The sequence below is a fragment of the Capra hircus genome, chromosome 11 (assembly GCF_001704415.2).
Source record: "Capra hircus breed San Clemente chromosome 11, ASM170441v1, whole genome shotgun sequence".
NCBI classification, from domain to species: domain Eukaryota; kingdom Metazoa; phylum Chordata; class Mammalia; order Artiodactyla; family Bovidae; genus Capra; species Capra hircus.
Genome location: NC_030818.1, coordinates 66,411,274 through 66,483,362, shown reverse-complemented (window position 1 = coordinate 66,483,362; position 72,089 = coordinate 66,411,274). Strand labels below are relative to the sequence as shown.

The following is a 72,089-nucleotide window of genomic DNA, read 5'->3' as shown; positions in this document are numbered from 1 at the left end:
AGGAGGTTTGTGTCACAGCTGAGAAATCTCAAGCTTAGGGAACCCGAATCTTTGATCACGGGCTGCAAGCAAACCCGCCCAAACATTGCCTCAGAGGGAGACAGTATCTTTATTATCGTTATTGTTGTTGTTCAGTTGCTAAGTCGGGTCTGACCCTTTGCAACCCCATGAACTGCAACACTCCAGGCTTCTCTGTCCTTCACTATCAACTGGAGTTTGTTCAAATTCAAGTCCATTGAGTCGGTGATGCCATCCAATGATTATCTCAACCTTTGTTGCCCGCTTCTCCCCCTGCCTTCAATCTTTCCCAGCTTCAGGGTCTTTTCCATGAGTCGGCTCTTTCCATCAGGTGGTCAGAGTATTGGCGCTTCAGCTTCAGCATCAGTCCTCCCAATGAATATTCAAGGTCGATTTCCTTTAGGATTGATTGTTCTGATCTCCTTGGTGTCCAAGGGACCCTCAAGAGTCTTCTCGAACACCACAGTTCGAAAGCATCAATTCTTCAGTGCTCAGTCTTCTTTATGGGCCAACTCTCACATTCATACTAGAAAAACAAGAATTTTGACTAGACAGACCTTTGTTGGAAAAGTGATGTCTCTGCTTTTTAAATACACTGTCTATGTTTGTCATAGCCTTTCTTCCAAAGAGAAGCATCTTTTAATTTCATTTCTGTAGTCACCATCCACAGTGATTTCAGAGCCCAAGAAAATAAAACCTGTCACTGTTTCCATTTCCCTCCATCTACTTGCTATGAAATGATGGGACCAGATGCCATGATCTTTGTTTTTTGAATGTTGAGTTTTAAGCCATCTTTCTCACTCTCTTCTTTCACCCTCATCAAGAGGTTCTTTAGTTCCTCTTTGCTTTCTGCCATTAGAATGGTATCATCTGCATATCTGGGGTTGTTGATATTTCTCCCACCAATCTTAATTCCAGCTTGTGCTTCATCCAACCTGGCATTTCCCATGAGGTACTCTGTATATAAGCTAAATAAGCAGAATGACAATATACAGCCTTGACTTAATCCTTTCCCAATTTTGAACCAGTCTGTTGTTCCAAGTCTGGTTTTAACTGTTGCTTCTTGACCTGAAGACAGTTTTCTCAGGAGGCAGGCAAAGTGGTCTGGCATTCTCATATCTTTAAGAATTTTCCACAGTTTTTGTGATCCACACAGTCAAAGGCTTTAGCATTGTCAATGAAGCAGAAGTAGATGTTTTCCTGGAATTCCTTCACTTTTTCTTTGATCCAGTAGATGTTGGCAATTTGATCTCTGATTCCTCTGTGTTTTCTAAACCCAGCTTGTGCATCTGGAAGTTCTTGGTTCACATACTGTTGAAGCCTAGCTTGAAGGACACGGAACATTACCTTGCTAGCATGTGAAATGATATTGGACAGTAAACAAATCTGCCCTTGCTCTGGAGAGACACCCTATCTCTACCTTCCAAGGTTGTTTTTCACTATACAAATATCCATGAAAAGACAGTGCCTCTGCTTACAAATTGTAGAGAAACACAAGAGATCCATGGAGAAATATCTCCCAACAAAAGGAAAGCTTTAAATTATTAATTTATTTAATCCCATTAGAGAATATCTAGTCTCTGCCCAGTGGGCCTCCAGTGCAAAATATGTAAGCAAGCACCCATCAGCTCAGTTCAGTTGCTCAGTCATGTCTGACTCTTTGTGATCCCATGGACTGCAGCATCCTTGTCCATCACCAACTCTTGCTCAAACTCATGTCCATCAAGTCAGTGATGCCATCCAATCATCTTATCCTCTGTCATCCCCTTCTCCTCTTGCCTTCAATCTTTCCTAGAATCAGGGTCTTTTCCAATGAGTTGGTTCCAATGAACCAAGTACACATATTAAACAGCAATTCCTCCTAACAGGAGTTGGTGATGGACAGGGAAGCCTGGTGTGCTGCAGTCCATGGGGTTGCAAAGAGTCGGATATGACTGAGCAACAGAACTGAACTGAACTGAACTGAACCTCCCAACAGACACAGAGACACAAAATTCATGTGGAAATGATCAAAGAAATATAAAAGTTTATCTGTGCATACATCCATTTGCTTCAATGAAAGCATTTCCACACATATATCTTCTAGCTTTGTTAGCTGAGAGCCAAGAGGCAACAACACCCTGGTAGCAACAGCCACAATACTATGGACTTTATGTTTATGTCCCTCCAAAATTCATATGTCAAAATTCTAACCCCCAATGTGATGGTATTAGAAGATGGAGCCTTTGGAAGGTAATTAGGCCATGAGTGTGGAGCCCACATGAATGGGATTAGTGCCCTAATACAAAGACACAAGATAGCTTGCTTTCTCTCTCTCTGCTTTTCTACTACATGGGGATACCACAAGAAGACAGCAGTCTGCAGTGGAGAAAAAAGCCCTTACCAGAACCCAAATATACTGGCACCCTGATCTTGGATATCTAGTTTCCAGGACTGTAAAAAATAAATTTCTGTTGTTTGTCAGACAGTCTATGGTAGTTTGTCACAGCAGCCTTCCCAGGAGCTTCCCTGGTGGCTCAGACAGTAAAGAATCAGCCTGTAATGCAGGAGACCCAGGCTTGAACCCTGGTGTCAGGAAGATCCCCTGCAGAAGGGAATGGTTACCCACTTCAGTATTCTTGCCTGGAGAATTCCATGGACAGAGGAGCTTGGCGGACTACAGTTTATGGGGTTGCAAATAGTTGGACACAACTGAGTGATTAACACACACACACTGTGGTAGTTTGTCACAGCAGCCTAAACTGACCAAGACACACACACCTACTGCCCAGATCTTGATGCGCTATCCCCAATAAAAGAAATGAGGGCTCCATGGAGAAATAGATGATTCTAGGACTAGGACATGAAATATACAAGATGAGCCTGGAGCATCTTGCTAAAAATTGTTAAAATAAGTAAAACCGCAATGATGGGTTATGTCAAAGGGACACAGGAGCCAAATGAAAGGAATCCCAATGGCCAGAGCCAGAACAATTTGAACTACAAAGTACATAAAAAAGTACTGGACTATAGTCCAGAGAAAAAGATAGATAAACAAATTATTGAATTAATAATTAAATAAATGAGAGAACAGGCAAATCTATTCCAAGAATTCCAACTAATTTGAGTAAATACTCCACCCTCAAATCCCACTCCTTAGTCGTGTGTTATTTGTAGTAACTTTCTTTCAAAGAGTATACTATAGGAAGGAAAAAAGAGTATGCTTATTGTGGAGAAAACAGACAAACCTTAGCCTGGTGATCAAGGTCAATACCAACAGTGAGAGCTTAGGTTGAAAGTATGTACTCTTGATGCCTAATCATGAGAAAAATGTTACACAAGTCTCAACTGAAGAACATTCTACCAAATACTTGACTGGTACTCAAAGTCATCAAAAACAAAGAAGTTCCAAGAAACCACCACAGCTAAGAGGAGCCTAAGGAGATGTGATGACTGTAACATGGGATGGGATCCAGGATAGAGGATATCAAGGGAAATCTACGTAAATGTAAAGAAGGTATCAACTTTAGTTAATAATAATGTATTGATGTCAGTGAACTAATAATGGCAAATCAGTTCAGTTCAGTTCAGTCGCTCAGTCGTGTCCAACTCACTGTGACCCCATGAATCACAGCACGCCAGGCCTCCCTGTCCATCACCATCTCCTGGAGTTCACTCAGACCCATGTCCATCGAGTCAGTGATGCCATCCAGCCATCTCATCTTCTGTCGTCTCCTTCTCCTCCTGCCCCCAATCCCTCCAAGCATCAGAGTCTTTTCCAATGAGTCAGCTCTTTGCATGGGTAGCCAAAGTACTGGAGTTTCAGCTTTAGCATCATTCCTTCCAAAGAAATCCCAAGGCTGATCTCCTTCAGAATGGACTGGTTGGATCTCCTTGCAGTCCAAGGGACTCTCAAGAGTCTTCTCCAACACCACAGTTCAAAAGCATCAATTCTTTGGCGCTCAGCCTTCTTCACAGTCCAACTCTCATATCCATACATGACCACTGGAAAAACCACAGCCTTGACTAGACGGACCTTTGTTGGCAAAGTAATGTCTCTGCTTTTCAACATGCTATCTACATTGGTCATAACTTTTCTTCCAAGGAGCAAGCGTCTGTTAATTTCATGGCTGCAATCACCATCTGCAGTGATTTTGAAGCCCCCCAAAAAAAGTCTGACACTGTTTCCACTGTTTCCCCATCTATTTGCCAGGAAGTGATGGGACCAGATCTTAGTTTTCTGAATGTTGAGCTTTAAGCCAACTTTTTCACTCTCCACTTTCACTTTCATCAAGAGGCTTTTTAGTTCCTCTTCACTTTCTGCCATAAGGGTGGTGTCATCTGCCTATCTGAGGTTATTGATATTTCTCCTGGCAATCTTGATTTTAGCTTGTGCTTCTTCCAGCACAGCGTTTCTCATGACGTACTCTGCATATAAGTTAAATAAGCAGGGTGACAATATATAGCCTTGACGTACTCTTTTTCCTATTTGGAACCAGTCTGCTGTTCCATGTCCAGTTCTAACTGTTGCTTCCTGACCTGCATATAGGTTTCTCAAGAGACAGGTCAGGTGGTCTGGTATTCCCATCTCTTTCAGAATTTTCCACAGTTTATTGTGATCCACACAGTCAAAGGCTTTGGCATAGTCAATAAAGCAGAAATAGATGTTTTTCTGGAACTCTCTTGCTTTTTCCATGATCCACCAGATGTTGGCAATTTAATCTCTGGTTCCTCTGCCTTTTCTAAAACCAGCTTGAACATCTGGAAGTTCGCGGTTCACGTATTGCTGAAGCCTGGCTTGGAGAATTTTAAGCATTACTTTACTAGCGTGTGAGATGAGTGCAATTGTGCAGTAGTTTCAGCATTCTTTGGCATCGCCTTTCTTTGGGATTGGAATGAAAACTGACCTTTTCCAGTCCTGTGGTCACTGCTGAGTTTTCTAAATTTGCTGGCATATTGAGTGCAGCACTTTCACAGCATCATCTGTCAGGATTTGAAATAGCTCCACTGGAATTCCATCACCTCCACTAGCTTTGTTCATAGTGATGCTTTCTGAGGCCCACTGACTTCACATTCCAGGATGTCTGGCTCTAGGTGAGCACACCATCATGATTATCTTGGTTGTGAAATAATAATGTGAACTAATAATGGCAAATAGGTCATATTAATGTAAAAATCTGTACACAGGTCCAGAAGCAACAGTTAGAACTGGACATGGAACAATAGAATGGTTCCACATTGGGAAAGGAGTACGTCAAGACTGCATGTTGTCACCCTGCTTATTTAACTTCTATGCAGAGTACATCACACAAAATGCCAGGCTGGATGAAGCACAAACTGCAATCAAGATTGCCGGGAGAAATATCAATAAACTCAGATACACAGATGACACCATCCTTATGGCAGAAAGTAAAGAGAAATTGAGGAACCTCTTGACAAAAGTGAAAGAGGAAAGTTAAAAAGCTGGCTTAAAACTCAACATTCAAAAAATTAAGATCATGGCATCCAGTCCCATCACTTCATGGCAAATAGATGGGGAAACAATGGAAACAGTGACAAACTTTATTTTCTTGGGCTCCAAAATCACTGCAAATGGTAACTACAGCCATGAAATTAAAAGATGCTTGCTTCTTGGAAAAAAGCTATGACCAACCTAGACAGCGTATTAAAAAGCAGAGACATTACTTTGCCAACAAATGTCCATCTAGTCAGAGCTATGGTTTTTTCTAGTAGTCATGTATGGATGTGAGAGTTAGACTACAAAGAAAGCTGAGCACTGAAAAGTTGATGCTTTTGAACTGTGATGTTGGAGAAGACTCTTGAGAGTCCCTTGGACTGCAATGAGAGAGATCCAACCAGTCAATCCGAAAGGAAATCAGTCCTGAATATTCATTGGAAGGACTGATGCTGAAGCTGAAACTCCAATACTTTGGCCACCTAATGGGAAGAACTGACTCATTGGAAAAGATCCTGATGCTGGGAAAGATTGAAGACAGGAGGAGAAGGGAACAACCGAGGATGAGATGGTTAGACGGCATTACCAACTCAATGGGCATGAGTTTGAGCAAGCTCCAGGAGTTGGTGATGGACAGGGAAGCCTGGCGTGCTGCAGTCCATGGGGGTCACAAAGAGTTGGACATGACTGAGCAATTGAAGTGGACTGAATGTAAAAGTAGAGGAAACTGAGTAAAGGGCATATAGTATCTCTCCCTACTATATAATTTTTTTTTTTTTTTTGGTAAATCTAAAACTATTCTAAAATATAGTCAATATTTAGTAAAAAAAAAAAAAAAGAAAGAAAAAGAAAGAAAGCCTTTCCAATTCATCTTCATCTTAACTTCTATCCTGTGCAGGTGGAGATTCTGGTGTAACCATTTCCATATTGTTATGTTCACATGCTATTTGTTTAGAAAGGCTTTAAATTCAATCAGGACTCTTTTGCAATGGAAAATTTGTTTCATCAGTTCTTCCTCTCCCTCTAAACATTTTGAAGGTAAAGAACACTGCTTTTTAAAAGAGTGCACCTCTGTTAAGTTCAAGATTTTAATGCAATCATAAGTCTCCAGTTGTCTAAAGATGTGTTTAGTTGCTAAGTCATGTCTGACTCTTTGTGATCCCCATGGACTACAGCATGCCAGGCTCCTCAGTCCTCCACTGTCTCCTGGAATTTGCTCAAATTCATGTCCACTGAGTCAGAGAAATTTCAGATTTTTAAAGATGCTATTTTTTAAAAAGGCCTTACACCATCACCACCAACAAGCAAAAACTAAGAGGATGGATAACCAGAGGAATCCCACTAACATGGACAAACTGAAAGGACTAACTTTCGGAAGTATGGTCTGCTGAAGGTTGATGCCAATCAAATCCTAGTCTTGTTAGAACTTTTGGAGAAGTGCAGCAAACCAAGCGCCATGGAACAGTGCTGCTCGGCACTTACTGTCAGCCCACTCTTGGCGCAGCGAGTGGACCTGAAGGAGAAGTGCAGTGCTACTATGGACCATGGCGACTGTTGGATGAAAGGGTGGGGCTAGTGGGAGCTTCAGGCTCACAGAACACATGCGCAGTTTGCCATGGCCGCAGTCAGTGGCTGAGATCCAAGCTGTGTCTGACAAGACCCCCAGCATTGCTGCTCTGGGGAAGGGGTGCTTTTTTCTTGTATGCAACAGTACCCTCCTCCAGTTAAGCACTTTGGTCATGAGGTTGTTTTGCACAGAGTAGGTGCCTTTGGCCATGAAAAGACCTTCACAGGCTAGCTGCAGCCCAGGGGAGTTTCCCAAACAACTGCTAAGCTGCAACTCAAAAAGAACCTTGGAGAAGCTCCTCACTTCCATATTCTGGCCACCATCCCAAACAATTAGGCTTCTGGTTTTTTAAAAACAAAACAATAGTTAGTCTGAAATTTTCTCTACTTCCTTGAGTAGAGAAGTTCTATCCTCGCTTGAAATAGAATTCATCTCAACTTTGACAATGAAATATATAGATCCTTCTCCTAAAGGACAACAAGCAAACCCCCAAATCAGCACATATGAAAAGATTAGACAGTGCCAACTGTACCATGTTCCCAAGGGAGCTGGACTCAGTAAGGTACAATCACAAAGCACCTATTCTTTTCCTTGGTGTTCCTCCCTCTGACAAACAGTTCCTTCTCAGCACGTTGGATAAGATCTTGGACAGTTTCCACATATTTCCCAAGAACTCTTAGCTTTAAAAACAAACAATCCAAATCAGTTGAACAATCATATTAACTATAGTCCAGGATAATAGTAAACACTCCAGACATTTTTGTTTCATTTACAGCATTTCTTCATCCTTGTTGGGACCTAACAAATGCCATGATAGGCTTCAGGGACTAAGGTAGGACTCACAGGAAAGGCTGTCATTGCCCAGTGAAGTTATCCCCGCGGGTGCCAGGACTTGTCTAATCAGCATACTCCCCGTAACCTGGTTTGAGTTTATCAGGACGTAAAAGACATCCCCCTGCAGCCAATAGCCAATTAGTAAATACCAGGAAACCCCTGCAGCCAATAAAGATTAGCCAATTAGTAAATACTAGGAAACTCCTGCAGCCAATCAGCCCTTGCCAACGCTCTGTTCTAAAACCTATGTATACTGCTGTAAATCTGGGTTCGGGGCGCCTTGCTCCACTCCACTGAGTTGGATGTGGCAGGAGCCCTAGCTTGAGCTAGAAATAAAACCCCTTTGTGCTTTTGCATTGCTGTGGACGTCTTATTCTCTCAGTTTTGGGGACTCGGACTCTGGGCATAACAATCCTCAGTTTGAAACCTGGAGTGAAGAGTGAAGTTTCTTATCAGCTTCTTTAAACTGTCCTAGCTCCCTCTCCTGACCTGCCTCTTGAGAAACCTGTATGCATGTCAGGAAACAACGGTTAGAAATGGACATGGAACAACAGACTGGTTCCAAATAGGAAGAGGAGTACATCAAGGCTGTATATTGTCACTCTGCTTATTTAACTTATATGCAGAGTACATCATGAGAAACACTGGGCTGAATGAAACACAAGCTGGAATCAAGATTTCTGGAGAAATATCAATAACCTCAGATATGCAGATGACACCACCCTTAGGGCAGAAAGCAAAGAACTAAAGAGCCTCTTGATGAAAGTGGAAGAGGAGAGTGAAAAAGTTGGCTTAAAGCTCAACATTCAGAAAACGAAAATCATGGCATTCGGAACCACCACTTCATGGCAGATAGATGGGGAAACAGTGAAAACAGTGGCTGATTTCATTTTTGGGGGGCTCAAAAATCACTGCAGATGGTGATTGCAGCCATAAAATTAGAAGATGCTCACTCCTTGGAAGGAAAGTTATGACCAACCTAGACAGTGTATTAAAAAGCAGAGACATTACTTTGTCAACAAAAGTCCATCTAGTCAAAGCTATGGTTTTTCCAGTAGTCATGTAATGGATGTGAGAGTTGGACTATAAAGAAAGCTGAGCGCTGAAGAATTGACGCTTTTGAACTGTGGTGTTGGAGAAGACTCTTGAGAGTCCCTTGGACTGCAAGGAGATCCAACCAGTCCGTCCTAAAGGAAATCAGTCCTGGGTGTTCATTGCAGGGACTGATGTTGAAGCTGAAACTCCAATACTTTGGCCACCTGATGCAAAGAGTTGACTCATTGGAAAAGACCCTGATGGTGGGAAAGATTGAGGGTGGGAGGAGAAGGGGACAACAGAGGATGAGATGGTTGGATGGCATTACCGACTCAATAGAGATGAGTCTGGGTAAGCTCTGGAAGTTGGTGATGGACAGGGAGGCCTGGTGTGCTGCAGTCCAGTTCAGCTCAGTCACTCAGTCATGTCTGACTCTTTGCAACCCCATGAACTGCAGCACACCAGTCCTCCCTGTCCATCACCAAGTCCCAGAGTCCACCCAAACCAATGTCCATCAAGTCAGTGATGCCATCTACGCATCTCATCCTCTGTTGCCCCTTCTGCTCCCGCCCTCAATCTTTCCCAGCATCAGGGTTTTTTCCAATGAGTCCGTTCTTCACATCAGGTGGCCAAAGTATTGGAGTTTCAGCTTCAACATCAGTCCTTCCAATGAACACCCAGGACTGATCTCCTTTAGGATGGACTGGTTTGATCTCCTTGTAGTCCAAGGAACTCGCAAGAGTCTTCTCCAACACCACAGTTCAAAAGCATCAATTCTTCAGTGCTCAGCTTTCTTTATAGTCCACCTCTTACATCCATACATGACTACTGGAAAAACCATAGCCTTGACTAGACAGACCTTTGTTGACAAAGTAATGTCTCTGCTTTTTAATATGCTGTCTAGGTTGCTCATAACTTCCAAGGAGTAAGCATCTTTTAATTTCATGGCTGTAATCACCATCTGCAGTGATTTTTGAGCCCCCCAAAATAAAGTCAGCCACTGTTTCCCCATCTATCTGCCATGAAGTTATGGGACCTGATGCCATGATTTTCGTTTTCTGAATGTTGAGCTTTAAGCCAAAACTTTTTCACTCTCCTCTTTCACTTTCATCAAGAGGCTCTTTAGTTCTTCTTCACTTTCTGCCATAAGGGTGGTGTCACCTGCATATCTGAGGTTATTGATATCTCTCCTGGCAATTTTGATTCCAGCTTGTGTTTCATTCAGCGCAGCATTCCTCGTGATGTACTCTGCATATAAGTTAAATAAGCAGGGTCACAGTATATAGGCTTAATGTACTCCTTTTCCTATTTGGAACCAGTCTGTTGTTCCATGTCCATTTCTAACTGTTGCTTCCTGATCTGCATACAGATTTCTCAAGAGGCAGGTCATATATTGGTATGTATTTCACCTATTAGTAGACATTTGAGTTATTTCCAATTTGTTATTTTTACAAACAATGATCCTATGAATGCTAGATATTTGTCTCCTGGGTATCTATGTGCACTTGTTTATACTGGGAATATATCAAGAACTCTAGCTACTAGAGCATATTTTCCACAATAACACCAAATTGTTTAGCAAAGACCAAATTAGCAAAATTGACAAATTCATTCTCTCATGAGTAGAATTTTTGTTTTTCCATATTTTTGCTAACAATTAATAGTATCAGACTTTAAAATTTTTGCCAGTCTGGTAGATGTAAGACAGTATCTTGTGGTTTCATTTGTATTTATCAATATAATTGAGTATATTTTTATATGCTCATTAGCTATCTTAGCATAAAGGTAGCTACTTAAAAAATAGAACAGAGGCTTCAACAAGAAACATTTATTCCTCTCTCATACGGTGAACTGAATCTAAACAACCCAGTGCCACAATACAGCTCTGAAGTGTCAGTATCTGGACCCCTCTGGTCTGGTTGTTCTATCTCCTTGACATATGATTTCCATCCCACATCCTAACATGTCTGCTCTGGCTTCCACCACAAGCTGAATGTTCGTGAAGGCTGCTGAAAATACAGACTCTGAAATCTCCTTTCACACAGATGGTATATTCAAGCACCACCCTCCGCCCCCAACTCATGTCAATTTTTGTTTCCAAGGACAAGAGTGAGTAGGAGGCAGGATGTGGTCCAGAACAAGGAGAAAGGGATATTGGGAGATACAAGTGTCCTACAGACTCAAGGATCCCATCAGAGACCGACCAGCACATTAATGCCATATCCCACTATGATGCACCAGCAAATTTAGGATGGAGGAAGGGAGTTTTCTAAATAAGCACAGTCAGAAATCTGGGCGGGGCTTAAAGGAGCAGGCAAGGCAGTGGCCTGAATACAAAGCTCTGTGACTGCAAGGTTTTCTCAGCCCTTCTGAGCTCAGGTAACCCTTCTGAGAGCTCCCCATTTCGAGAGAATTCTTCAAAATGGGAGATGCTGGGAAACTGTAGATGAGAAAAAATTGGACTTTGAAGACAAATTCATATTCAAAGTCTAGCCCTCTCTCTCACCTTGGACAAATGCCTTGGCCTCTCTTGACCTCTCTTAGCCTCCATTTTCTCATCTGTAAGATGCAGATAGGTATAGTACCCACCTCTAGGACTGTTGTAAAGATGACAGAAGGGGTTGAGTGATGCCTGCAAAGAATATGTGAAAGAGTGGAGAAGATCATGGCACCAGACCAAGCTGCCTGGGTTCTAATCCCAGCTCCACTATCCTAGCCATGTGATCTTAGACCACTTACTTGGCTTCCCTGTGACTCTGTTTCTTTGTTTGTAACACTAGGGTAATAATAGTCCCCACCTCAGCATATGCAAACTATTATATTTAGAGTGGATAAACAACAAGGCCCTATTGTATAGCACAGCAAACCACATTCAGTATCTTGTGATAAACCACAGTGGAAAAGAATATGAAAAAGAACGTATTTGTATGGATAAATGGATCACTTTACTGCACAGCAGAAATGAACATGACATTGTAAATCAACTATTTTTCAATAAATTAAATTTTAAATAAATAAATGATAGTCCACACCTCATAAACTTACTATGGGAAGTAAATGAAGTAATGTATGTACAGCTCTTAGGTGAGTATCTACTACATATAATAGTAAGTGCTTAGTAAATTTTTTTAAGTTAAAGCATAAATAACAGCCTGGAAAAATATTTGAAATAAGTATGAAATATAGTGGTGCTAGTGGTAAAGAATTCCGCCTGCCAATACAGCAGACTCAAGAGATGCAGGTTCGATCCCTGGGTCAGAAAGATCCTCTGGAGAAGGATATGGCAACTCACTCCAGTATTCTTGTGTGAAAAATTACACGGACAGAGGAGCCTGGTGGACTACACTACAGTCCATGGGGTCGCAAAGAGTCGGACGCAACTAAGCACACACACACAAGCACAAAAGTTATTCTTCATAATATAAAAAGGTCTCCTACCAGTCGGGTAGGGAAAAAGTCCAAGAGAAAAAAATGGGCAAAAGATATTAAAAAAGCATTTCACAAAATAAATAAAAATGACCAATAAGAATGAAAAACTAATCACCTCAGTAATAATTTTTTAAATGCAACTTAAGAAATGACAAAGTTTTGCTATATAGCACAGGAAACTATATTCAATATCTTAAAACACTATACTTGAAAAAAAACAGAAAAATAAAAAAGAATATAGATACATATATACATATAACCAAATCACTTTGCTGAACACCTCAGGGTAACACAATATTGTAAATCAACTATGCTAAGTGGTAAGTCAGTTCAGTCGCGTCCAACTCTTTGCAACGCCATGGCCTGCAGCCCGCTAGGCTCTGCTGTCCATGGGATTTTCTAGGCAAGAATACTGGAGTGGATTGCCATTTCCTCCTCCAGGAGATCTACCCCACCCAGGGATCGAACGTGTGTCTCCTGCATTAACAGGTGGGTTCTTTACCACTAACACCATCTGGGAAGCCCCCAAATCAACTATACTTCAATTAAAAAATAAAACGCAACTTAATTAGAATGTGCCAGTTTTTGCCCATCGGACTTAAATTTTTTTCATATTGGTGAAATCATGGGTGCACTTTCATATACTATTACGTGAAAATATAAATTAGTAGAAATTTCTTTGAAGAACAATGTGATGGTATCTCTCAAAATGTAAACACATGCTGTGAGGATAACTAACTGTTTACCTCAAAGATTGTATGCTTTTCAACTTGTGTATCCCATAAAGGACCATTGCTCCTTCTAAGAAGAGTATCCTCTACTTGCCAAGATTTCACTTGTGGTCTGCACTGAAGATTCTCTGATTTCTTTCTAAAATCACTTGTATTTAATATTTCTCAATATTTATAATTTTATTCTTTGACTGAATCCTTCCTTTTTAAATTGAAATACTGTTGATCATTCATCTCTAAATTAATAAACAAATTTGTCTCTTCAGTTCAGTTCAGTTCAGTTCAGTCACTCAGTCATGTCCAACTCTTTGCAACTCCATGAAAGGCAGCATGCCAGGCCTCCCTGTCCATCACCAACTCCCGAAGTCCACCCAAACCCATGTCCATTGAGTTGGTGATGCCATCCAACCATCTCATCCTCTGTCATCCCTTTCTCCTCCTACCCTCAATCTTTCCCACCATCAGGGCCTTTTCCAATGAGTCTACTCTTCGCATCAGGTGGCCCAAGTATTGGAGTTTCAGCTTCAACATCAGTCCCTGCAATGAACACCCAGGACTGATCTCCTTTAGGGTGGACTGGTTGGATCTCCTTGCAGTCCAAAGGACTCTCAAGAGTCTTCTCCAACACCACAGTTCAAAAGCATTAATTCTTCTGCGCTTAGCTTTCTTTATAGTCCAACTCTCACATCCATACATGACTACTGGAAAAACCATAGCCTTGACTAGACGGACCTTTGTTGGCAAAGTAATGTCTCTGCTTTTTAATACACTGTCTAGATTGGTCATAACTTTCCTTCCAAGGAGTAAGCATCTTTTAATTTCATGGCTCCATCACCCTCTGCAGTGATTTTGGAGCCCAAAAAAATAAAGTCTGACACTGTTTTCACTGTTTCCCCATCTATCTGCCATGAATTGATGGGACCGGATGCCATGATCTTCGTTTTCTGAATGCGGAGCTTTAAGCCAACTTTTTCACTCTCCTCTTCCACTTTCATCAAGAGGCTCTTTAGTTCTTCTTCACTTTCTGCCATAAGGGTGGTGTCATCTGCATATCTGAGGTTATTGATATCGCTCCTGGCAATCTTGATTCCAGCTTGTGCTTCATCCAGCCTAGCATTTCTCATGATGTACTCTGCATATAAGTTAAATAAGCAGGGTGACAATATACAGCCTTGACGTTCTCTCAGTAGTAAAATTTCATCGATTTTTACATTTGAAAATGTAAATCAGGGCTTGATACACTTTTTCTGTAGAAGGTCAGATAGTAAATATTGGATTCGCCAAAAAGTTCATTCAAATTTTTCCATAAGATTTTATTTAAAAAAAATAAAAAAACAGAACGAACTTTTTGGGCAGCCCAGTATTTCAGGTGATAAGAGCTATATGGTCTCTGTGACAACTCAACTCTCCTTCGCAGTACAAAAGCCACCACTGACAATACATGAATGAATAAGTGTAGCTGTGTGCCAATAAAATTTTCTTTAAAAAAGACAATTTTATTTGTTTGTTTATTTTTGGCTGTGCCGGGTCTTCCTTGCTGTGAGGGCTTTCTCTAGTTGCAGTGATGGGGTCTACTCTCTAGTTGCGGTGCGAGGGCTTCTCACTGTGGTGGCTTCTCTTGCGGAGCGCAGGCTCTAGGGCACATGGGCTTCAGTAGTTATGCCATGGGCTCAGTAGTCGTGGCTCCCTGGACCTAGAGCACAGGCTCATTAATGGTGCCTCAGGGGTTTAGTTGATCTGCAGCATGTGGGATCTTTCCAGATCAGGGATCAAACCCATGTTTCCTGCATTGGCGGGTGGATTCTTTACCACTGAGTCACCAGGAAGGTCCTGTGCCAATACAATTTTCTATGTGAACTCTGAAATTGTATTTCACATCATGTTCTTGTCTCACTAAATATTACCAGTATGCTAAGTTGCTTCAGTCATGTCTGACTCTTTGCAACCCCATGTACTGTAGCCTGTCAGGCTCCTCTGACCATAGGATTCTCCAAGCAAGAGCACTGGAGTGGGTTGACATGCCCTCCTCCAGGGGATCTTCCTGACCCAGGGATCCAACCCGTCTCAGGTATCTCCTGCACTGACAGGCAGGTTGTTTTACCACCAGCGCCACCAGGGAAGCCCATCATTAAATATTAATCTTTCTTATTTTACTATAAGAAATGTAAACGACATTATTAGCTCGCAGTCCATTTAAAACCAGGTGACAATTTAGACCATGTGCCATTTGTCCACCTCTAATCTTAGGGATGGAACCCCTGCCTTTTGCAGATTAGATAAACAAGCTACAATATGATCTTTTGTCCTTAACTCTAGGTAGTAACAGAAAAATTCTCAACTAAATTTCTAACAGTTTTCTCAGTACTCTGTAATATGCATACATTATAAAAGTATAATAAATTTCTTTTTTCATAGTTTTGGGTGACATCCCTTAACAGTCATGCTGTTTCTAACATATGTGTGAATAAACTCAGGGATTGATTGGATTATCAAAATAGTACAAACCAGGGACTTCACTGGTGGTCCTGTGGTTAAGAATCCACTTTGCAATGCATGGGACATGGGTTCAGTCCTTGGTGGGGGAACTAAGATCCCACATGCCTTAGAGAAAATAAGTCCATGAGCCACAACTAGAAACCCTGAGGACTGCATGGAAGATACTGCATGCTGCAACTAAGACCTGATCTGCTGTGTGCTTAATTGCTCAGTCGTGTCCAACTTTTTGCAATGCATAGACTGTAGCCTGCCAGGCTCCTCTGTCCTTGGGAATCTCCAGGCAAGAATACTAGAGTGGGTTACCATTTCCTTCTCCAGGGGATCTTCCTGACCCAGGGATTGAACCCAGGTCTCCTGCATTGCAGACAGACTCTTTATCAACTGAGCTACAAGGGAAGCCCTAAATAAATATTTTTTTTTTAATTATACAAACCAGTAGACATTTCAGACAGTACATAAAGGAATGAGATAGATATAGAATGAAAGAGGGTGAATTAATGTTTTAAGTGTTTTCCATTAAAAGCAGGAATTTTATATTAATATTTCAACAGAGTTGTTTTCATCACATCAGAGAAGGTAGATGCTAAAATCTCAGAACTATCTTCTTGCAGGTGCGCTGGTCAGGAAAGCAGAAGGAAACACACAAAACTGTTAAAATATTGGGAATTGTTTGGTGGTCCAGTGGTTCGTATTCCTCACTTTCACAGTGAAGAGCCTGGTTAACATAATCCTACACGACTGAGCAACTGAACTGAACTGAACTGAAGTGTTTCAAGCAATTAGGGAAATTGGAAACCTTTCACTTTACACTTTAATCATTGTTTTATCATTCGAACTTGTTATGAAGTGCATGTATTCCTGCTTATGCACTAATCCAACAAACATTCATTTCAATGATCTTTAAGGTGTTGTCAAGAACGTGGTAGGAGTGTAAATCCGTCCCACCATTGGAGAGGGAAACTAGATCACGTGTAGCAAAAGCCTTAAAAAAAATAAACTCCTTTGACTCAGGGCTTCCCAGGTGGCACTAGTGGTAAAGAATCTGCCTGCCCATGCTCGAGATGTAAGAGATGCAGGTTTGATCCCTGGGTCAGGAAGATGCCCTGGAGGAGGGTATGGCAACACATGCACAGAAGAGCCTGGCAGGCTACAATCCATAGGGTCACAAAGAGTCAGACATGACTGAAGCAACTTAGCACAGATAAGCACGTGGCAGGAAATATAACCATGAGGATGTTCTTTGCAGCATGGTTTATAATGTGGCCCTCTCTATCCACAGGTTCTAAATTTAAGGATTCAATCAACTGCAGATAAAAAAGAAATACTCAGAAAAACAATTCCGGAAATTTCTAAAAAGTAAAATTTGAATTTGTTAAGCACTGGCAACTATTTACATAGTATTTACATTGTATTAGGCATTATACCTGGAAAATCCCATGGACAGAGGAGCCTGGTAGGCTGCAGTCCATGGGGTCACTAAGAGCCGGATACGACTGAGTATCTTCACGTTCACTTTTCACTTTCATACGTTGGAGAAGGAAATGGCAACCCGCTCCAGTGTTCTTGACTGGAGAATCCCAGGGATGGGGGAGCCTGGTGGGCTGCCGTCCATGGTGTTGCACAGAGTCGGACACGACTGAAGCGACTTAGCAGCAGCAGGCATTATAAGTAATCTAGAGATGATTAAAGTATTCAGGAAGATATGCGTAGGCTGTATGCAAACACGATGCCATTTCATATAAGGAACTTGAGCTTCTGCCAATTTTGGTATCTGAGGTGTGGTCCTGCAAGCAATCCCCATGGATACCAGGGGACGACTGGAATGAAAAATTAGGGCAAAATCTAAATTTGCAAGAATAAAAGGTTGGTTGAATGAAGTATGAAGCCCGGGCAGACTGAATAAAGGTATTTAATAGAAATAAGTGGAAAAAAACAGGATATAAACCAGTTCAAAACTTTATGTGATAATTTTTGCACAACGAACTTGGAACTTTAATTAGGCTGAAAAGTGTTGAGTTCTGTGATGATCTAGGTGCTATGGAATCAACTGTTTCATTTTTAATAAAAGGACATTTAATAATGGTCCTTAAGAATTTCATTAGTAACAGGTACAGAGTGCTGGAGATTTGGGGGTATAGCTTTGGTGTCCAATTAACAGATGAATAGCATTAACAAATGTCAAAATGCCCTCTGCTTTGGGGTTGCTTCAGCTACACCAAAGGCTCCAGAAGACCAAGCACAGCTTTTAAGGGACTGGCAGCAGCAGCCTCTGCAAGTGGGGAATGTGCTCTCAGTGCAGATGTCAGCATCCTTGGCGTTACACATCCCTGGCCTGGATGGATGCAGCGGACCTAGGCAGGCATCACCTGCTGCAGTGGCAGCATGAACTGCAGGAGACAATGGTAAGAAGGGCCAACAGGGGAAACCCATGATAACTGACAGGGCTGTCCGTGAGTCCATGTGAATCAACTACATAATTTCCAAAATACACAGGGGACCCACGGAAGGGAGTCAGAGCTTGCATCACTGAAAGTATGTGCAGAGCTCGAGATATACTACGTACAACTGTTGTTGGGTAGCTTCATTTTCCCCAGGCTTGTAGGGTTGGAGCTATACAAGTTCTATATCTGCAGCACAGTCACTGGATACCAAGGGTATCTTCCATCTTCAACTTGTTCAGACAAGTTCTTTCCTAAAACGGGCTTCTGAAGACACAGCTGCTTGGAGTTGCAGTTGTCACCCATCCTTCTTGCATTTCTTGCCCATGTCCAGATGAGCTAAGAGGCCTTAAGTGTAGCTGAGGTCACTGAAAAGGTTTTTAAATAAGCTATTTTAAAAGTTACTGACATCATCAGCTCAGAGCTGTTATTCCTGGGTCAGCAAAACGTCTTCTCTGCAGCAATGCTGATCATTGCCTGGCTGCACAGGACCACAGTGAGTACCAGATCCCAGTGGGTGCCAAGAACACAGTGAGATCATGGGCCTTCTAGCAGCTAATCTTCCATAAAAGAGAGAGGAAACTATTCCCCAACAGAATTTAAACCAAATGTTAGATCATGGCTTGGTCCTGAAAATATTTGACACTTTAGAAATAGCAAGTATATATTTCATTCTGATTCAAACTGATTTCTCATTTCTTTAAAAGATGCCTTAGTCTCACAGGGAAAAAAGTTAAAATTGAGGTTTATTTAAATATTTAGCAAATAACTCTGGGAAGGAAAACTGGACCAGATAACATCCAAATTGCTTTTTGACACCTAGATTCTGTAATTCTATAAAATGGATAGGATTCACTCACATTTGCTTTGTTTAACTTTTTCAAGTCCCCAGTTTCTGATGTTAAGGATGATAGCAAAAGAGAAATAATTCACCTCTTCCTGGGAAGGACAGAGGTCAATGCATCTAAGACTTGTATTAATCTTCCAAATGCTATAAACCATTTTTTAAATGGCAAACTTCTAAACATTTGATCAACTTGAATCAATAACAATAATAATACGCTAGGTTTTATTGAATGCTTACTATGTTTTGGCTTTGTGCTAAAACCTTCATTTATTTTAATCTCGTCTAATCCTCCCAATCTAACAAGGCAAATGTGATTATTATTCCCGGCTTACAGATGAGCCAGCCAGCACAGAAAAGTTAAATGACTTGCCCAAGGACCTACAGATTATCATAGTAAGTGAAGTAAATCAGACAAAGACAAATATAATATGACATTACTTATATGTAGAATCTTATCTGGAGTAGGAAATGGCAATCTACTCCAGTATTCTTGCCTGGAGAATCCCATGGACAGAGGAGCCCTATCACTTCATGGCAAATAGGTGGGGAAACAGTGGCTGGCTTTATTTTGGGGGGCTCCAAAATCACTGCAGATGGTGACTGCAGCCATGAAATTAAAAGACACTTAATCTTTGGAAGAAAAGTTATGACCAACCTAGGCAGCATATTAAAAAGCAGAGACATTACTTTGCCAACAAAGGTCCATTTAGCCAAGGCTATAGCTTCTCCAGTGGTCATGTATGGATGTGAGAGTTGGACTATAAAGAAAGCTGAGTGCCAAAGAATTGATGCTTTTGAACTGTGGTGTTGGAGAAGAGACTGCAAGGAGATCCAACCAGTCCATCCTAAAAGAGATCAGTCCTGGGTGTTCATTGGAAGGACTGATGTTGAAGCTGAAACTCCAATACTTTGGCCACCTGATGCAAAGAGCTGACTCATTGGAAAAGACCCTGATGGTGGGAAAGATTGAGGGTGGGAGGAGAAGGGGACGACAGAGGATGAGATGGTTGGATGGCATCAGCAAATCAATGGACATGGGTTTGGGTAGACTCTGGGAGTTGGTGATGGACAGGGAGGCCTGGCGTGCTGCCGTTCATGGGGTTGCAAAGAGTCGGACACGACTGAGTGACTGAACTGAAATGAACTGAATGGGCTACAGTCCATGAGGTCGCAGAGTCAGACACAACTGAGTGACTAACACACACACACAAACACATATATAGAATATTAAAAAAGATACAAATGACTATTTACAAAACCAAAATAGACATACAGACAGAAAACAACTTACAGTTACCAAAGGGGAAAGAAGGGAGAGGGATAAATTAGAAATTCAGGATTAACAGATACATACAATTATATATAAAACATATAAGCAACAAGTCCGACTGTTTACCACAGGGAACTATATTCAATATCTAGTATTAACCTATAATGAAAAAATGCATATATAACTGAATCACTTTGCTGTACACCTGAAGCATTGAAAGTCAAATATACTTCAATAAAAATATTTAAAAGACAAACATTATTCATAAAAATAAATGAGAACATTCAGAAAATAGATATATACATACATACATACACAAATACATGGCTTGCCCAAGGCAGCTCAGCTCATAAGAATGATGGGCTGTCATGGGAAACTAGTTACTGACAAGGGAGAAGATTCAAATCTATACCCCATGTTGTCAGACGAGTAAGTGTTAATTTCTACCCATCTGATTAAAGGCTGACTTTCTGGGTCCAGAGTGGAACTAGACAGAAGTTATTCTTGCTCTGAATGAGATGCTTTGTGTTGAGACAAATTCATGAAGTGTGATTAAATGAGCTTTAATATCAAAAAAAAAAAAAAAGAATGATGGGCTGAGATATGATCCAGGTCTACCTCTTTCTAGAGCCTAAACCTCCATACAACACCTGGCATACAGTCACCTTAAGCTCTGGTGCTTGGCAGCCAAGAGAAATCAATCATTAAATTCACATCAGCCTCCAAAAAGAGCCACCATTTCAACAGAAGAAAAATAACTTCATTGATTCTTTATTTTTAAAAAATGCTTACTGTGTATTTTTCTATCAGTTCAGTTCAGTCACTCAATCGAGTCCAACTCTTTATGACCCCATGGACTGCAGTACACCAGGCCTCCCTGTCCATCACCAACTCCCAGAGGCTACTCAAACACATGTCCATAGAGCCGCTGATGCCATCCAACCATCTCATCCTCTGTCATCCCCTTCTCCTTCCACCTTCAATATTTCCCGGCCTCAGGGTCTTTTCCAATGAGTCAGTTCTTCGCATCAGGTGGCCAAAGTATTGGAGTTTCAGCTTCAGCATCAGTCCTTTCAATGAATATTCAGGACTGATTTCCTTTAGGATGGACTGGTTGGATCTCCTTGCTGTCCAGGGGACTCTCAAGAGTATTGGAGAACCAGTACCACAGTTCAAAAGCATCAATTCTTCGGCGCTCACCTTTCTTTATATAGAAGTCCCTGAATAAAATATCCCTATGATAAATGCAATCTTATATTCTGGATAGCAATTTCTTAAAATTTCTCAACAAATCTGAGGTACAGAAATACTCACCTTCAAAAAGGTGTTAAAACAGTAGGAATTATATATAAAGCTCTCTGCCATAATCCAGAAATAACACTTGAAAACACACACACACATATAAAATCTCAGAGGAATATCTTTTAAGCAATTGTGCATGTAAATAATCTTTCATCAAAGTGCTTAAGATAAAAATTTGAGATTTTAGTCTTTGGCAAAGGACTTAGTGTATATATTCTAGTTGGTCAATTAGGAGCAGGTGTATATCCTCTGAAATAAGTCATTATTCAATAAATCAAAGTGGTGATAGCCATATAGAAAAAAAAACAGATACATTTAGATTCTACATTTCACAACTTATACCCCAATGAAGTCCAGATGGATCAAAAATATAAATATTAAAAATGATATCAAGAAAGCCTGATCAGAAAACACGAGATAAAATTATTTTTGTCATCCTAGAGTGATAATGCCATAAGAGATTGATGGATTTAATTACATAAAAGTTTTTAAAACCTATGTGTGAGAAAAGCATCACATACAAAGCAAAAAGATGTGTCAAGTCAAAAAACATTGTACTAAACGTCCCAGACAAAAGACTTATTTCCTTCACACAAATAAATAAAATATAGAGACCACAGAAAATGGGCAGAGAACATAAACAGCAAGGGGGTTCAAATGATTCCCTAAACTTATGAAAAAAGGTGTGAAGCCATAAAAGGAATCACCAAAAAGAGATGGGATGCTATTCTTTACCTATCAGATGGCTCACAGTCAAAACTTGGATAGCACCTGTGTTGATGAAGGTGTGGGGAAATAGGCACATGGCTGGTAGGAGTGTAAAGGAGAGCAAACTCCACAGAAGGAAATGCGGCTATATTTATGAAAATTCCCCGAAGCATATACTCTTTGACCCACCAAATCTGTTTCTGAGCAAAAATCCTATGGATATACTTCAGTTCAGTTCAGTTGAGTTGCTCAGTCGTGTCCGACTATTTGCGACCCCATGAACCGCAGCACCTCAGGCTTCCCTGCCCATCACCAACTGCCGGAGTTCGCCCAAATCTATGTGCATCGAGTCGGTGATGCCATCCAGCCATCTCATCCTGTCATCCCCTTCTCCTCCTGCCTCCAATCCCTCCCAGCATCAGGGTCTTTTCCAATGAGTCAACTCCTCACATGAGGTGGCCAAAGTATTGGAGTTTCAGCCTCAGCATCAGTCCTTCCAATGAACACCCAGGACTGGTCTCCTTTAGGATGGACTGGTTGGATCTCCTTGAAGTGCAAGGGACTCACAAGAGTCTTCTCCAGCACCATAGTTCAAAAGCATCTATTCTTCAGCACTCAGCTTTCTTCACAGTCCAACTTTTGCATCCATACATGACCACTGGAAAAACCATAGCCTTGACTAGACAGACCTTGGTTGGTAAAGTAATATCTCTGCTTTTCAATATGCTATCTAGGTTGGTCATAACTTTTCTTCCAAGGAGTAAGCATCTGTTAATTTCATGGCTGCAATCACTATCTGCAGTGATTCTGGAGCCCCCCAAAATAAAGTCTGACACTGTTTCCACTGTTTCCCCATCTATTTCCCATGAAGTGATGGGACCAGATGCCATGATCTTCGTTTTCTGAATGTGGAGCTTTAAGCCAACTTTTTCACTCTCCTCTTTCACTTTCATCAAGAGGCTCTTTAGTTCTTCTTTGCTTTCTGCCATAAGGGTGGTATCATCTGCATATCTGAGGTTATTGGTATTTCTTCCAGAAATCTTGACTCTAGCTTGTACTTCTTCCAGCCCAGCATTTCTCATGATGTACTCTGCATATAAGTTAAAGAAGCAGGGTGACAATATACAGCCTTGACGGACTCCTTTTCCTATTTGGAACCAGTCTGTTGTTCCATGTCCAGTTCTAACTGTTGCTTCCTGACCTGCATACAGGTTTCTCAAGAGGCAGGTCAGGTGGTCTGGTAGTCCCATCTCTTTCAGAATTTTCCACAGTTTATTGTGATCCACACAGTCAAAGGCTTTGGCCTAGTCAATAAAGCAGAAATAGATGTTTTTCTGGAACCAGCTTGTCTGTATGCAAATAAGAAGTATGCAAATAAGTATGCAAGTATAAAGTAGCACCTTGCATCATTCTCTATTTCTTTCTCCTTCTTGGTCATCATAACACTTAATAACACTGTTCTTCCAATACTTTAATCTGTTTCGTGTGTCTCCCCCTCAAGTGTGTGCATGTGAAGAAAGGGTGACCAGCAGGCTTGCTTGCGGAACTGATCCTGGGTTTGCTTTCTCACAGTGCTACTTCCTTTCATAAATGTGGACTATTACATACTACGTTTTTGTTTTCTGTCTTGTTTACTGAGAGAGAAGCAAGCACTCAAGCCTTGGACTGACATATCCAGAATCATATAGAGAGACAGGTAAGGGAACTAGAGCAGAAAAGTTTCTGTTTCAGGGTGAATCACAGATCTCCTGACCTTGTTCATGGAAATTGTTTGCACTCCCTGTTGGATCACTGATGAACCCGAATATGCTTTGCGTGTTGCTTTCCATGACCTTTCCCTATGGACAGAGTAAGCTTAACACCAGACTCAGTCCCATTGAGTCCAGCCAGTTGGATTGCCAGTCTGAACCTGGAGCTTCTCCTGGTAGAAGGACAAAGCACCGAATAGCAGGCTGTGTGCCCAGCGTCTAGACCAGCACCTGGCACATATTAAAGTTCTACAAATAGCACCTAAAGAATAAATGAATAGATGGGTGGATACATCGGTGAGTGAAAAAGGGCAGGGTGCACAATGGTGACACTGCATGCTGTCCTTTGTGCAAAAAAATTATATTGCTCCCATCTGCACAGGCTAGCTTCTGCACTTGGTGGCTGCAGAATTTTTTAATGTCGGGACAGAGATTCTTCCTGGAAAACAGTTGTCGGTCTATTATTCTTCCAAATATACAAATACGTAAATGACTAACCAAGGTTGTGTATCAGAAGCAATAATGATTTTGACCTAGAAAAGTCTCAAAGCGGATATTACTAGGATAGCTCTGTGATTTGCTTTCAGAAGTATGGTGTTCTAGTCCTCCGAGGGCATGAACATACCACAGAAAGAAAAATGTTTAAAGGCTCTGAACAAAGCTGGGAGTGGGATGCAGTAGATAGGCAGACACGTAACAACATAGAGTCACAGTGATCCCACCAAGACAGCAGGCTTGAAAGTAATATACCAAACGTAACTAAAGATATCAGTCTTCTCTAAGAAACTGTTGAATGTCAATCAATAAGTTTTGAGGGAAGGGACGCTGACAAAAAGTAACTGCTTTTAAGGAGCTTGTATTAAGCTTTCTGATCATAGAGAACAAAAATCACTATTTCTTAACAACTAAAGTATATCTATTGAAGCAGAGAAAGATTTTTTTTCTATTTCCTACATAACAAATGGGACAGATGAGGAGAAACTTACAGATGATCCAAGAGCTGTGAGAAAATCACTGAGAAATAAACTTAAAAGATAGGGTTAGAACATTGCCTATCTTTATATCACTCAGAAAGATCATGTGATTTGATAGGTTCCTACTAACTGGTTATCATAGGATGAGTTCTTTAATCAGGCTCTAAATCAGACAATGCTTGTCCATACAAGTTTTCTATAGATTTTGGCCCATTAACTGCTTGCTTCCACAAAATCAAAGGTAAAGTCCAACAACAACAAAAAAAGCAGCAAATATTACAAGGTTCTTCCAATCTGGCTGGTAGCAGGGCAAACCACTCCCACACCGCCGCACCCACCCCCAACCAACGCCCTGAGCTCCAGGAATTATTCAGCCTTCTGCTTTCTGGTGGTTCTGTCCTGGTCTCATGGGATTTCATTTCACACAGATCAGTCATCAGCCAAAGATTCTCCAGGACTGCCCTGCAGATATCCAGAGTATTCTCTCTCACTCTCTCCCCAAACCCCTCCTCACTGATATTCTGTACTGTAAATTCTAGCCAGTTTCCACTAATTCTGATCTCTGCTCCTCAGTCCCACTGGAGGCCACTAAGCACTCTTTCCATTCTCCTTCCAGCTCCCTGGCCTGGAAGTGGCTGTAGACAGCAAGCTGGGACAGCCATTGAGCTTACCTTGTGTGTATTTCACAGTCCTATGCTACCTGCAATCCACTGTCTGGAAACAGTGTCATATATTTTGTTTAATTTTCTACCTTTTTTCATTACAGGAGGAAAATTCTTATTGCAGTTAAATCTCCTTGAGAGGAAGTACATGTCAATTTTATTCTTCATAATTTCTCCAAGAATATCTACTAGATCAATTTAAATGATATAATGATATTGTGGTCATGTTTTATACACATAGACACACCACTTCTTATCTTTTAGGGCTTCTGACTAAGTGATATAATTTCTGGGATTCGTTTCAAAAATATGGGTGAAAGTGAAATTGCAATGGGGTACTGTTGCCTGGAAAATCCCATGGATGGAGGAGCCTGGTGGACTGCAGTCCATGGGGTTGCTGAGAGTTGGACACAACTGAGCGACTTCACTTTCACTTTTCATTTTTATGCTTTGGAGAAGGAAATGGCAACCCACTCCAGTGTTCTTGCTTGGAGAATCCCAGGAATGGCGGAGCCTGGTGGGCTGCCGTCTATAGCGTCGCACAGAGTCAGACACGATTGAAGTGACTTAGCAGCAAACACTATGAATGGATAATTACTGAAGTTGGGTGATAAGTATGTAGTGTCTACTTTTTAATGTTTAAAATTTTCCATAATAAAAAGTTTTCTGAGATCAATTATAAGAACCTCCATGTTTAAGGCCTACTACACAACTTCTACTATGTCAGCTGGGTAAGAACAAAGGAGCTGAGAGCAGGCCTTAATGGTCAAAAGGGGCAGAACACAAAGGAATGTGGGGTGAAAAAAAAGAAACTGAAGGAAAAAGAAACAAGCTAATGGCCATCTTCAACTGCCGTATCTTATCAGTTCAGAAGAAACCCCTCCTGAAAGGGTATAAACGAACTTATCTACAGAAAAGAAGTAGAGTTACAGATGTAGAGAAGAAATTTATGGTAACCAGGGGATAAGGGAGTAGGGAGGGATAAGCTGAGAACTGGCATATACACACTACTATATATAAAATGGGCTTCCCTGGGAGCTCAGCTGGTAAAGAATCCACCTGCAGTGTAGGAGATTTTGGTTCAGTTCCTGGGTCAGGAAGATCTCCTGGAGAAGAGATAGGCTGCCCACTCAAGTATTCTTGGGCTTCCCTGGTGACTTAACTGGCAAAGAATCTGCCGGTAATGCGGAAGCCCTGGGCTCGATCCCTGGGTTGGGAAGATCCCCTGGAGGAGGGGACAGCTACCCACTCCAGTATTCTAGCCTGGAAAGGAGCTTGGCAGGCTACATATATCTACACATATCTATATATGTATATATCTATACATGCTGCTGCTGCTGCTAAGTCACTTCAGTCATATCTGACTCTGTGCGACCCAATGGACGGCAGCCCACCAGGCTCCTCTGTCCACGGGATTCTCTAGGCAAGAACACTGGAGTGGGTTGCCATTTCCTTCTCCAATGCAGAAAAGTGAAAAGAGAAAGTGAAGTCGCTCAGTCGTATCCAACTCCTAGCAACCCCATGGACGGTAGCCCACCAGGCTCCTCTGTCCACGAATTCTCTAGGCTAGGAAGTGGGTTGCCATTTCCTTCTCCCTATATCTATACATATCTATATATAAATTATATATATATATATATATATAAAGGATAATTAGTAAGAACCTGCTGTATAGCACAAGGAACTCTACTCAATACTCCATAATGGCATATAAGGGAAAAAAATATCTAAAAAAGAGTGGACATTTGTATAACTAAATCACTTTGCTTTGTAGCAGAAACTAACACAACAATGTAAATCAACTGTACTCCAATAAAAACTTAAAAAACAAAGAGAAGACAGCCCCTCCTGATCAACCTAGACATCCAGGGCCTGGCACTAAGCCAGGCTGACAATAGCTTCCCCACTTCATGTGTGACTGGGAGGTCGAAGAAGCTCTACCCAACACTGTGTTGTTATTGCTGCCACCACTGCCTGGTCCTTAATTTAGAGAGTGAGATTTCACAAATCACAAAACCAATCTGTCCTGTTACAAACTCTGGCTAAATAGAACCTGGATCACCATGGTAACAGCAAAAGCAGGCGAGGGGGTGGAGAAGGGATATTACTTCATCACAGAGACAAAAAGGCTGGTGAAAAGCAAAAGTCAGAGAAAGCATCCCATCCATGCCTGAGGATCCAGCCCAGAATTCTGCCCCCCTTTCAACCCTCCAAGGCCTCCCTTATATAACTAGGTTTATAAAGTGCCTAGTCCATGCACCCGGGAAGCTATCATTATCTCCATTTTGCAGAAGGGAAAACTGAGGCTCAGCAAGACCAAGAAATTCTCTAAAGGCTATTAGGTGCCAAAGCTGGGACTGAAGCCCAGATCTATCTAGTGCCAGGACTTATGTTCTCCCATCTTGATTCTGTAGCATTTAGCATTTGAGACTGTCCATTTTGAAATTATCCATATAAACCTATAAGTCACCCCTTTTTAAAAAAAATACACAATGGAAAACAAAAAAACGGCCAAAAGTAGACATAAAAATAATTCTTAAGCATTTAAAGGTCCAGAGTGTTTTCAGAACTCATATTTCATTTCCTTGCTCTCCCAAATTTCAACCATATAAGAACGAAATATTAGAGTATAATAATAAGAGGAAAGTCTCTTTCCATCATAGAAACCTGAGAAGAGACACAGAAACAAAGAGCTGCATTAAAGAGTTGGCCAAACAAGCAATAGTCTAAGACATCAAACTGTATTTAAAAACCATTGGGATAAATAAAAATTATACTGTTCTGTTCAGGCTTTTTCATATAACTCCTCAAACAAAGAGCACAATGTAAGTTAGTCTTATTCTTGTTCAGTGTCTATAATAAATCCTTTATTTAAACATTTGAAAAAGTGGTAGAGAAAAGAATATTTATCATCACAAACCGGTTTCTACAGAAGGTATTTGTATTTGTTATTGATGTTATTTTGGGGAATTGTTTGCTTGTGGGTTTTTTATGTTTTGTTGAGCACAGATACAATTTTTATCTTCAGTATAGTTGCCTTGTCATACATGAAGAGAGAAATCTAGGTGTTCCAGAAGGAATTCCATGGCCAAGAGGCTGCTAATAAAGAAATCCAACACCAACCACTCGTACAGCTGATGAATTCTCATTATGTTTTAGTCTTTGCATCATCCATTCTAGATTTAAATCTAGAAAAGTTTTATTTTTTAAAGTTTATTTTATTGAAGTATAGTTGCTTCACAATGTTGTGTTAATTTCTGTACAGCAAAATGATTCAGTTATACAGATATATATATTCTTTTTCATATTCTTTTCCATTATGGCTTATCACAGGACATTGAATATAGCTCTCTGTACTATACAGTAGGGCCTTGTTGTCCTTCCGTCCTATATGTAATAGCATGCATCTGATAACCCCAGACTCCCACTCCGTCTCTTCGCCATCCCCATCCCTTGGCAGCCACAGGTCTGTGGTCTCTGTGTCTGTGACTCTGTTTGTTTCCTAGATAAGTTCATTTGTGTCATATTTTAGACTCCACATATAAGTGATACCATATGGTTAAATCTTGAAAAAAATTAAGACCTATCCCCCACACCTTTCATAAAAAGTAACTAAAAATAGAGAACAGCCTATGGACAGGGAAGCCTGGCATGCTGCAGTCCATGGGGCCACAAACAGTCAGACACGACTGAGCGACTGAACTGAACTGAAAACTAAAAAACTTGCAGAAGAAAAATAGGAAAAAAATTTTTGAGACTTTAGATTAGGCAAAGATTTCTTAAATATGGCAGCAAATCATGATCCGTAAGAGCAACAGATTGGAATTCTTCTAAATTAGCAACTCTCCTCCTCAAAAAACACCGTTAAGAAAATGAAAAGACAAAGCTCATAACAGGAGAAAATATTTGCAGAGCACATTTCTGTATTAAGTCTAAAACATATGAAGAACTCTCAAAACTTAATAACAAATGCAAAAATTGTCCCAAAAAATTTAATTACTTTGCAGTAGGCTGAACAATGGCTTCCCAAAGATGCCCACATTCTAATTCCTAGAATTTGTGAATATGATACTATTATCTCGCACGGCAAAAGACACCCTGCAAGAATAATTAAATTAAGGATCGTGAGATGGAAGATTATCCTGGATTATTCAGTTGGGCCCAGTGTAACTACAGGAGTCCTTGTAAAAGGGAGGCAGGAAAAGCAATGCGACAACAAAAGCAGAGAGAGACATTGGAAGATGCTAGGCTGGTTGGGAAGACAGATACTGTGTCCACGAGCCAAGAGTGCAGGCAGCCTCTAGAAGGTGGAAAAGGCAGGGAAATGGATCACTCAGAGCCATCAGAAGAAACACAATCCTGCCAACACCTTATTCCAGACTTATGACCTCCAAAGGGAAAGATCATACATTTATATTGTTTAAAGCCACTAACTTTGCTGTAATTGGCTACAGCAGGAAAAGGCAATAAACACATATGTATACATATATATACATACACGCATATACATGTATACACACATTCATTTCATAATTTTCTTTAAACACTTTATATGTATTATTCACCATTCTTTGTGGTACCCATACACATATATATGTATATATGTATACACACATTTTAAAGAAAAACATTAAAACGTTTGTATATGTATGAGTAAAATATATAAACAGTTTAGAGAAAAGTTACAAAGTGAATATGTATGTAATCATCACTCAAGTCTAGAAATAGATCGCCAGCAGCCTAGAAATTGCATACACTCCTCCCTATGGCACACTTCTCCTCCTCCCAGAGTTTATCATTATCTTGACTGCTTGATAATAATTGTGTTTTCCTTTGTATTTCCTTATATGCACATATAAATTCACATAGAAGTGCATCGCTAACTGGTACAGTAATTTTGCTTATCTTCTAAAATTTTTTAAAATACAGGTAAAATACACTGTTACATTGTAAAATACACATAACATAAAATTTTCCATCTTAACCATTTCTAAGTGTACATCACTGTACAACAGAGCTCCTGAATGTCTCATCCTGCTAAATGGAAACTTTAAACAAGGACTCCCATTCTCCCTTCCCCCTAGTCTTGGTAAACTACTGTACTTTGTTTCTGTGATTTTGACCACTTTAAATACTTCATATAAGTGAAGTGATACAATATTTGTCTTTTTGTGGCTAGCTTATTTCACATACCGTAACATCCCCAGGTTCATCCATGTTCAATATGTCAGAATTTTCTACCTTTATAAGGCCAAACAATATTCCATTGTACATCTACACCATATTTTGTTTATTTGGTTATCTGTCAACGGGGCATTTGAGTCGCTTTCACCTTATGGTTATCATGAATAATGTTACTATGAACATGATTGTACAATTACCCCTTCAATACACTGCTTTTAGTTCCTTTGGATACATACTCGTATTGTGGGGCTACATGGTAATTCTAATTTTTTGAGAAACACCATATAAGATATATGATTTACAAATATTTTCTCCCATTCTATGGGTTACCTTTTCACTTTATCGTCCTTTGACACAGGGAAGTTTTTAATTTTGATGTAGTCAAATTAATCTATTTTTACTTTAATTGTCCATGCTTTTGGTGTTATAGTCAAGAAATCATTGTCAAATCCAGTGTCATAGAAATTTTCCCTTATACTTTGTTCTAACAGTTCTATAGTTTTAAGTCTTACGTTTAAATCTTTGACCCATTTTTAGTTAATTTTTTATGGCTTTAGTTAAGAGCCCAGCTTCTTTCTTTTGGATGTAGAAAGCCAGTTTTCCCAACACCATTTGTTGAAAAGACTATTCTTTGCCCCACTGAAAATCATTTGAGCATATATGCAAAGGTTTATTTCTGGGCTCACTATTCTATCCCATCTGTCTGTATGTTTGTCTTTATGCCAGTACCACATGGTTTTGATTACTGTAGCTTAATTTTGCTTGTTTTAGAACTATATGGAATCTTATTATTTGTATTCTTGAGGAGCTTGTTTCTTTGATTTGGCATTGAGGGATGGATTTGTATTACTGCTACAGTTCTAGTTTTTATTGAAGTATGGTATTCCATTCTCTGAAATGTATCCATTCTATTGCTGGTGAATATTTGATTCTTTCCCCCAATTTCTTTTTTTTGGGGGGGGGGGAGGGCAATGGGTTGCTGCTGCTTGGTCTCAGTGAGTTTTAAATTCTTTTTCATAGACACCCAAGTCTATTTTGTAGCAGTCTCTTTTGACCTACCACATCAATGTGATTTTATCTTTTTGTTTCTTTAAGCATTTCATCCATAGCTATTTTATAATTCTAAAATCTGGAGTTCTTGGTGGTCTAAACTTGTTTATTGTTTGTGTGGAGTCTTGTTCTTTTTTCATTTATCTATGTGGCTTTGGTGATGTTTGATTGTAAGCTGACATTTGGTTGATACTTATCTGCTTGAAATCTGTGGCTCAAGTTGAGGATGCTTCCTCCAGATATGATTTTTATTCATGTCTTCCAGGAGCCTGGGACTGCTGCAAACCTGCAAGCATTTCTAATCCATATTTGGAGCATCAGGAGTCGTAGACACCCCTCCCTTTCTATCCTTCCTCCACCTTGTCGCTGACCTAGCAGCTTAGTTTCTGGATTGTAGGATAGATACTGTCATTTCATTTGCCTTCTCAGAGGCATGAGATTCATTGAGTTGTTGTTTTTTCCTTTGGAAAGTTCTCTATTTGCTGTGACACAAGCAATATAATAAAATTGTGTTTTCTGTAAATTCTAGGTGTTTTGTAAGAGATTATCTGGTCCACTGCCATGTCAAAAGCAGAAGACTTTCAGGTCTCACTTCTTGATAGGTTGGTAAGGCACTAGGGTCGTGCCTGAGAACAATAAATAGAAATCATTAGACTAACCAAACTAGGCTAATTTTTTTTTAAATAAAATAGACAAGTGCTGGATTGTCCTCAGCAGAGGAAAAAAGCTAAACCTGGAAAACAGAGAGGATCTGTAGTAATTTGAGGAAGAGAAGAAGAAAAAAGGGGTAACTGGAAAGAGAAACAAACTCTACAGGATGAGTCTGATTTAAGCTTTTGCTGTTTGGTGAGAGATGTGACTCATAAACCAACTACAAATACGTCTATGTTTTACAACAATGTGAATTCACATCAACTTTGAAAAAAGCAATGAAATTCTGAATTTGGCTCTGAGGTAGGTGAGAGTGAGAGTCAGGGTCTATTACTTACATTTGATCATATCTGGAGAATGAAGTTTACCTTGATCTTATTTTGGTCTCTTGCAGAAATGTCTTCACTATATTAAGACGTAAGTAATATAAGTCTCATAGTTTTTACAGCATACTAATATAAAAATTCATTTGAAGAACATTCTGTCTTTTACAAAAACACATTTTAAGATATCTATTAAATTACTCAGAGTACCTTAAACAGGAACCCACACATACAAAATTTCGCCTCAAATTCAGTGCCAGGAAAAACTTTGCCTTGTTAGAAAAATATGTTTGCTTCTTTTTATCAGACTAAATAACCCATATGTCTCCTGTCTCAACTCATTTTCCTTAACTCCCAAAAAAGTCAGATCTAAACTAAGCTCACTTGGGTGCCTGGCCCATCTCTGTCTCTGATCCTGCTTGTATTAGAAGTGGCTTGATTCATATTAAGTCATAAGAGTAACACATATTCATTATTCACTGTAGAGAATATAGACACAGAAAATGAAAAACAAAAAACAGTTGTTACTTTCGAAACCTTACTGTAGATTTTCTGGTTATACCATCCCTACCCCCACCCAACTTTATTGTTATTATTTGACGGCCAGAGGGAAAAACTGACTTGGACTTATGCAGGGGAAGGAATTTTTCTTTTTCTTCTACCCACTTAGGTTCCCTGGCTGGGACCCTGCAAATTAGACTGACAAAAGAGAAGTTAACAAGGGAAAACAAACAAAGGCATATTAACAAGTACATCACAGACATGGGAGAACCCGGTAAGATTATAAAATATCTTAGCAAAGAACAATAATTTTGTAGAAAAGTGACAAGATAAAATGACTTTTAGTTTCTGGGGGCAACAGATTACAAGAAGGCAAACAGATGGGGAAATGAATGATGGATAAGAGTTCATTTCAGCCAGGTTCGGTATGGAGGTACCTCTGGTGCCTTCTCTGGGCTGATACGGGTCTAGAATGGCCTCGGTGATTAACTTCTGACCTTCCTGATAGAGAGGAGTAGGGGTACATATTTATGAATTTACATCCTGCACTTAGGCAAACGGGGGAGGACAGAGAGCTTTTCTTGTATCTGCTCTTCTCAGATGTCTTCAGCTCAAGTTAATCATTATGCCAAAGTGTCATATTTGGGGGTGGCAAATTCTGCTACCATTCAGTTATTTAAACAATAAAAGGTATTTATTAGAAGGATCTGGTAAGTGCCCAGAGTTCAAGTGGAACACTCAGGCCTCAGAATGCACAGGAACCATGGCAGTCTTCAGAAAATGGAAATCACAGACAGTCTCCCTAGGACTCATCTCCAAACTGCCTGTCAGCCAGCACAGAGCACTGTGTTAGGCAGTCCCACTAAGACTGCAGGGAATCAGGCAGGGACTAAGAGCCAGTGCAAATGAGGGTGGGGTGCTTCTGTTCCCACCAAAGTGAACTGGATAAAAAGGAGTGTTTTCAAACCACCTGTTTTTCCTCCTTTCTGTGGGGTCACAGCCAAGTTCATGAATTTATGTTGCCCCACACCTACCACCACTGCTTGTGAGAAACCCCGGGCTGACTCTCATTCTGGCGGGTTTCTTGAGCGGATATCAGTGACTGAGGACTGTGGTTTTCTGCTTCCTCCAGGCCCCTCCTACCCTTTATCCTGCGAAAGACAACTGGGTGATGAGAGAAGTGAGAAGAGAAAGTCCACACTGGGCTGGAGGGTGTAGTCCCCATAAGTACATTACACATATGCATGCTAAGTTGCTTCAGTTGTGTCCAACTCTTTATGACCTCATGGACTGTAGCTTACCTGGTCCTCTGTCTATGGGATTCTCCAGGCAAGAATTCTGAAGTGGGTTGCCATGCCCTCCTCCAGGGGATCTTCCCGACCCCAGGATCAAACCCACGTCTGTTATGTCTCCTGCATCAGCAGGCAGGTTCTTTACCACTAGCGCCACCTGGGAAGCCCATATTACACTTAATTAAAGCAAAATAAAAGTTGATTCTATTTATTTTAAAAACTATTCGGTGATCTGAGCCTATTCTACACCCTCAACAAATGAGAAATGAAAGGCAATATCCTCAGATGTGCATCTAAAGCAGTACTTTGTAATACTTATGGGCACATTCATTTATAGAATGCTAGTGTACTTGGTGATATTAATATTAATTTTGAGGAAAGAGTTTTGGCAGTCAACCACATTTGGGAAACATTGCATACTATGTTATATTTTTGGATATGCAAAGTGCCCTGTATCAAACTAAAAGCTCTAGGAAATTCTACAATTTCTTTGCTGTCTAATATATAAATATATACACTAAAATTATACAGTGATTATATTCCACAGGGTAAGTAAAACTGTAGACATTTTTCTTTGTTTTGCTTTTCCTTTTATTCTGATTTTGATATTATATTCCAATTTTGATATTACATTCTGATTTTTATGTAACACATATATTTAAAAAGTTAACAATTTATATGAAATATATGACAATTTAAAGATTATTTTAAAACTAAAGATTAAATAGCTGTTAAATACAACAAATAAGGAGAATTTAGTCTCACCCAACACTAAAAGTATTTGATAATGTCTCCCATTATCTATTAAAATACAGCACACTATCCATTAAATATCTGAATTGGATATGTGCCGAATGAGCATAGCAATATCAGAATGTCTATAAGATTAATGTACTACCCCTATATCATGACACAAATACTCATCCATAAGATATACTGTATTATCAATTTAAAAGTTCTTCATATTCTTTTACCATTATGAGTAACAAGGACATTATTTTAAGTGTCCTTTGAAACCAGGGGTTGGCAAATTTTTTATATAAAGAGTCAGATGGTAAGTCTTTTAGAATTTGCAGACTATACAGTCTCAGTTGCAGGGCTTCCCAGGTGGTTCAGTGGTTAAGAATCGGTCTGCCAAAGTAGGAGACACAGGAGATGTGTGTTCCCATTCCTGGATCAGGAAGATCCCCTGGAGCAGGAAATGGCAACCCACTCCAGTATTCTTGCCTGGGAAATCCCATGGCCAGAGGAGCCTGGTGGGCTACAGTCCATGGGGTCACAAAGAGTTAATTTTTTTCCAGTCATTTGAAAGTGTAAAACCATTCTTACTTCATGGGCCATGTGTAGTCCCCTCCCATATCACAGTAGCATATGGGAGAAGTGATGCTACCTAATGTCTAAGATGCGGTTATAAGGACTATACTTTTCTGTCTTGGATGCATGCTGTCTCTCAGGTCTCTGCCATGTTGTGTGGTGAGGCCCACAAGGCAAGGAGCCAAAGCCACTACCCAGCATTCAGAGATGAACCGAGGCCTCCTGACAACACGCATGAGAATAAGCTTGGAGGCCGATCTTTCTCTTCCAGTCGAGCCTTTAGATGACTGCAGCCTTGGCTAACAGCTTGCATACAACCTCATGGGAGATTCTGCAATAAAATCACCCCACTAACTCTCCTAGAATTCTAACATCACAGAAACTGTAAAACTGTGTATTGGGCTTCTGGTGGCTCAGTGGTAAAGAATCCATCTGCCAAAGCAGGAGACACAGGTTTGATCCCTGGTCTGGGAAGACCCCACCTGCCGCAGAGCAACTAAGCCAGTGCACCACAACTACTAAGCCTTGCTCTAGAGCCCGGAAGACCTCACCACTAGACCCCATGCACTCTAGAGCCTGTGGTCTGCAACAAGAGAAGCCACTGTAACCAGAAGCCCCCGCTTGCTGCAACTAGAGAAAAACCCACAATGAAGATCAGCACAGCCGAAAAAACAAACACACACACAAAACCTGTGTATTCTTTGTAGCTGCTAAGCTTGTGGGTAATTTTTCATGATTCATAAATTAATACAGCACCTATATTTGACCAAGGTCTGTTGGGCTCCTAACACTAACCCTTCACATATCGCTGCTCTCAAGAACACTCTGCTCTGACTCAAACCCAACAGCTTGAGTGGGTGCCCAGTCTACGAACCTTGCTGTACTAAGACACTCCCTGAAACCAAGCCTTAACTCCAGCCTTTGGAAAGTCTGTGTGTTACATGCGGAACTAGTAAAAGAAGAGGGGGGAAATGTTCCTACATATTATTTCCATAAAACACTGGTCAGATTTTCTGAATCTTGTGGTTTAAAGTATCCTTCTCTCTTAAGAAAAAATAAGAAATTTAGTCACTGCTTCTTAACCTGCTATATAAATGCCCAGCTCTCCTCAATCACCCTTTTCAGTATCTTTGCACACAATAAATTTTGTCTTTGAGAACTGTGCTTTATTTTTTGACCAGTCACCTGATTTTCCTTTATAATGCACAATCTATTCCACTGTTTATTGCTTCTTACTTGTCAGTATTAAAGGTCCTGTGATTGTTCAAGATGACATTTTGTAAAACATAAGGCAGGCAAAGCAAGAAAATAACACTCACTCTGCCAAGTCAATCACATGATCCTGACAGAAGCTTGGAGCCAGGCCCGTCGTCATTAGCAGGAAATCATCTTTTTGTATTTTGTGGTTTCAGCGCAGTGGAATGTTCATAAACACCTTCTGTACATTTAGAAAGTGATTGGGATTGTGCATTCTGTTTCATTGTAAAGGGGTTTGTTAGTCCTGAGCATGTGGGCACATGTGTGCAGGAGGCAACGAGAGACAAGGGGTGGGAAGTGGGAAATACCCAGTTGTTCTAACTTCCCTTGTTCGACGTGTTTCTTAATTAATCAGAGAACTCTAAATTCAGAACAAACATCAAGAGGTCTTTAAGAGGGCTTCCCTGGAGGTTCAGTGGTTAAGAATCCACCTGCCAATGCAGGGGACATGGTTCGATCCCTGGTCTGGGAAGATCACACATTGCAGGGGGTGGGGGGTGGCTGAGGCAACTAAGCCCATGGCAACTACTGGGCCATTGCACCCTAGAGCCTGTGCTCTGCAACAGAAGAAGGCGCTACAGTGAGAAGCCTGTGCAGTACTTTCACTGGTCCTTCTTTGGGAAACCGCACCCTTTATTCGGGGAAATGATTCCCTCTCCAAGCATTCAGTTTTAAAAATTCTAGTTCCAGTGATTCCCAAGGTTCACCTGAACCTCCCCCTCTGCTACACATGGCTTCATCCACTCATTTTGTTACATAATATACCCAGCTTTCCCTAAAGTGGTTAGAGCAGAGTTACTTTACTTGCAACTGCTTGCTAATGAATCCCAACTAATTCAGGTGTTGTATTGTGATATAAATAAAAGAATAAGAAACACAACGCATATTAAAAACAAAAAAGTAGAGAATTGTGTAAGAGTGTATAAATATAATTATCTGCTGGTGCATCATGTTGTTCTCAGCTACAGTGAATTTGAAAAGATAGTATTATGTTTGTGACAAAAAATATTAAAATTGCCACAACAGCTGCATGCTAAAAGACATCTATTAGTAAGTAAAATATGCCCAGCACTAAAACTCTTACCAATCAGATACAACCTATAATACTGTGTTACAGCCAGACATTTTGCCACTGTTCTGTGCATTCACAGAGTAAGAAAGTTTGAACTGGGGACGATGAAAACATTCTGGAGATGGATGTGGGTGATGGTTACACGAACCATGAATGTGTTTAATGCCACAGAACTATATTTGTTTTTGTTTAGTTTAGTTATTGTTGTTGTTTAGTCGCTAAGTAGTGTTTGACTCTTTGCGACCCCATGGACCATAGCCCAACAGGCTCCTGTTTATCAGTTTCCAAAAAAAAAAAAAAAAGTAATAATGATTGCCTTGTTGATAAACAACATTTAAGGTCATCAGTTTGAGGTAATAATACTAGACAACTTAAAACTATAGTTGTGTTTCAGACAAAAAGAAATAGCTATAATTTATTGAGTTTCTACACATGACTGATACTCTTGTGGGTTTTATATATTCTCACTTGATTCTATCATTGAACAAATGATTTTTAAAAATAAGGGGTTTCTGATAGGCTAAATATCTTAGTTTGTTCAAAGTCAGCCAGCTTGTAATCAGCAAAACTGAGATACAAACACATCCATTAAACTCCATTCCCACCTTCTTTGAAAATTTATCTCAATGACAAGAAATTTTCCTATTACTTTGACACTTATTAATTCTATCTTAAGAAGTTGCATTTTATTGTTCCACAGATGTTATTCCTAATGCAAGTTGCCCAGCATTTGTAACATCTCATATTTGGAAAGTAATTTATTTTTTCAAATGCTTTCCCTTTTCTCATTTAATTTTCATGACATGCGGAAGGAAGTGTTTTAATTCCCATTTTGCAAAAAATGAAAAATGAAATGCAAAGATTGAAGTGCCTTGTGTAAAAGAAACCAATTAGTGACTGAGCCAGGATTCAAACTGAAGTACTCTTACTCCATGTTCAACACCCTCTTCAATACCTAGGTGGAAACTGGCTAGAGACTGTGGGGCTGTTGAACAAAAAGTTGAGAAAAAAAGTGAAATTTTAAAAAGACTTTCAAAGAGTTCCAGAAAGTTATCATCTTTTTCCCAGCCCCATCCACCAAAGTAACTAACATTAAGTTTGCTGTATACCCTCTAATTTTTTAATATGCTAATAAAAGCATATATAAATTTATTTGTGTTTTTAGTGTTTTTAAATACTATCATACTATAGATGTTATTTGAAATTATATTTTTCCTCTTTATTATTCTACATAAATCATATGGATATAATTACTTTTAAAGATATGGAAAAAACATATAAGGACATGTTTAAAATAAGACAGAAATTCAATTCAACAAATACTTACAGAGTACCTACAATGAGCCAGGCACTGTTCTGTGCATTCTGGGGATACAACAGAGAACTTAGCTTAGTCACTCAGTTGTATCCAACTCTTTGCAAGCCCATGGACTGTAGCCCACCAGGCTCCTCTGTCCATGGGATTTTCCAGGCAAGAATCCTGGAATGGGTTGCCATTTCCTTCTCCAGGGGATCTTCCTGACCCAGGGATTGAACCTACATCTCCTCTGTCTCCTGTGTCTTCTGCATTGCAGGAGGATTCTTTACCACTAGTGCCACCTGGGAAGCCCTAGATAAAAATGCAGGCCCTTAGGCTTCCACAGTTTGCCACTGTGTAGCTGCCCCATCTTTATCATTAATAGTTTTAAACATATGTTTGCCAATACAACAAGAAATTTATTATTTTAACAGTGGCATAAATTCTATAGTATGGATATATGAGAAGCTTTTCAGCCATTTATTCATTGGTTAACATTCAATTTATGCTTGGTTTGGATTTTCACAATCAGAGCTGCAATAAGCACCCATAACACAACAACAACAATTACATATATCCAATTATATACAATGATACCTTTATTTCTTCTGAAGGATAGGTTTTTAAAGTAGGATTTCTAACTCTATATATACATATATATGGCTTAATAAAGTTGGAATAAATTCATCAGATTACTACTCAGTTCAGTTCAGTTCAATCGCTCAGTCGTGTCCAACTCTTTGCAACCCCATGAATCGCAGCACGCCAAGCCTCCCTGTCCATCACCATCTCCTGGAGTTCATTCAGACTTACATCCATCGAGTCCGTGATGCCATGCAGCCATCTCATCCTCGGTTGTCCCCTTCTTCTCCTGCCCCCAATACCTCCTAGCATCAGAGTCTTTTCCAATGAGTCAACTCTTTGCATGAGGTGGCCAAAGTACTGGAGCTTCAGCTTTAGCATCATTCCTTCCAAAGAAATCCCAGGGTTGATTTCCTTCAGAATGGACTGGTTGGATCTCCTTGCAGTCCAAGGGACTCTCAAGACTCTTCTCCAACACCACAGTTCAAAAGCATCAATTCTTCGGCACTCAGCTTTCTTCACAGTCCGACTCTCACATCCATACATGACCACAGGAAAAACCATAGACTTGACTAGACGGACCTTAGTCGGCAAAGTAATGCGCTTTTGACTATGCTATCTAGGTTGGTCATAACTTTTCTTCCAAGGAGTAAACGTCTTTTAATTTCATGGCTGCTGTCACCATCTGCAGTGATTTTGGAGACCAAAAAAATAAAGTCTGACACTGTTTCTACTGTTTCCCCATCTATTTCCCATGAAGTGATGGGACCAGATGCCATGATCTTCATTTTCTGAATGTTGAGCTTTAAGCCACTTTTTCGCTCTCCTCTTTCACTTTCATCAAGAGGCTTTTTAGCTCCTCTTCACTTACTGCCATAAGGGTGGTGTCATCTGCATATCTGAGGTTATTGATATTTCTCCCGGAAATCCTGATTCCAGCTTGTGCTTCTTCCAGTCCAGCGTTTCTCATGATGTACTCTGCATATAAGTTAAATAAGCAGGGTGACAATATACAGCCTTGACGTACTCCTTTTCCTATTTGGAACCAGTCTGTTGTTCCATGTCCAGTTTTAACTGTTGCTTCCTGACCTGCATACAGATTTCTCAAGAGGCAGGTTAGGTGGTCTGGTATTCCCATCTCTTTCAGAATTTTCCACAGTTTATTGTGATCCACACAGTCAAAGGCTTTGGCCTAGTCAATAAAGCAGAAATAGATGTTTTTCTGGAACTCTCTTGCTTTTTCCTTGATCCAGCAGATGTTGGCAATTTGATCTCTGGTTCCTCTGCCTTTTCTAAAACCAGCTTGAACATCAGGGAGTTCATGGTTCACGTATTGCTGAAGCCTGGCTTGGAGAATTTTGAGCATCACTTTACTAGCAGATTACTAATAGGAGGCCTGATTTCCCCACATCTTTACCAACACTGAATTCAAAAGCCTTTTAAGTTTGTTCCTACTGATAGGCCAAATGGTTTGATATTACTGATTCAATCTGCATTCTTCTGACTCTTCTACTAGAGACGGTGAGCATCCTTGTGTGTGTGTTAGTTCCTCAGTCTTGTCTGACTCTTTGCAACCCCAAGGACTGTAGCCCACCAGGCTCATCTGACCGTGGAATTCTCCAAGCTAGCATACTGGAGTGGTTTGCCATACCTTTCTTCAGGGGATCTCCCCGAACCAGGGATCGAACCAGGGTCTCCAGCATTGCAGACAGATTCTTTACTGTTCAAGCTACCCAGGAAGCCCAAATAGTGACTATTTGCATGTCCACCTAATAACAGTTGTTAATATTAGATTCAGCACTAGAATGTGCATTATCTCATTTGATCCTCATGACAACCATATCAAAGAGATAGCATCTACTTCCCCCTCCCGTATTTTACAGATGAGAAAACCATTTCCAAGAGGTAGTGAAACTTACACAAGGTTACACAACTAGCAAAGTGGTTGAGTGTGGATTTTATCAAGTCTGATTTTTGTGATTCTGGGCTTAATCACTGCACCAGCTGCTTCTGCTGCCAGGAACATTTTCAAGCCATTTCCTCCAGCATTACTTACCCCCTTCTAGTGAAGTCTGAACAAGTTGGTTAAATTAGCAAAAACCTGAAGAGTCCTTTTGCCAAAGACAGTATGGTAGACACTATTGGGAAATCCGAAGAGGCAAAGATCCTGTGCCAAAATCTTCTTAGGGAACCAAAATACACTACATATGAGAGGCATATGGGTTCCCTGGTTCCTCAGATGGTAAAGAATCTGCCTGCAATACAGCAGATCCTGGTTCAACTCCTGGGAGGGGAAGATCCCCTAGAAAAGGGAATGGCTACCCACTCCAGTATTCTTGCCCTCCAGGCTCCTCTGTCCGTGGGACCACAGTCAGAGATGACTGAGGGACTAACACTTTCATTTTCACTTTTTTAAACAAATTAATATATATATGGATATATATCAGTATATTTAGAAGGAAAATAACAGCAATGTTAGTAACTGTGGTGTGGTGGGCAAATGTATCCAATGTCAGGCAAACAAATGGCCATACCCAATTCTTCAGCTCTACAGAATTTAATAACCTTCAAAGAGTAGTGTGGGGAATATTGCAGACCATCCTGAAATGAGAATTAAAGCTGATTTATTTTTTTTAGATGACCAGGTTTTGCTCCTTTTAAAAAACAAAACAAAACAAAAAGCTGATTTATATTTGTAGAATATAGGAAACAAATCACCTTCAAGATGGAGCTATTTCTAAAGAAAAGTATTACTACCGTGAGTGAGCAAAAACCACCGAACGGACTCATCTTGCCCCTTCGTCCTCACTAACCTGCTTCTCCATTCCCCAGGTGTGCTCCGCGGCCCTGGTACTATCCACGAGGTGGTGCTGAAGCAGGTGATCATTCCCGGCTATCTGAAGCCATTCCCAGTGGAGCCGGGACACCATTGGTCTCCCCTTGCCTCCAAAATCTCGAGCTGTCAACCGACTTCTGCATGCTTAATATGCAAACCTGAACTCTGCGGGTGTCGCAACGGATGCCCTGCCAACAATCTTTTTACTGATCCCTCCTCTTGGCCACTGTCACCATGCCTTAGACCCATGCCAATTCCTTTGACAGGGTTATAATAGCTTATCCTACAAGATCAGTGAAAATGTATGTGATTCATTACACGGTTTCATTCTTGAGACAAGGAAATGTATAATGGAAATACACACCCAAGAGAAGATGTAGCTCCTTGAATATGTATTGGTTCTTTTCTTTTTCTTTTTTTTGCGCACATTCCTAATCCAGGATGGTTTGCAATCCACATTAGATGGAATTGCTAGTATCCTCAGCCTTGTCCCCTAAACTTTGGAAAGACATGTTTCCTGAGATTAAAATCACTAGCTAACGGTTTCCTGCCCCGCTTTGGCTCCTCAGCCTCCTCCTGCCTGGCTGGGGCCAGATCCGCGAGCAACGGTGTCCACAGCTCTTCGCTGTGCGAGGGGATATCCAGATCCCGAAGTCTTGCGGCTGGATGTAGTGCCTCTTAAACCCAGGATCTACCCGGTTCCTTCCCATCCTCCCCTCCGCCCGCCCCGCGCTGCCCTAGGAGGAGCCTAAATGTCCTCTTCCCCCGCTGAAGGGGATTGTAATGCGTAAACAGGATTAACTCTCTCTCCTCCAGCTTCGCCGATCGGCCCGCGGCCTGCGGGCCGGAGTGAGCCCCATGGGTGCGCGGAGCGCGCGGCTCGGGGAGTGGGGGATGCGGGAGCACCGGCCCTCGGAGCTGTCCCTGGGGCCCGCTTCTTCGCCGAGGGGGGCTGGGGAGCACAGCTTGCGGAGCTGCTCCTGGGAAGCCGGGGCTGACGGCCGCGACGGCTCGGGCTCCTAGCGGCAGCCTCCGCTCCGCCGCCTCCCTCTCCCTCCCCGCGCTTCCTCTCCGCCCACCTCGCTCCAGCCGCCCGGTCGCCGCCGGCTCAGTCCTCCGCCCCCCTGGAGCCGCCGCGCCCGCCCGCGCCCAGCCATGGGAGACCTGCCGGGCCTCGTGCGCCTCTCCATCGCCCTGCGCATCCAGCCGAACGACGGCCCGGTTTTCTACAAGGTGGACGGGCAGCGCTTCGGCCAGAACCGCACCATCAAGCTGCTCACGGGCTCCTCCTACAAGGTGGAGGTGAAGATTAAGCCCACCACGCTGCAGGTCGAGTGAGTGCGGGCGCGCGCCGCGGCTGACCGGCCCGGCTTGGGATACGCTGGGTGGAACGAGGCCCCCGGGACAGCCAGAGCCTCTTCCGGGCACCTCTTGCCTCTCACCTCGCCCGGAGGGCCCAGGAGGTTTTGTTGGGGGGAGATATGAGGTCAGCTGTCTGCTCCCTAAGTCATCTCCGCTATTCTCGCTTCCCTCCACGCCTGAAGGGTGAGGTGTTTAAAACTGCAACTGGAAGCCAGGGGATTGGGGGCTTTTTCTTGTAAATTTCTCATCCCTTCTGTCCAGCCATTGATGCGGACCCTCAGGCGGCCAGGGTGGGGCGGAGGGGGAAAGCTCGCCTTGGGCTTCACCTACCGCAATTCTGGTTCATCTCCGCCGGGTTCTGCGAGACTGAAGGAGGGAGAAAGGCTGAGTAATGAGGTATAAAATTGGGGGTGGATGATTATTGGGGCTTCTTAAGGATGCTTGCCGCTCATCCATCAGCCATTATGAGCCTGGAATCCCGGGGCTGGAAGAGCAGCCTTCCCCGCTTAGGCCTAGTTTCCCTTGCCTGGTGTGTTTCTCTTTCTCCTGAATTGTCTGTTCAGCCTGGTGATGGGATTAGCAGCATCCTTAGAACAAAAGGATGGTGGTGTGTGTGTATCTGTGTGTGTGTGTGTGTGTGTGTGTGTGGCAGAAACTGTCTCATCTCTGCTGTCAGAGGTTAATGTATCCAGTAAACCTCGGGCTAGAAAGTCAGTGTAGAAGAGTGCAGGAACGGGGAAGTATCCTTTACCATAAGAGGTGGAGTCCTTTACCTCTCAGCTTCTACCTAAGCAGGGTGTGAAGTCTAGTGTGGAAAGAGGAAAGAAACCACCCTGTATTTTATCTACTTCCATTTGCTGAGTTCAGAAGGTGGGGTGGAGAGGGCTGATAGGTTAAGTCTCCCGCAGTTGACCTTAATTCAACAAAGTTGTATCGGCCTTCTAGGTGCCAGGCTCCAGTTGAAAGACCTAGAATCAAACCTGGGTTGCTTCTGATGCTCTTGGTCTGTTTACTTGTCAGCATCCCCAGCAGCTCCAAGCATCCATTATCCTCACATTTCCAGGTGTTCTGTGCATCTAGATACGATCTAGACTTTTCCTTTCCCTTTTTTCCTGGCAAACCCTTCTACCAAGTTACCTAGTCTAGTTCCCTCAGGATAGTTCTCTGTTTTTCAAGTTAATCTAAAAACAAATTTGTGTTAATGATAAAACTTTTTTTTCCTGTTATACTTTAATTTTTTCAAAGTGCTTCAATGCCCTAACCAGTGGTTCTCAAACCTGAGTGTACATGAGAATCACCTGGAGGGCTCTTTAAAACACAGATGACTGAACCTCACCTTAAGTAGATGTAGTAAACTCTACCACTAGAGTGGAGCCTAAGAATTTGCTTTCTGATAGGTTGGCAGGTGATACTGACATTGCTGGTCCAGGGATGACACTTCAAGAACCATTACCCTAACATGAGGAAATGATGCAGTGAGAATTTTTGGTATATGCCTGGCTTGAGGAAGTGTACCCCCCAAATCATGGGACCCCTAATGTTCTGTTGTTGGAACAGAAAAAAAGTTATTAGAGAACTTGTTCAGTGGTTTTGAATTCTTCCCGTGCATTAGAATCACCTCTGCAATGTTAAAATTAATTTACAAATGCCCAAACCACACCCCAAGCCAAGTGTTTGAGATAGGCTGGGTATAGCTAGGTTTTTTAAAGTTCCACAGATGAGAAACTAAGAGGAAGACCATTGACAGAATCTGACTTAACCTTGTACAAGTATTCTGGATGAGAATACTCATGTCAGTCCAGAGAGATTAAGCAGTTGATCTAGGTTCACATGCCTGGTTAGTTGGGAAAGACAAGCTCCCTATAGTTTCAGAACTTTCTGTCACACCACAGTGTCTCTGTTAGCCAACCCTGTATGGTTTCTGCCCAGGGTTATGGTCCAGACCAGGACAGGGTGCCTAAGCTAATTTCTACCGTATATGATCAACTCAAGTCCATTGCAGGAACATTTCCATTGGTGGTGTGGTTGTCCCACTGGAACTGAAGTCTAAAGAGCCCGATGGGGACAGGATCGTATATACGGGAACGTATGACACAGAAGGTGTGGCCCCGACCAAGAGCGGAGAACGGCAGCCCATCCAGATCACCATGCCGGTAAGGTCTACTTGGGAGTGTTGGGGTATGATGCCAAAGCAAACGGAAACCATGTAAAAGACAATAATCACGATTTTCCCTTAAGAAAGGATATAAAATCAAATACTATGAAATGTTATATCAGCTCATAATTTCATATATTCATTCATAATGTCCCACTTGTTGTTGTGTTAGTCTCTAAGTCATGTCCAATTTTTTGTGACCCCATGGACTATAGCCTGCCAGGTTCCTCTGTCTATGGGATTTCCCAGACAAGAATACTGGAGTAGGTTGCCATTTCCTTCGCCAGAGGTTCTTCCCAACCCAAGGATCAAACCCACATCTCCTGCATTGGCAGGCAGATTCTTTACCACTGAGCCACCTGGGAAGCCCAGTGTCTCAGTACAGTTCATTAAATAATCCATGCTTCTCCGATGATCCGTTTTATAGTAATTTCTTTGTGGCAAAAATTTAATTCTCTCCCTACATTTTTGTTATCTGTTCCGTTGATCTGCCTATACTTGTACCACTATTGCATTGTTTTTACAGAACATGTTTGTGTATTGGCCACCTTACTGAACTTGCTTACTAAAATTCTTCATTCAGTGATCTTGGATTTTTCAGGTAGACAGTCATAATCTATTAATTCATATAATAGTGTCGTTTTCTGGGGGTCTTTTTCCCTGTCCTTATTGCATTGGCTAATGTTCTAGAATAATGTTTTCCACGAATAGTGGTAATCCTTATCTCCACCGTTTCACTATTAGATATACTGTTGGTTTCAAATATTTATCTTGTTAAAGCATCCTTTTTCTGGTTCATTAAGAGATAACTGGGAGATGTGTTGAATTTCATTTCATTCCTTTATCCATCCATCTATGGAAATACTTTGAAATACTAAACTTCTCTTCATTTCTTAAAAGAAACCCTACTTAATGTCACTTATCATTTTTAATATGTTGTTACATTGAAAATGCTAATATTTAAGGTTCTAATTTTTAATTTTATTATTTTCTTGTTTGGCTGATTTATCAACAAATATGTAAAGACTTCTTCTATATATCAGGCATTGGGAGAAGAGTGGTGAACAGAATAGATATCCCTGGCTTCATAGGGCCTCTAATCTAGAGGAGGAAAACATACTTTATACAAGATTATCAATAATAAAGTGAATAATTATTATTGTACAAAATGTACTAAAAGAGTAGTGGTACCCTTGGGACATATACCAGGGGTCTTAGTCTAGCCCAAGATTTAAGGGATGGCTTTCTTAAGAGCTGAGAGAAGAGGGAACACTTGAGGAAAAAGGAGCTACAAAGATCAACAGCTGGAGGAGAGCAATAAATGTGTTTCAAGGAATGAGTAGCCCAGCATAGCTTGAGCAGACAGTGAGGTTGAGACTGATTTAAGATTAAGATGGATTTAACCCAACATTGTCAGAGAAGGCAATGGCAACCCACTCCAGTACTCTTGCCTGGCAAATCCCATGGACGGAGGAGCCTGGTAGGCTGCAGTCCATCGGGTTGCTAGGAGTTGGACACGACTGAGAGACTTCACTTTCACGCATTGGAGAAGGAAATGGCAACCCACTCCAGTGTTCTTGCCTGGAGAATCCCAGGGACAGGGGAGCTTGGTGGGCTGCCGTCTCTGGGGTCACACAGAGTCGGACACGACTGAAGCGACTTAGAAGCAGCAGCAGCAGCAACCCAACATTGTAAATCAACTATATTCCAATAAAAAAAAATTTTTTTAAAGATTAAACTGGAGAGGTAAACAGAGCTTAGATGTTACAGGGCCTGCTTATTGAATTTATCTTCATGCTTCTGGGAATCCATTGAAGGTTTGTAAGTCAACTTTGGTATGCAATTTACATACAAATTGTATGTAAATATATTCACCAGGCTAGATTACTGGAGTAGGTAGCCTTTGCCTTCTCCAGGGGATCTTCCCAACCCTGGGAGCAAACCCAGGTCTCCCACATTGCAGGCAGATTCTTTACCAGCTGAGCCACAAGGGAAGCACAAATATATTAATACACCAATTTAAAGTGTACAGTAACATAGATTTTGACTAGTGTATAATCACCACCCCAATAAAAATATAGAACATTTCTGGTCATCCTGAAAATTTCCTCCATGCCTACCTGTAGCCAATGCCCCCAGTCTTAGCCACTCTGAGCTTTTTGTCTCAATAACAGTTCTAATGGTACATAGAATCATAGCATTGTGCCTGATTTCTTTCACTTAGCATTATGTTGTAGTATAATGTTTTTGTTTAAGTAGTTGGTTCCTTTTGTTACTGAATAGTATTTCATGGTAAGGATATATAAGAGTTTATTTATCCCTTTACCAATAAATGAACAGCTGGGTTGTTTGCAGCCTTTGGAGTTATAAATAAAATTGTTATGAATATTTGAGTATGACTCTTAAAGTGAACATGTTTTCGTTTCTCTTGAGTAAATACCTAAGAGGAGATTTAACAAATCACATGGTAAGTATACGTTTAGCCATATGAGAAATATCCTGATTGTTGTACCAGTTCATATTTTTACCAGCAATGTATAAGAATTCTAGTTACTTTACATACTTAATTATATCAGTCTTTTAAGTTTGGAAATGCAAAAGACCTATAAGAGCTAAAACATTTTATTTCATGATCTATATTTTAGTCTTTGAATTGGATAGCCTAAATCTTTCAGCTTTGTTTATTCAAAGTCATTTTGACTATTCTAGGCCCTGGGCCTAGATGCTATAGATTTTAGCATGAACTTGTCAGTTCATCCTCCAATTCTCCAAGAACTGGAATATTAATTGGGTTTGCAAATTGGGCAGTTTGGAAAGATTTGACACTTTAATATTGAGTCTTGTGATACATGAATATGTCTGCTTATTTAGGTCTTCTTTAATTTCTCTTTATAATGCATTACAGTGTTTCCTGTACAGATTTTATACGTATGTTGTTAAATTTTTCATTACGTATTTCATATTTAAACACTATTATATATGGTGGTTTACTATTTATAGAAATAAAATTGATTTTTTTCTATATTCATCTTTAATTCTGAGGCCTTGCTAATCTCACTTATTAATCCTAATAGTTGTTTGGGATTTTTTTTTTTTGTAGAACACTTAAGCTTTTCCATGTTTGATATAATGTCTTCTGCAAAAAAAAAGTTTTTCTTCTTCTTTTTCAATTCATATTCCTTTTATTTCTGTCTTGATGGCAATGCCTAGGACCTCCAGTCTGATGCTAAGCAGAATTGATGAGAGTGGACATCTTTGTTCCCCTAATCTCAGGAAGAAAGCATTCAGTCTTTCAACACTAAGTACGATGTTAGCTGTAGGGTTTTTTATTAAATGCGTGTTATCAGGTTAATGAAGTTCCCTTCTATCACTAATTTACTGAAATTTTACTGAGAGGTTTAAAAAAATATGAATGTGTCATATGTTTTCAAAGATTCTTTCTTTACCTGCTGGGATAATCATATAATGTCTTCTTTATTCTCTAGTAGATTTTATTGTTTATTCAATGTTGAAACAACTTTGAGTTATTGAATACTAGGATAAATACCAATTGGTCAATGGTATGTTCCCTGTATATATGACTGGATTTGATTCATTAGCATTTCATTGAGGATTTTACATCTGTGTTCCTGAGAAATATTAGACTGTGGTTTTCTTTTCTGTATTGTCATTGTCTAGTTTTGGTATCAGAATAATAATAAAATTATTTGAAAGTTGTTCACTCTTCTGTTTTCTGGAAGAGTTTATATTATTATTATTAAAATATTATTTTTATTTAATGTTGGATAGAATTCACCAATAAAGGTATGCATTTAATTTTGTTTAAAGGTTTTTAGTTACAAATTCACCTTCCTTCTTTGATAACGGGCTATTCAGGTTTTATTTCTTGAGTTAATTTTTGTAATTTGTCTTTGATATCGTTCATTTATTTCAACTAGATTGTCAAATTTGTTTGCACAAAATTGTTGGTAATAATCCTCCACCATCCTTTGATGTGTTAGGATCTCTAATAATGTCCACTCATTTTTTATGTTTATAATTTTCCATTCCTCTCTTATCCCCAACCAGTCTAGCTAGAGATTTACCAATTTTATTGGCTTTTTCAAAAACCCAGCTTTGTTTTCACATGCTTCACTGACCCATTTTTCTGTTTCATTGATTTCCAATCCTATCTGAATTATCTCTTTCTTTTGCTTGCATTAAAACATTTTAATTTAGGTTATACACACAGAGATAGAATTTGAGTGTATACGTTAATGTTCTTACCAAATTTGAGTTATTTTTAATTTTAATTTTGCCTCAAATTCTTTCCAACTTTATTCTCTCCCTTTGTAGTGCTTCAATTACACATTGGACAGTTTGGTATTATCCTACAGGTCTTTACTTTATGGATCTCCAAATTAGATAATTCCTATTGATGTATACTCAAGTTCATTGTTTTTGTCATCTGCCCCAATTTACTCATGCTTGTTTTCTGATTTTTTTTTCTATCATTATATTTTTCAGCTCTAGAATTTTTATCTGTATTTTCTATAGTTTCCATTTCTCGAGGTTCCTTATCTGTTTGCCCATTTTGACCATATACCCCTTTACCTCTTTGAGCAGATTTATAATTGCTTGTCTGAAATATTTATTTGGTAAGTCTAGTATCTAGTCCCATTTAGAGCAGGAATGACTTTTTTCCTGAATATGGGTCACGCTTTCCTCTTTTGTTACTTGTTTGATAATATTTGATTAGAAACTAAATGTTATAGATGGCATATTATTGATTTTAGTTTATTTTATTCTTCTGAGGATTATTCTATTTTTGCGGTACATTCCGGGACTGAAGCTGCAAATTCTTTCTTTCCAGCAGGATAGCAGCTGAAATCTCTGCTGAATTTTTTTCAACTTCCAGTTGCTGCTTTTCTAGCCTGGTCCCCTTTGTCCCAGTGGAGTTTAGCAGTCAGCTAAGGAATTGGACAGTTTATACTATGATTTTGGTATCCATCCACCCTCAGGTTCCTCTAAATTTCCTGTTTCTCTGCCAGTCCTGAGCCCTTTGCTTTGGTACTTTCAAGCCATTAAGGCTTCAACTTCTCAGGTTTAGGAATGCATTCAATTTAAAAAAAAATAAAAAAAAACAAAAAAGCAGCAAACTTCCAAATCTTATTCAGCATAACTTTCTCTTTCAAGAATTGACACTTCCCTTATTTGAAATCAACCCTGCCAACACCCTGATCTGGGACATCTGAGGAGCCTGGCGTCCTCTAGCCCATGGGGTCGCAGAAGAGTCAGACACGACTTAGCAACTAAACCACCACCAACCTCTTGAACTATGAAACAATAAATTTCTGTTGTTTGGTGGGGGAAATAGACTCTTTACTGGTTTGTCTGCTTTTTCAAGCAGGAAGAGCCCCCTCCCAGCAGCCTATACATGGCGATTAGCCTGTAGAATTATGGCATAACCACAGTCAGATTTGGGGTCTCACCTCTTCTACAGCTCTCTTGCTTCCAGGATTTTCTCCCTAAATTTCCAGCTGCTCTTCCAGCCCAGGACACTCTTCTCCCTTTTCCAGTGGATAAAACTGCTGTTTCCTTCTGCCAGAACTGCCTGTGATTGGGGAGCACCCTCAGGCAAAAAACCACAGGGACAGTTCTTAATTGTTAGAATTGAGATCCTTCAAGAGTAACTGATTTCTGTCTTGCTTTCAGCTGCTTTTTAAAGGCATCAAATAGCTTTTGTTTACATTTTGTCAGTTTCTTACAAACTTATATCTTTGTAAGTTTCATCTGACAGTTCCACTCCACTAATTATCACCATTTAAAAAACATTTCAGTGTAGGACTTCCATTTCCTGGTAACGGTGATAAGATTTGCCAGTTGTTAAAAATCAGTCTGGTAGCAATGTGTAGATTAGAAGGGGAAATGGGCAAAGGACTACACAGTTTAAGTTGAGGTGTTAGAGTTAATCGCTTTGTAAAATGAATTGGGCACATTTTCATAGTTTGTGCTCTGAAACTGTTTACATGGTATATGATTTAGCTGTTATTTGAAAGTCTGACAGAATTTCCCCATAAAAGACAGGATCCAAAGTAAAGATATTTGGAAAGAATATACATAACTTTCAACTTAGTCCAGAAGTTTGCCTTTGGAGAGGCTTTGAATGTTTTATTGAGTCCATTTTAGTTGGTTTTCTGAGAAAACCATCCATTTCTACAGAAACACATTTTAAAAGGTATTTTAGACTTCTAAAAAAATATTTGAAGATCACATATCCAGTAAAAGACTGGTGGATCAAAATAAATTTCTTTTGTATCAAAGAAGTGTCCTTCTAGTGTATCAAGAATAGCATATGTATCAATAATTAGAGTTAAAGGAATGATTAACTGGAAGCAGAATTGCAATTGCTTATCAGAATTTTATTTTTATTTTTTTAAATTTTATTGAAGTTTAGTTGATTTACAGTGTGGTGTTAATTTCTTCTGTACAGCTAAGTTCAGTTCAGTTCAGTTTAGTCGCTCAGTCGTGTCCGACTCTGAGACCCCATGAATCGCAGCACGCCAGATACTCAGTCATATATGTTTATATTTTCCAGAAAATCCTGGAAAATCCCGGAAGACTATATATATATAGTCTTTTCACAGTCTTTTCCATTATGGTTTGTCATAAAATATTGAACATAGTTCCCTGTGCTGCACAGTATGACCTTGTTGTTGTTTTTCTGTCCTATGTATAATGGTTTGCTTCTGCTAATCCCAGACTTCCTTTCCCTTCCCTCCCCTACTCTCTCTCCCGCTTGGCAACCACAAGTGTGTTGTCTATATCTGTGAGTCTGTTTTTGTTTCATAGATATGTTGATTTGTATAGTATTTTAGATTCCACATGTAACTGATCTCATATGGTATTTGTCTCTTTCTTTCTGACTTACTTTGCTTAATGTGATAATCTCTAGGTCTATCCAAGTTGCTGCAGATGACATTATTTCGTTCCTTTTTGTGGCTGAGTAATATCCATTGTATGTGTGCACCACATCTTCTTTATCCATTCATCTGTCAAAGGACATTTAGGTTGTGTCCATGTCTTGGCTAAATGGTGCTGCTTGAACATAGGGATGCAGGTATCTTTTAAAACTTTACTTTTGTCTGGGCATATGCCCAGGAGTGGGATTGCTGAATCATATGACAACTCTATATTTAGTTTTTTGGGGGAAACTCCATACTGTTTTCCATAGTGTCTGCGCCAATTTACATTCCCACCAATGGTGTACAGATCTCTGCCCCCTGTCCAGCATTTGTTATTTGTAGACCTTTTAATGATAAGCCATTCTGACTGGTGTGAGTGGTACCTCACTGTAGTTTTGATCTGCATTTCTCTAATAGTGATGTTGAGCATCTTTTCATATGCCTATTGGCCATCTATCAGAATTCGAATGAGAGCTCAAAAGGCCGGTGGGCTGACTTTAAGTTGTTCATTCTTTCACTGAACTGGTACTGAGCACTGGGTCAGGTACAGAGGCAGTCACAGTAGATGAGACTATCCCGTTCCAGGTGGTCACAGGACAGGAGAGGAGACCTTCTCCCTGGAGCCAGTATGGGCTGAGGGGAGCAGAGCTATAACTCCCTCTGGTTTTAAAATGGTGTGCAGTCACACTTCTTTTGCTGTAAGTGTAAAAAGAACACTAGGGAGAACGATTAACAAACAATTTAGAACTTGGTTAAAACCTTAATTGGATTTGTAAACTAAGAACATCTACATTATTTTGAATGAGACTGAAACACGGTATTTTTTTTAATGTGAGTATAATTTAAACATATCCATATCCATATCACAAATCATACTGTGATTTTATTGCTCACATGAGTCTGGATTGCCTGTCTAGGTACCTCCTAAAAGGCTGGGGAGCTTTTAAGTTACTCAATGCCTTTGGGATGTGTTGTGGGGAAAAGAATCTCTATGCTCTAACTCCAGAATCCTGAGTGCCATCTGTAAAGCCTAGATTCTTCCATATAATTTCCACTCTAGAAGAAGCAGGTGATTGATAGTTGAGCGTTCCAGCAGTGATCACATAGCGTTAGGTGTGAGCATTGGCCATGCATTTGTGTTTTATTTGTAGTAGGCTGATTCTCAGGAAAACAATGGAAATTAGAGGTTTTCTTATTATGTCAGCAGCTCTGGTATTAAATTCAAATGTTCATTCTAGTGGTGAAGCTTTCAGCTAGTTTCATCATTATCCTGTGGCATTTTTAAGTTACCATTATTATGACTCAAATTTTATAAAGTGTAGAGATAACATATTCTCACAGGCAATACCAAAACCTTGAATTATCCAGGTAAATACAGTCAGTTAAGCAGCAAATTCCTGGATTATTAAATTTATATACTTTATCAAGGGAAACGTCAGTGGTGTGGGTGCCTGAGGAAACCTCTAGAATGTCAGAATTAAAACTGGAAGTTCTGAAGGTATTAGGATGCCATCTTCTTCTATAATTAGCTGTGTGTTAGCCCCTTAGTTGTGTCCGACTCTTTGAAACACTATGGATTGTAGTCTGCCAAGTTGCTCTGTCCATGGGATTCTCCAGGCAAGAATACTGGAGTGGGTTGCCATTCCCTTCTCCAGGAGATCTTCTTGACTCAGGTACTCTGCATTACAGACAATTCTCTATCATCTGAGCCATGAAGGAAGCCCCATAATTAACTGTGATCCCAGGCATTGGGATCCCAGGCTTAACTCAGTGGGCCTGTTTCTTTAATACAAATAGATGGATTCTACTCTTTGATCACTAAGACCACTGTCAGCCGTAACATGGTATAAAAATTATAAACTTACCCTTAGGGTATGATACTAGTTATTTGCTGAAGAAGTCAGATTCTCAAATACTGTCATTTAGGATGACACCAACTAGGACAGAAATCCAACAAATCCATATAGGATTCCTTTCTGGTTGGGTACAGGCATGCCGAGAAGTATGGCAATGCATCCCAGCATCTCAAGGGATTTGCATGTTTCTTTAAAAAACTGAAATATCAAGATAAGATTCAGAAGTGTGAGCAACCTTTTAAAGCACCACTAATCCCTACATTTTTATTTGGTTCATTTTCAGATTAACTTCCACATAAATACATTCTATAGTTGCAATCATTTTTAGTATATTTTGTCCAACTTTCTACATATTTTTTAAATTTTAATGGTAATATAAGACTGTATCACAATGTATCATGATTAGACTTACCCAGATATTAGATATATTGATTGTCCCATCATAAAAAGTGCTATAATGTAAAATTTTATATATGTATATACACATATACATGTATATATCCACCTCAATCTGAGTAAAAATATTTGGTCAAAAGAACTAAATCTTTAAGGCTCTTCTCCAGTATAGCATTTTGGTATTTGTTTTTTTAAGTTGTACATACTATTTTACAATGTTGCTAGCAATGAAGAAACCTACTGACTTTGTTATAATTATGACATCACTGAGAATTACTTCAAATGTAATAGATTTTCTAGTTTACTTTTCACTATCACAAGAATGAACATTTCTACATGTCAATTTAATTTTGTTTCTTCTGTAGATTGTTCTTTCATGTTTTGTCAATGCTTCTGTTGAAAATTATTTTTTTAAATCACAGACTCCTAATAAAGAAAAAAAATCTGTCATATCTATCCTATTTCTCTTTTGCTCTATTTTGTTTTCCATTGTGTCAAAATACAATTACACTAACATTTTTCATTTTTTTATTATGATTTTTTCTTTTAAAATGAAGATGGTTATTTCTTCATAGTCGACAGTCTATTTTGGCTTTCCCATAATTTTAGATTTTATGTGATTTAACTTTCCTCTAATTCTAACTTCATTTATGTTTATATTGTACATCATTCCCAAAAGATTTAAAATGGTATTTCACATTTTATGAGTCCAAGCAGTAAAGCCTAGGTCCTTAGATATAGTTTCTACTCTAGAAGAAGCAGGTGATTGATTGTTCCAACAATGACCATACAGCTTTTGGTTTGTGCATTGGCCTTGCATCTGTATTTTATCAGTGATAGGCTGATTCAATTACAGTTGAAATTAGAATTATTATTAACTGAAATTAGAAGTTTTCTTGATCCAGTAAGCAGCTGAAATGTTAAGTGAAAATTTCATTTTAGTGATGAAAGCCTTGCATATGCTTTAACACTATCCTATGACAAAACTTTTGTCAAGCTTAAATATTATACATTGCTGACATAACCACTTACACAATAAGGAAGTCTTGAGATGTCTAGGTAAAGTCAATTAATCAAGTAGGTGAAGCTAGCAAGGAAAGCTGAATTAAAGGTACACCAAAACAACTTCTTATAAGTCTAAGGTTACCTCAAGATAGTTTCTCAGATTTTTAAACGTTGGATAAATGATGCTAGGATAATTGGCTATTTGGGAGGCTCTGTTCTTCTTTCCTGATGCCTTTCCTTCTTTCCTGATCAAAAAATATTTCAGATGGATTATGAGATTATCTCTAAAGCATCAACTTTGTAAAAAAAATCAAAATGAAAAGAATGTATCTAAACCTAAAAGAAATGGAAGAAACTCAAAGATTAAAAATGGAAAACTCTGATTACATAAATGTAGATTTCCTGTTAAACATTGTAAACAAAGGTAATTAAATTTTCCTTAAAAGGCAAATGATACTTGGTGACATGTGAAAAGCTTGTTTATAACATGGATGGTTGAGCATTGTCGCCTCGATTTACCACTGCCCGTGCAGACCATGCTGCAGCCCTGAAGCTGAACTCAGGATGTTATCAAATGCCATCGGACTTAGATTAGTGGCAGTGATCTCTTTATTCACGTAATTCCAGAGGCCCTGGCACAGGGAATCAATGAATGATACCCAACTCTGAGGGCTTCCCTGACAGCTCAGTGGTAAAGAACCTGCCTGTACAGGAGGAACCTCTGTTCAGGAGACAGAGGGGATGTGGGTTCCATCCCTGGGTGGCGAAGATCCCCTAGAGAAGGAAATGGCAGCCCACTCCAGTATTATTGCCTGGGAAATCCCACAGACAGAGGAGCCTGATGGAGGGCTGTAGTCCGTGGAGTCACAAAAGAGTTGGGCACGGCTTAGTGACTAAACAACAACAACTGCTGCTGCTAAGTCGCTTCAGTCGTGTCCATCTCTGTGCGACCCCATAGACGGCAGCCCTCCAGGCTCCCCTGTCCCTGGGATTCTCCAGGCAAGAACATTGGAGTGGGTTGCCATTTCCTTCTCCAGTGCATGAAAGTGAAAAGTGAAAGGGAAGTCGCTCAGTCGTGTCCGACTCTTCACGCAACTCTAAAAGCCTCCACCCCCATTTCAAAGAGTATTGCTGACTTGTATTTTAATGGGACTAATTCTCCACTTAGTCCCTTCAAGGAGAGAGCTCAAAGGGAGATTCTGTCTGCATTACGATAGTCATCACATTAGTCCCCTTTTGTTTGGCCCTCTTAGACAAGAGACTGGGGGTAGTTTGGAGGAATGAGGCAAGCACTACATGAGCTTGTGGTGAACCTGGGTTGTGCCAGAAGGTGGCCTTATCCATGCGTTCCCAAACATAAAATGTGTTCCTCATGTCAACTCTTTCTAATATTTTGCCACAATCTGTTACTTCATGTATAAAGAATTCTTAGAAACCAGTAAGGAAGAGAACCTTACTGGACATAGGAAATTGAAAGAGAAGGACATGGGAAATTGAAAAATAAGCAAAAAATAATAGGCTAAAGGAATGCAAATCATCAATAAATATTAAAAAATGACAATTTCACTATTGATAAATATATATATATAAATAATACAAGACAAATTTTCACCCACAAAATTGGCCAAATAGTAAAAATACTACTACTAATTCAGTGCTAGTGTATTTCTTTATGAAATATGATTTACTCTAAATTGATTTGGGGTCCTGCAAACTTGCTGAATTTGCTTGTTAATTGCTTCATAGTTTTTGCACACATACTTTTACCGTGAATTGAAAGTTTTGTTTCCCTTTTTCCCCCTCTTGCCTTACGATACTGACTTAGGGCCACTAATACAATGCTGAACAGGAATAGAAGCAACTGCTCTCCTTGCCTTATTTCCATCTTATAGGAAAAGGACTCGCTTCACTTAACATTGAAGGTGATGTTAGCTATTGTTTTTTTATTGATGGCCCTTAATCAGACTGAAGAAATTTTCTTCTATTCCTAGTTTGCTGAGAGTTTTTATTATATATATGATAATAAAGTATAAGGATGGTAAAAGGTATAAATAAGGATGGTATAAGTATAAATAAGGTATAGTTCAGTTCAGTTCAGTCGCTCAGTCGTGTCCGACTCTTTGCAACCCCATGAATCGCAGCACGCCAGGCCTCCCTGCCCATCATCATCTTCTGGAGTTCACTCAGACTCAACGTCCATCGAGTCCGTGATGCCATCCAGCCATCTCATCCTCAGTCATCCCCTTCTCCTCCTGCCCCCAATCCCTCCCAGCATCAGAGTCTTTAATAAGGTATAAGGAAGTTGAATACATGTTCTTTCTGCATTTATTGATATGATTACATAGTGTTTCTCCTTTATTTTGTTAATATGCAGGTTACATAGATTTTCAAATATTGAACCATCCTTGAGTTCTGAAGATAAACCTCCAATGTAATATCCTTATTATGTATTGCTGGATTTGATTTACAAATATTTCAAGCAAATAAAATTATATGTAAGTTTTATGCATAAATCCATGAAGAATTTTTGTCTGCAACTTTCCTTTACCCATAATATCCCAGATTTTGGTATCAGGGTAACAGTGGCTTCACAAAATGAATTGAGAAGTATTCCTTCCTCTGTTATGTAGAATCAGTATTTTCCCCTTAAGTGTATGAATTTATCAATGAAGCCACTGAGCCTGAAATTGTCTTCCTTAGAAGAATTTTAATTACAAATTCAGTTTCTTTAGTAGTTAGAGATTTAGTGATAGTTTGTGTCTTTCAAAGAATTTGTATATTTGTTTACCAAATATATTGGTATATGTTGCTGTTTAGTCTCTAAGTTGTGGCCAACACTTTTGCAACCCAATGGACTGCACCCTGCCAGGCTCCTCGGTCCTTGAGATTTCCTAAGCAAGAATACTGGAGTGGGTTGCCATTGCCTCCTCCCAGGGATCTTCCCAATGCAAGGATTGAACCCATGTCTCGTGCATCAGCAGGCAGATTTTTTACCACTGAGCCACCAGGGAAGCCCATATTGATATAACGTTGTTCCTAATCTAAGGATCCCATGTTGTTACCAATATAGGATCAATAGTGATAGCATCTTTCATTCCTAATGTTGGTAATTTGCTTTCTTTTTCCTGCTCAGTTTTGCTGGGATTTATCAATTTTAAAGACAGTTTTTAAAGAAGATTTTAGTTTCATCAGTTTTTCTTTACTGTTTTTCCTTTTTCTGTTTAATTGGTTTCTGCTCTTTATTGCTTTTCTTCCTCTTACTGCTATACAGCTAAAATTAAAAGAACTGGCAATGTCAGCTTTTGGAGAGAATGTATCAATGAACAACTGAAAGTCATATTGCTGGTGGGAAAGTAAAATGGCACAATCACTTTGGAAAAGTTTAACAATTTCTTATGAAGTTAAGCATACTTACAAGACTTAGAACTTTTAACCCTATATATTCAGCTAAGAGAAATGGAAAATAAGGATTTACTAATAAAACTTCAAACAGTACAGGAATAGAGATGTTCGGAATCCAGTAGGAATTGGTAGGTCATACCACAGTTAAAAGTCATAGATGCTTATTTATACTGAATTTGTTTACTAATGAAGTAACATCATGTCTCTATCAATACAATAAGTTCATTCTGTGCTCCTAAGTCAGTGAATTTCTGAGTCACTTTATTCTTAATGAATTTCACATGTCACAGGTGAAACTGAGTAGAATGGTGAATGGAGAGAAGTACTCTGGGGATTCTAGGTCATATGGTTGTAAGACCACCACAGAAATTGTTTAAAACAAATTCTTCAGGACTTCCTTGGTGGTACAGTGATTAAATATCTGCCTTCCAATTTAGGAGACATGAGTTCAATCCCCAGTCTGGGAAGATTCGGCAGCTAAGCCCATGTGCTACAGTTACTAACCCCACACTCTAGAGCCCATGAGCCACAACTACCAAACCCACACGACAGCTACCGAGCCCAAGTGCCGCAACCCAGAGCCTTTGTGCCTAGAGCCTTTTCTCTTCAACAGGAGAGGCCACCAGAGTGAGAAGCCCATGTACCGCAGGTAGAGAGTAGCCCCTGCTCTCCACAATCAGGGCAAGCCTGCACAGGGTAACAGAGACCCAGCACAACAGAAAAACAATGTTAATAAGATATTTACTGTTTATTAGCAAGTCAAGATTCCTCACTTATTACTGAGGACAGCAAATGAGTCTCCTCTCCTTAGAATCTGATGGGTTCCCCTTCACATTAGTTGTCAAATAAAAGTGTACCAAGGCTTGTAACTTGTAAGAACACTGAAGTAAATAAAATTTCCAGGTCTTTAGTAGAGTGTCAGTTTCAGAATACGATAGACTGGGTGGCTTAAACACCAGATATTTATTTCTCACAGTTCTGGAGGCCGGAAATCCAAGATCAAGGTGCCAGCAGACCTGGTGTCTGATGAGAACACTCTTCCTGATTCATAGACAGCTTCTTTCTTACCGTGTTCTCACATGAAGGAAGGGAGAAACAGATCACCCCTCTTATGTCTATTTTTATAAGGGCACTAATCCTATTCATGAGGGCTCCATCTTCCCGCCATAATTACTTCTGGAGGATCCCACTTCCAAATACCATCCCTGGGGGTTTAGGCTTCACCATATGAATTTTGGGGAGATACAGTCAGTCTGTAGTGGCCTCCTAAAACATTCTACACATGACAATTCATAGATGTTCTTCTCATTCAGGGAAAAAAAAGAAACACTGTTCAGTAGCTTGTAGCTCATTTGCTTGTACACTGGTTATCATTTTCTAGATGAAAATTAGGAAACCAAGGTTCTTGACTTGCTCCTACCACTAGCTGGCTGCACAGAACTAGAGCAACTCATTTAACCTCTCTGAATTAGTTCTTTCATCCACAAAATGGAGATGTTAAAACCAGTCACAAGACTGAATGAGATTAAGTGATAGTAATTGTGTATTTTTAAAAAGATAGCTATTAAATGCACAGAATTATACTGTCTAATTGCATCACTGGGGAGCTTGCCTGGGTAGATTTTCCTTGGCAGGCACAGATGGGTTGGGAGAGGGTAGAGAGCGTGTAGTTGTTTCTGTTCTTCAAAAACAATGTCGGCTTTGAAGACCCCATCTGTTCTTAGCCAGAACAGAAGAAATCCTGAGTTAGGTAGAAATGGCCAGGAAATAGAGCTCCAGAAGGAAGAATAGAAAGAGCGCTTATGAGAAGTTAAAACAATTCAGATGTGGGAGAGAGGAAAATATATGCCTAGTCAGCAGCAGTTAAGTTTGCTATAACATGACCTTGAATCCAACATTAATAAAAGAGAAACAAAGTAGAATTTTTAGCTGTGACTTGCTGTCAACATATTTCTGTTTTGGTTTACTGTGTCACTGAGAATTCTTGGATAGAGACTTTCTTAGTTGTAAGGTTACTCAGATGTAAGTGTAGTGCCTTAAGGACTTTCATTTTTGTTTATTGCCTGTGGTCATAATCATCTTTGTTTGTTTTTGTGACTAGCTTTTATTTTTATCTATTTCCAAAAAGGCCGCAGTATTGTTTCTCCCACTTAGCTAACCTTGTTTGAAGCTGCTCCTGCGAAAGTTTAGTTGGTGTTTATAAAATATTTTTATAACTTAATTCAGTTGCACTTAAAATGTACAGTGTCCTACGTTAGTAAAAAATAATAGTAAGTCATCTCGGTGATTTGTAAAATGAGATATCAGTTTATTATTACCACTTAAGGATGGTATTATAAACAAAGTTGTAATGTTTTCATTAGGATATATGTATCCTCAAATAGATTTTATTAAATCCCTAGGGTTTGAGGGATATTCGTGTTAATTTTTCAGGGGTGATAGATCCATTTCACCATTTAAAATATTCTTTCTGCTTATAAGAGTAACATATTTATTGCAGAAAATCTAAGTAGAAAGATAGAAAAAGTTTACTTTGGGAACTATTGTTAATATTTTTCCATTTCCTTTTCTCTATACATCTTAGTGTATTTGAGCTCATTTTCAGCCATCTTTTTTCTGTTAACATTGTTTTAATCATCTTCTGTCATCATTAAAACTAAATTCCTGGGCTTCCCTGGTGGCTCAGTGGTAAAAAAAACCCACCTGCCAATGCAGAAGACACAGTTTCAATCCCTGATGCGGAAAGATTCAACTGGGCACCTAAGCCCGTGTGCCACAGCTACTGCACCTGCTCTCTAGAGCCCACCGACCACAACTACTGAGCCCATGCACTGCAGCTACTGAGCCTGCATGCCTCAGAGCACATGCTCCCCAACAAGGAGCCACCGCAGTAAGAAGTTCAAAGCATAGCCCCCACTCACCACAGCTAGAGGAAAGCCTGCACAACAGCAAAGACCCAGCACAGCCAAAGCTAAATAAATAAATACTACACTTTTTAAAAAACCTAAATTTCTGTTTAGTGATTATACATATTCAGAGTACAGATATACCACCATTTTTCATAATACTTTCCTAAAGTTTTAGGCTTAAATTGCTTCTGGTATTTGAAAATGTTTGCTAAGTTGATAGGTGAACAAGATACAAAACTCTGAAAGTTTGTATTTCTTTAATTACTAATAATACTGTTGCTGCTAAGTCGCTTCAGTCGTGTCTGACTCTGTGCGACCCCGTAGACGGCAGCCCGCCAGGCTCCCCCATCCCTGGGATTCTCTAGGCAAGAACACTGGAGTGGGTTGCCATTTTCTTCTCCAGTGCATGAAAGTGAAAAGTCAAAGTGAAGTCACTCAGTCATGTCCAACTCTTATATTTTTCAGAGTTAGCCAATTTTTTTAATGAACTGTTCAGTTTTATCCAAATGTTGTTAGTAGTTCTTAACATATTTTATGTTAAGGATATTATCTGTTTGGTAAAACTTGTAAATACAATTTGGCTTAACATTTTTTCTGATTATAAAAGTAAAATTTGATCGTTAAATCTTTAAGTGCCAATAAGTACATAGAAGAAAATGAAACATTCCATCAGCATTAACATGTGTAATTTTTTTAATGTAATTTATTTATTGGCTGCACTGGGTCTTCGTGGCTGCATGCAGGCTTTTTCTAGTTGCGGAGAGTGGGGCCTTCTCTCTAGTTGTGGTGCACGGGCTTCTCATTGCTATGACTTCCCTTGTTGCAGAGCCTAGGTCCTAGGCGCATGGGCTTCAGTAGCTGTGGCCCCCGGCTCAGTCGCTTCTCACAGGCTCTAGAGCACAGGCTCATTAGCTGTGGCATGTGGGCTTAGTTGCTCCACGGCCTGTGGGATCTTCCTGGACCAGGGACTGATCCCGTGTCCCTACACTGGCAGGCGGATTCTTAACTACTGGACCACCAGGAAAGTCCGTAGCATGTATAATTTTAATGAAATTAATGCTAGACAGTCTTGTTGGTACTCTGCTTAGTTCAGGTAACAATACAGAATAATAGAAATTTTTTATTTAAATGTTTACATTTAGAATTGTTACATAGTATTCCACTATATAGATATGCTGTAATTAAGGATGGAAATTTAGTATTCAGTTTTTCACTATTCCGAACACTGTGATGTCAAGATAAATTATAAGTGAAATTGCTATACCCAAGTATGTTCACAGCTTTACTTGATACAAATTACCCTTCTAAAAGGCTGTGTAATTCAGTTCCCACTGGCAGGGTTAAGAATACCTATCTCCTTGTTGCTCATTAAAAATCAATATTTCTAATTTTTAATCAACTTTGTTGTATAGCTTACATATAATAAATATACCCATTTTAAGTATACTGATTAATAAGTTTTAACAAACACATACATGTGCTCATGTAACCACTACCCCAATCAAGATGTAAAATGTTTCCGTCACCTGCAAAAAGTTGCCTCTGGTACATTTTCATCAATCATCTATCCCCTCCTCCTACCTCAGGTAACCTACGTAACCACAGATATTTCCTCTCAGCATAGATTATATTCTGGGGCTTCCCTGATGGCTCAGCAGGTAAAGAATCCACCTGCAGTGCAGGACACACAAGAGATGCAGTTTCAATCCCTGAGTCAGGGAGATCCCCTGGAGTAGGAACTGGCAACCCACTCCAATATTCTTGCCTGGAAAACTCCATAGACAGAGGAGCCTGGCATTCTATAACTACAAACTATATAGATATACATATATATGTACAAACATATATGGAATCATATATTCTTTGGGGTTTGGATTCTTTTGCTCAGTATGACTTTGAAATCCAACTTTATTGCTTCCTGAATCAATATGTTCTATTTTATTGTTAAGTAAAAAGCCTTTTTATATTAATAGATATACCAAAATGTGTCTATCAGCAGGTAAATGATGGAACATTTGGGTTGATTCCAGTCTAGGGCTTTTATGAATAAAGCTGCATATTTGTGCACAGATCTTTAAGTTATGACTTTCTAAAGAGAGAGACTTCATTTTCTTAGCTGAGAAAAGATTTGTGGACTCGAGGTACATCATCCACTGTTACAAGTCAAGCAAATTTTCCAAAGGCAAGCCAAACCTTGTTTTGGGATCAGATTAACAAGATGAGGCAATGGTGCAGGATATAATTTTGAAAGCATCTTGGAAAGCTATCTGGGAAGCACCTGATCACCCTCCCCCTGTGGCAGCCGCAAGCAGAAGGCTCCTATTGCTCACTGCCCTCCCCCCTCCATGTCTTCTGGCTCCTGACAAGTCTAAGAACCCTACTAAGTCAGTCCCTGTAACCTCCCATGACAAGGGAGGGTCAGAGGAGAAAATAACAGCAGGCATCATGCTACTTAATGCCAGGTCCCCTAAATAGCTCCAGGAGATGGTGGCAGGGTCAGGCTACCCCGCAGGCCACTTGAGCCCCTGCCCAGTGGCCTCTAGGGTATTCTGTACCCTCTTCTCAGCTACATGAGAATTGTGTGCTCATGACTCTGGAGAATTCTGTGCAGTGTTTTCAGGGCCTCTCTTCTGGAAGAAGAAGGCAAATTTCTTGAGAGCAAGGAGCATCCCTTATACAAATATTTCTATGTGCAAGGCACACAGTAGGTACTCAACTGTGGCTTTGGATAATGTATAGTCAAAACCTGAGGCATGGGTATGGCTTATAAACACTCAATAGTACTTGAAAGTTAGCGTCTTTAGCAAGCAAATGCTCTCAATAAGATAGGTATTCCTGGAGTTGAAATTAATGATGGGAGGGCAGTTGTATCTTATGTTTAGTCCTGATGTACACACGTTATTTTGTACAACTGTTTTTGAAACAGAAACCAAAAACAATAATTAAACACCATTCCCTCTCTTCTCTTCCCAATCTCCCTTCTGTGGCAAGCTCTGAAATTCTGAAATTCTAAGAGTCGTTTCCAGAACTTAAATTTGGGAAACATATACATTTGGGGAGTTATTTTTATTAAAGGCAGTATCATAGCAAATGCAATAAGTGTAATGGGAATATGATTTTATAGAGAAATAAATGACTTACAGATAGCTTTTCAGGAAAATCTTTCTTGTAACAAAGAAGATCGGTCGTTAGAGTAAAAGGCCTAAGCTTTTATCACAGGAGCCTGGAATCATTATACTGGTTTCTAAAACGTGAGGGGCAGAGTGTAGGGAGGAGAGTTAGTCATTGCAAACCTCTTAGTGCAGGAATCCTTTATTCTTGCAGCAGTCCACACCGGTCAGGTCACAATGTTACCGTAAACCTCCAACAAGATGAATGTTCTTCTCTGTTCTGCAACATTTTACCTCTATATGAATAGAAAAGTGTACTCTTAAAAGTCAGAACCTTGAAAATGGGCTCTCCTGTGGATTTCAGGTAACATTCTTACCTCGAAGCAAAAACAATAGAATGTGAAGGTTAAAGTAAAAGAAACAGCTCTAATATGGAGTCAGATCTGTTCTTCCCTGTTGCACCTCTTCCACGAACACCAGCTCTTGTCTATTGCTGGTGGCAGAATGAGTTTTTGACAGGGTGTGTTTCTCTTCCCTCAGTTCACCGACATTGGGACCTTCGAGACGATGTGGCAGGTCAAGTTCTACAATTACCACAAGCGAGATCACTGCCAGTGGGGAAGTCCCTTCTCCGTCATTGAGTACGAATGCAAGCCCAACGAGACCCGCAGTCTCATGTGGGTGAATAAGGAGTCCTTCCTCTGAAGACAGTACTTCCTGATGCTGCTGGACAGTCTCTTCAGAGACCCAGTTTTAGTTGACCCAGCACAAGCCTTCCCCGAGGCACACCACACCATTGCTGTGTCCTGTCGGGTGCCAAGGACCCATTAGCCCTGATTATTTTTGAAAGTGTAATTCCCCTCTGATTCAATATCCCTGACACAGAAGATTGTGATGTTCCCTGCCCAAGAGGCTCTCTTTCTGTATTCTGTATTGGTATCCCTGCCTCCAGTTGTTCTTGGTTACCCTGGTGACCTCTTGGAGGAGCATCGTAGAATCTGCAGGCGCTGTCCCGCACTTAACTTCTCCACTGATGACTGTGCTGTTTTGTTTCCAAGTTGAGTGCTTCCCTCTTTTTTGTTAAATGTTAAATAAAAAATAACAATGTGCGTGGGTTCCATCCCAAGTGTGCTATGGTAACATGTAGCTTGCAATGTTTCCCAACTCTCAGAGCAGGCTTTGTGAAAATGTGATGCAAACAGCAGTCAATGGGACTCAACTGTTGTGCTTTCTATAAACAGCTTGGCTTTTTCAGGGAAGGATAATGACAGAAGAGAATTTATGACTTAGTAAAACTCAAGTAATGTATTGTGCTGTGGCCTAGTGGAAGTGGGAAAGAGCCTTGTGTGGACCACTGTTAAGGTGACCAAAAGTGACAAGGTTACCTTTTTGGTAAGTGATTGTGGTGTCCAAACAGGCATACTGATGGCCTCCCTACATTCCCCTTCACTTGAACTTTGTAAAACTGTGTATGGAAATGTAATCAACTTTTGATATTTCTTAATAAAGATATTGAAAATCATCCTTGACTTACCTTCTTAGTTTGGGCAATATCTGTTCAGCAGGTAGACCTCTGCTTCAGGTGAGCTCTACTAAGATTGTTCCTGAGTCCAAATTGGTACTGGTAACTGCGTGGTGCTGCTGCTGCTACGTCACTTCAGTCGTGTCCAACTCTGTGTGACCCCAGAGACGGGCACCAGGCTCCCCTGTCCCTGGGATTGACAGGCAAGAACACTGGAGTGGGTTGCCATTTCCTTCTCCAATGCATGAAAGTGAAAAGTGAAATTGAAGGCCCTCAGTAGTGTCCAACCCTCAGTGACCCCACGGACTGCAGCCTTCCAGGCTCCTCCGTCCATGGGATTTTCCAGGCGAGAGTACTGGAGTGAGGTGCCATTGCCTTCTCCGGGTAACTGCATGACAGGTCAATAAATCAAGAGACAATGTGTCGGGTCAAAGAAAAAAACTTTATTTGGAAAGCCAGCAACCCAAGAAGATGGTGGACTAGTGTCCCAAAGAACCATCTTACCTGAGTTGAATTCAGGCATCCTTCAGAATACTAAAAATGGAGGAAACATGGCTGATTGTTGCAAAATTCTTAATGTCGGAGTCGTTTTTCTTGCAGCTGTCTGCATAGGTCAGGTCATGATGTTCCTGGAAACCTTCAACAAGACAAATGTTATTCTCTATCATCTGAAACCTTTTAATCTCTTTATGATTAGAAAAGTAGTACACTTTTAAAGATCAGAGCCTTGAGAATGGGCTGTCCTGTGTATTTCAGACTATAGGCCACATTCTTTTACAAAAGGTACAGAGCCAGCATGACAAAGCACAGGCACCAGAACACAAAGATTAGAGCTAAAGGAATAGATCCAATATGGAATCAAGTTTATTTTTCTCTGTTACAAGATCTCCACCTATGTTGCAAGGCCGGGGGATATACCTGGAGTAGAATTAGCACATTTACCCATAGACCAGTTCTGACCATTACACAGGAATACTCCACCTAGCTCCAACAAAGCAAACGCAGGCTTGAGTTCTTGGTGAACAATCAAAAAATGGCCCTCCCCCTCTCTCCATTCCCTCTTCCAGGGTGACCAGTCCTCCATCAGCCAGCCATGTAGCTGAGCTGTTTGAGGATGTGGCTCTGTAACTGTGCGTGTCTATCAAGGTAGAGGCCTCCTTGCCTGCTCCCAGACACTGCAAGACACCTGGCACAAAGCCAGTACTCCATGCAGGTTGAGGATAAATCTCCAAAAAGCAAAGAACCATTCTCTTGAAAAGTGACTTAATGGAACTTCCCTGACTGTCCAGTGGTTAAGACTCTGTGCTTCTAATGTAGGAGGGCTTGGGTTTGATTCCTGGTCGAGGAACTAGGATCCCACATGCCATGCAGTGTGGCCAAAAATATTCTTAAATATATATAAATATATTTGCACATAGATGAGGGAGAAAAGAAAAGTAACTTACCACTTGGTAACAATATTGTAATGTTCACTTGGGAAGCACAAATCTTACTGGGTTGGAAAAAGTTAGCTGGGGGTTTGTTTCTTGCTGCCTGTGAACCTTCCATGTAAGAATGAAAAGTGAAAGTGAAAGTCACTCAGTCGTGTCCAACTCTATGCAGTCCATGGAATTCTCCAGGCCAGAATACTGGAGTGGGGAGCCTTTCCTTCCTTCAGGGGATCTTCCCAACCCAGTGACTGAACCCAGGTCTCTTACATTGCAGGCGGATTGTTTACCAGCTGAGCCACAAGGGAAGCCCAAGAATACTGGAGTGGGTAGCCTATGCCTTCTCCAGGAGATCTTCCCAACCCAGGAATTGAACCAGGGTCTCCTGCATTGCAGGTAGATTTTTTACCAACTGAGCTATCAGGGAAACCTGGGACTGTTGTAGAAATGAATTTGGAAGACTGGCCCCAGAACCTCTGCACCTGTATGTTACTTACCTGCAATGAGGCTGGACTGCCAGTAGGGCACAGCAATGCCTTGGGTTTGGGCTAATCATGAGTGGTATTAAAAGAGAAGAGTATGCTTCTCAATTCGCTTGTTTTTCAAAAATGGTAGTGTCTATTACAACTGCTGCTACATGTTAGCATTAATCCATTCCTAATTACTGTATTTTAAAAGTTAACACTTGACTTCAAACATTGAGATATTTAAAGTAATAGATTTACTACAGGCAGAGGCTTAAGTTTTCTTCCAGAATATCCAGGGGAAATGCAGAGTTATTAGAAGGTGGAGTAAATGTGAAAACCACATATCTTAGCCTGTTGAAACATTTGCTGAGTCAGTATTCTCATTCGGGAAACAAGCTAGTGACTCATTCATCAGAGCCTTAGTATTTGTTTTGAGAGGTAGAAACAGTATCATGACTTTGGTCATTTTCCATGTTTTTGTTTTTGTTTTTAACTAGAGGCTTCCATTTTTGAATTTGAAATGACTTAAGGTAGGGCTGGGGGAAATATGGCGCATATCACTGGACACACCCTCCCACCAAAGAGAAGATGAACTCCGACCCAGAAGCTGGAGGGTCCAAGTCCTAGAGACATGCTGTGTGGGTTTCAGTGATCACCATTATTCTGCTTGTGGCTAAAATAAGTTGGCTAGTGGAATTCTAACACACATTAAGATTCATGGTTTATACCTCTACTTTGTACCCCTTATTTTTTTTAAGTGTATGTGTGTGTGTGTGTGTGTGTTTGTTTCCCTTGAGGCTAGGAGGTAAGGTTGAATCAAGGGAGGTGAGGAGGGGATGAAGATGAAGTAAACAGGAAATCTTAACAGCTAATCTGCCACGTTAAGTGATCTCTCCTGGCATCTCCTGTTATACTTATGATTGGACTCAAGCCCAGTCTCTCTGGCTACTTCTCGGCATAGCTCGCCTCCTACTCCTAAATTCAAGTGCTCAGCTATATCAAGCTGCTGAGTTGTAACTTTGCCCCTTGACCATCTGGAAGGGCTATTTTTATACAAGTTGTAGCCATGTCTCTCTACTTCTAAGCATCGGATGGCTACCCGGAAGCTTGAGGAACTAGGCCATCCTTCTAATTACTATGATGTCTGAAACACTTTGGAACAGGTGGAAGAGTAGAAATGTCTTGAATTTCTATTTTGTGACACCTCGCTTATTGAGAAGTCACTTATCCAGCCATCTAAACCATCCAGAATCCCAGTTAAGAACAGAAAACATGCGCAAAAGTGAAGATTTCCATCACAGATGTCACAAAGTCCAATCACTAAAGGCTTAGGTCTTCTCTCAAGACCTCATGACTCATATTTTAAAGACAGTTCTAACTTATAGGGTGACCTGGTCTCTGGCTCTTGGAAAATTGGGAGCAGAATAACTAGAGGAAAGATGGCAATTTGTAGGTCAATATACTGAAAATAATTTTTTCACAGAGAGAGGACAAAGAGAAAAAATATTGAAAGAAGGTAAGTCAAAAAGCATAACAGATAGGGACATAATTCTGAATTAAACAATAGTTTCTGTGCTACTGCTACTGCTAAGTCACTTCAGTCGTGTCCGACTCTGTGTGACCCCATAGACGGCAGCCCACCAGGCTCCCCTGTCCCTGGGATTCTCCAGGCAAGAACACTGGAGTGGGCTGCCATTTCCTTCTCCAATGTATGCAAGTGAAAAGTGAAAGTGAAGTCACTCAGTCATGTCCGGCTCTTGGCAACCCCATGGACTGCAGCCTACCAGGCTCCTCCATCCATGGGATTTTCCAGGCAAGAGTACTGGAGTGGGGTGCCATTGCCTTCTCCATAGTTTCTGTGGATATCAATAAAAATTGATATACATAATCATGACTCTGATTTATTTAGGAAAGTGATCCATTATCTTCAGAAATGTTACATCATGACCCAGTGTTTTAAGAGTTCAGTCTGGAGCCAAGATGCCTCAATTCACAACCTGACTCAGCCTCTTATTAACTGTGTGATCTTAGGCAAGTCACTTATTATCTCTTTGCTTCCATATTCTCAGTTGGAAAATGGAGATAATAACAGTATTTACCTTAAAGAAAGAGTTGTTCTGAAGATTAAGTAAGTTAATATATATAAAATGAACTGTGATGGACACATAACATTATTACTTGGTGTGTTTGGGCCCAGTCATGCTCAACTCTTTGCGACCCATGGACTGTAGCCTGCAAGACTCCTCTGTCCATGAGATGTTATTTTAAAAGACAGGGGGAAAAAAATACATTTTCAACTAAAACCATTAAAATGCAAAGAGAAGAACTGAAAGTGTTTAAAAAGATACTCCATGCATGGGTAATGGTCAAAGTTTGTGCTTTGATTTTACATAAAACATGAAGAAGGAGAAGGAGAGAAAGAAGGGGAAGAGGAAGAAAGAGAAGGGGAAGAGGAAGAAGAGGAGCAAGAAGAAGGAGGAGAAGAGAGAGATGAGGGAAAGGAGGAGAGGAGGAAAAGGAGACGTCGAAGGAGGAAAAGGAGGAGAAGCCATGTAAAGACCATATTTTTAATTATTTAAAAACAAATAGTTTGAATCAGTATATTTTCAGATATATTAGGGAAAGACTTTCTCCACCAACAGGCTTCATAGAGTCTCTTTTACAAAGAGCCAGTTCTTAATA

General features: G+C 40.2%; 1 protein-coding gene across 1 annotated transcript; it reads left to right on the top strand.

Annotated features, from left to right (window-relative positions):
• CNRIP1 (cannabinoid receptor interacting protein 1) lies at positions 43,642-67,513 on the top strand. The gene is made up of 3 exons (XM_018055440.1): positions 43,642-44,186; positions 46,217-46,367; positions 66,532-67,513. Exons 1-3 carry the CDS (start codon positions 44,008-44,010, stop codon positions 66,694-66,696), a joined length of 495 nt encoding a protein of 164 aa, XP_017910929.1. The 5' UTR covers positions 43,642-44,007; the 3' UTR covers positions 66,697-67,513.

Bases quoted from the DNA above. Each gene is read 5' to 3' on its own strand.
- CNRIP1 (XM_018055440.1), top strand. From the start codon at position 44,008: ATGGGAGACCTGCCGGGCCTCGTGCGCCTCTCCATCGCCCTGCGCATC. The intron at 44,187-46,216 runs GTGAGTGCGGGC...AGTCCATTGCAG, and splicing joins CCCACCACGCTGCAGGTCGA to GAACATTTCCATTGGTGGTG. The intron at 46,368-66,531 runs GTAAGGTCTACT...CTCTTCCCTCAG, and splicing joins CCATCCAGATCACCATGCCG to TTCACCGACATTGGGACCTT.